The 62,002-nt window shown below is 32.0% G+C and overlaps 6 protein-coding genes across 11 annotated transcripts; 3 read left to right on the top strand and 3 right to left on the bottom strand.

The window, feature by feature from the left end:
* Positions 1-6,224: 6,224 nt before the first annotated feature.
* LOC117913542 (probable mediator of RNA polymerase II transcription subunit 26c) lies at positions 6,225-8,924 on the bottom strand. Of its 4 annotated transcripts, XM_034828539.1 has the most exons (9): positions 8,004-8,913; positions 7,848-7,916; positions 7,677-7,759; positions 7,409-7,482; positions 7,268-7,317; positions 7,147-7,180; positions 6,934-7,061; positions 6,624-6,708; positions 6,225-6,536 (listed from the first exon to the last, which is right to left on the bottom strand). In XM_034828539.1, the coding sequence occupies exons 1-9, from the start codon at positions 8,370-8,372 to the stop codon at positions 6,430-6,432; spliced, it is 999 nt and encodes a 332-aa protein (XP_034684430.1). In that variant the 5' UTR covers positions 8,373-8,913; the 3' UTR covers positions 6,225-6,429. The 4 variants fall into 4 exon arrangements, with proteins under 4 accessions (XP_034684430.1, XP_034684429.1, XP_034684427.1 ...); XM_034828538.1 differs by having other exon boundaries at positions 6,225-6,708; positions 7,015-7,061; positions 8,004-8,924; XM_034828536.1 differs by having other exon boundaries at positions 6,225-6,708; positions 8,004-8,917.
* Positions 8,925-20,362: 11,438 nt separating this feature from the next.
* LOC117912185 (monooxygenase 2-like) lies at positions 20,363-22,852 on the top strand. The gene is made up of 5 exons (XM_034826685.1): positions 20,363-20,604; positions 21,223-21,285; positions 21,403-21,574; positions 21,696-21,924; positions 22,117-22,852. Exons 1-5 carry the CDS (start codon positions 20,372-20,374, stop codon positions 22,665-22,667), a joined length of 1,248 nt encoding a protein of 415 aa, XP_034682576.1. The 5' UTR covers positions 20,363-20,371; the 3' UTR covers positions 22,668-22,852.
* A 3,009-nt stretch (positions 22,853-25,861) lies between these two features.
* Positions 25,862-27,786, bottom strand: LOC117911995. 3 transcript variants are annotated; one of them, XM_034826395.1, is made up of 5 exons: positions 27,561-27,786; positions 27,379-27,431; positions 26,373-26,505; positions 26,222-26,277; positions 25,862-26,163 (listed from the first exon to the last, which is right to left on the bottom strand). In XM_034826395.1, the coding sequence occupies exons 1-5, from the start codon at positions 27,720-27,722 to the stop codon at positions 25,986-25,988; spliced, it is 582 nt and encodes a 193-aa protein (XP_034682286.1). In that variant the 5' UTR covers positions 27,723-27,786; the 3' UTR covers positions 25,862-25,985. The 3 variants fall into 3 exon arrangements, with proteins under 3 accessions (XP_034682286.1, XP_034682287.1, XP_034682288.1); XM_034826396.1 differs by having other exon boundaries at positions 25,862-26,146; XM_034826397.1 differs by lacking the exon at positions 26,222-26,277 and having other exon boundaries at positions 25,862-26,146.
* A 5,580-nt stretch (positions 27,787-33,366) lies between these two features.
* On the bottom strand, positions 33,367-36,219 carry LOC117912144 (bifunctional L-3-cyanoalanine synthase/cysteine synthase 1, mitochondrial-like). The gene is made up of 10 exons (XM_034826631.1): positions 36,005-36,219; positions 35,591-35,700; positions 35,450-35,507; positions 35,104-35,367; positions 34,757-34,894; positions 34,609-34,660; positions 34,217-34,296; positions 34,042-34,101; positions 33,731-33,811; positions 33,367-33,639 (listed from the first exon to the last, which is right to left on the bottom strand). The coding sequence occupies exons 1-10, from the start codon at positions 36,161-36,163 to the stop codon at positions 33,541-33,543; spliced, it is 1,101 nt and encodes a 366-aa protein (XP_034682522.1). The 5' UTR covers positions 36,164-36,219; the 3' UTR covers positions 33,367-33,540.
* Positions 36,220-51,653: 15,434 nt separating this feature from the next.
* LOC117912703 (monooxygenase 2-like) lies at positions 51,654-53,953 on the top strand. The gene is made up of 5 exons (XM_034827389.1): positions 51,654-51,919; positions 52,284-52,346; positions 52,522-52,687; positions 52,807-53,032; positions 53,224-53,953. Exons 1-5 carry the CDS (start codon positions 51,654-51,656, stop codon positions 53,772-53,774), a joined length of 1,272 nt encoding a protein of 423 aa, XP_034683280.1. The 3' UTR covers positions 53,775-53,953.
* Positions 53,954-58,367: 4,414 nt separating this feature from the next.
* LOC117912704 (monooxygenase 2-like) lies at positions 58,368-60,426 on the top strand. Its single transcript, XM_034827390.1, has 5 exons — positions 58,368-58,629; positions 58,787-58,849; positions 59,004-59,169; positions 59,287-59,512; positions 59,688-60,426. The coding sequence occupies exons 1-5, from the start codon at positions 58,400-58,402 to the stop codon at positions 60,236-60,238; spliced, it is 1,236 nt and encodes a 411-aa protein (XP_034683281.1). The 5' UTR covers positions 58,368-58,399; the 3' UTR covers positions 60,239-60,426.
* Positions 60,427-62,002: the final 1,576 nt, after the last annotated feature.

The following is a 62,002-nucleotide window of genomic DNA, read 5'->3' as shown; positions in this document are numbered from 1 at the left end:
AACGATAAAACATCCATAATTTCTCTTTATCTTTTTCTTTCTTTCTTATTCTTCTTCTATATTTCCTTTTCTTAAAGCAAATACCCTAAAACTTTGATTTTTTTTTTTCTATTTATAAATAATCAAGTAAGAAAATTTTTATATTTTTCTTCTTTTTATTTTTATTTTTTATTCTCTATTTTGTTTCCTAACCTTTCTCTTTTGTCCTCTTGAATTTGTTCTTTGAAGATAAATAAATGTTAAATCTTGAAAATAATTTTATAGTTAACTTACGTAACTACTAATTGAATTCTCTCAAATGTTTTTGTGTACATAAACTATAATAAAATACTAAAAATATATTTGATAATAATTTTAGAAATCAATTATATTATTTCTATTTCTTAAGAATTTTTATCTTTCAAGAATTAGAAATATTAGAAACAATTCTTATAATTATTGTCCAATCATAAAATGTTCTTTTAATTGTTTGTAAATAAATGCAATTAAATACTATTATATTTTACAAATTTATAAATATTCTTACATGTGTTCATATAAAGTCATTGCTCAAAAAACATAGTGTAGATTGTTTACAAGTCCTTGAAGAATCATGGACTTGAGTCATCCCAGGGTCAAACCCTAATGCATGACTCTATGTTGGTGTCACTCTCGCTTAGACACCTTTATCTTCTGCTTAGGCCAAATTCTACTTTCACCAATTATTGGATGGAATCAAACCCCAATTACTTATTTTATCCTTTTTTTCAACGTAGTGATAAAGGCAATAGTTCCGTTAATGTACTATTCTAAACATTAAAAAAATCATATTAAAGTTTGGTACAAAGATTCAATATTTAGGTGTATGGGTTTGGGCTATGGACCACAATAATTGGAGTGGATTCAATTTGAATGAATGAAGGTACATTGATGAGCCCATGGGAGACAAATAATTTGTAAAGGCAAATTCATATCATATCTTTGAGGATCTAATACAAGATGTACTGGAATCACTCAATATGCCCCATGTATTTTGTCATTTCCTTGTCCCCCGACATCCAAAAAATAATGGAATTTTAAGGATAATGCCATGTCCCTTCCTCCTTACAATGATTGGATGATTCTTCTCTTTTTCATAAAATTATTGGGTTGCAAAACTTTGGGGGATTTTATTCCAAAACAAACTAAATCTATTTTTAAAAGAAGATTGAAGAATGAAGAGTTAGCTTGTTTTTGAATAAAATACCCGCATGTTTTGCTCTTGAAATATCTTAACTTTCTCTATAAACGAAATGAATTTCATTTGAGAATTACCCTACTACGTTGTAGACTTAGCCCTTGAACTCCCACTTTGTCCTAATTTTTATGGATATTTTTAGTACAATGAGGATATTATGATGTTTTCTATCTTTTTGAGCTTCTGACTTAGATTTCTCAAATGCATGTGTGCAATGTAGTATAATTCATTTTAATGTTGTATGAGGCATTTTTAATCAAGTTAGAATGCTATTCTTAAATTGAGAATTTTTCGATCATGAAATGGTAGAATTCCATGTAATTTAATATAATGATAAATGATTAGATAGGTTAAGAAACTTAAGAATTTTAAAGTAGCGTTACTGCTTAATTATATCAAAGTTTCAAAGCATTCACTATGCATCTTACACCCGAATTTTATCTTGAACGGAAACCTTTAAGACAAGAGTAAGGTGTGTGAATGAGTGAATATTGAAAGGAAAAAAAAAAGGTTAATAAGCTGAATGCAAATAATAATAATAATAATAATAATATTATTATAAATTAAACCTCATTCTCAAGAGTTTAAGGTGAAGCCATGAAAGGTAAGTGGCCTTAAAAGTCCTCAACATTGGGGAATGTTTGATATTTGGCAATTGACCCCTTTTTGAACCACATAGAGGGATTTCCATGATAAAAAGATAAAGGAAAATTGAGCTTACACACACACACATAGAGAGAGAGAGAGGTCCTCAACCTAGTACATTGGGTGAATGTTTGATATTGGTCAATTGACCCCCTTTTTGAACTACATTGAGGGATTTCCATGCTAAAAAGATAAGGAAAACTGAGTTTAGACGTAAAGAGAGAGAGAGAGAGAGAATAAGAGCTAAAAAGTAAATAATGATGAATTCTAATCAACTAAAGAGAATTTTGCCTTATCCAGGTTGAGGGAAGATAATCTTTTAAGAGTCACAACCAAGGATCAACACCTATTCATATGAGTCTTCAATGGAATAAGTTGTAAAAATTCTATAAAATGATTAAGGTGGATATATATTAAACATTTTCATCATAATTTTCTATACTTTGATATATCGATGTATATGAATGAACCTAGGGGCAAGTTCTGAATTCCAAGAATATTGTCTTCTCTTAATTTAAGTAACATATGTGGTAATATCTTGAATTACTAGGAAATATATATTGTATGTTTTATTTATTCTCTTTTATTGCCAGAGACCAACAATGTTTAGATTAGAGAGAGAGGAGGAAATCGAGTGATTGCCAACTTTTTTTTATACCATTATGTCATTTATATCTAACATATTTAAATACATGTAATTTCTATATATGTTTTATTATTGTCATGTTCCCTTCACCATAAATAAGAATCAAACCCTTATTTTTTTCTCTCGTGCACATAGATTACTTCGTCAACAATTGAAGCACAAATTTTTGTGTATTAGGTTATTATTTTCTTACTATGTTTCACAGTATCAAAGTTTTGGTTGATTGATGATCTCAAGTTCAAGTCTTTCTTTTACCTGTACCACAAATTTATGATTTGTCTTATGCTAGTTACTACTATTTGTGTCTCCTATTAGTCTAAATTCCAATTTATATGGGTGGAGAAGGAAGTGTGAGAATATGGTACACATGCATTTAAATTTTTACAAAAACTGATAATATATATCAAAACCATATTGAAGGATTGAAAGCTTGTGTATTGAGTCATCTCTACACATTTTTAGAACAAACCAACCTCTACAACATGGCGGTTTTTCCTTTCAACTCTTCCATTTCGCTGTGGAGTGATTGGACATAGATGCCTATGGTAAACACCAGGGTTTTCAAGAAATGATTTTAAAAGGTGAAACTCACCACCCCAATCTGTTTGTAACTCCGTTATTTTTGTATTGAATTAGGTTTCAACAAGTTGTTTGAACTTGTTGAAGATAGTGAAGGTCTCATGTTTAGCATGGAGGAAATACAACCAAGAGAATTGGGCGTGATCATCAATAAAAAGACATAAATATTTAACACCAGTGATTGAAGCAATGGGTGAAGGTCCCCAAAGATTAGAATATACTAAATCAAAGGGCTGAGAGACTCAATAAACCAAGTTTATAAAAGTTAATCTGTGGCTTTTAGCCATTTGACAAGGAATGCAAAAATCTAAACTAATTTTGTTTGGAACTTTCAAATTACACAACTTCACAACTTTATAAACAATAAGGAAAGATGGATGGCCTAAACAGTTGTGCCAAAGAGTAAGGTCTTGAAGTTGAGTGTAGTAAGCCTGAATTGGAGTCGAGTAAGTGTTGGGACAAAGTTGACAAGGCTGGTTGAAGACTATGGTTGGAAGCAATTTGTAAAGACCATCTTCAAGAAGACTGTGGAGCAGAATTTTCCTCGAATGGAGATCCTTCACAAGAAAAAAGTTTGGGTGAAATTCTACAAAAGCTTTGTTCTCATGGCATAATTTACTAACACTGAGTAACTGTTTAGAAATGGTTCGTGTGTGAAGTATATGGTTTAGTTTGATATCCTTGAATGGAAACTTTAATACAATGCTACCAATATTAGAGATTGGAATAGTCTTACCATTTCCCATCATCACCTATTCTTCACTAAGGAAAGACATGGAGTTATCCAAATTTGAGCTATCCGGGGTGAAATGATGTGTGGCACCCCAGTCAAGGAAACAAGGAGTGCCACTCGGTGTGCTTGCTATAGAATTGCCCAGAGTGCCCATCATTGCTACAGAGGCATTCGGTTGATTTGTTATAAGACCTTTGAATGGGGCATTATGGTTGAAACTCTATGGAGACCGTGGTTGGTATTGAAGGTTTGGTCGATGGTAGCAAACCAAGGCTGAGTGACCAAACTTGCTGCAAATCTAGCATTGCACAGGTGCTGGTTGAGTGTCCTGTTTTGGCCAAGAAGAATTAGGAGGGAATTTTGGTTTGTCCAGTATACCAGATTGATTGTTGGTAAAGGGTTGGAAGTTTTGTAGCTTTAGTGAGTAAGAAGAGTGGTTCTTTTAGTAGTTTTGAGTGGAGAAAGCATTCGAGGACCTTGGGCTGCTATTGGTGAAGGGTCTTTGGTCTTTGTTGTTTGGCTAAAATTGGGAGAGGTTTAGTTGTGCAAGCTGAGCTTGGGTTGGATTGAGGTTTAGGTGGTCACTAATTTGTTGTTCTTCAAGACGATAGTCATGGTTTATGAGAAGGTCGTGTATCTCCTCTACTGAGGGTCTACCTGATCTAACTTGACCGAAATTGTTTTATTCAAGGGAGAGAATGCTTGGAGGTGCAGCGTAGGTTGATTTTGAAGGCCTGGAATCAGTTGATTTGGGTTGTTTGGTTGAAGATTGATGTTGCCTAAAGCCGCAGGTTGAAAAGCCATTGGAGGGGGACTGAAGGGAGCTCAAAGTGGCTTTGATACCAGGTTTAAAGAGGAGAATAAAGAATCAGAGTAAGGAGGAGAAAAGAGAAATGGAGGAATAAGGTTTGCTCAGCTGACTCACTAGAGCAGGGAAGATTCACATATATACCAGAAATTTGTTATACAAGAAATATTTTATCCACGTGGCAAACAATAACAAATTAGAAACAGAAATAGACAACATCATATGCACATTTAACCCAATTCCAAATTAATCTTGTGTTTATTAGTTTTTGGTGGTTGTAGGATTCAAAGAAGAGGGGGCAGATCTCGATGCAGATGATCATTATGACTTAAAACAAAGGTTGGCATAGTGGCCGAAGGTTCAGCCTTGGTGTGAATGATGACCAGTATTTTGGTCACTGCACAAATGATTGTGTGATTTAATTTTTTTTTTTTTTTTTACGTTTTTAATTTATTTAGAATAAAAAATGATGAAGTTTGGAAGAGCTTGGAATTAATAAAAATACTGAGACGGGATAAAGCTTTGAAAATGATTCTTTCAATTTTCAACATTGTTTGCAATTTGTAACGTTTTTATTTTAACTTATGTTCCAGAATATTTTTAATTAAATTATTATTTTTATAAGTTTTTTTTTTTTTTTTTAAGAATCACTTATTAAGTACCTTCTATGAAATGTTATAAATATTTTTTTGAACTTTTTAAAAACATTTTTTAAATTTTATCAAAAAAAAAATGCTTTCAAAAATTGCTTTCGATCGTCAAACCGTTTAATTCATTGTTAAAAGTCATCTTCCTGGCACACCAGTATTTCTTATTTTTAAAATTTTAATGGTGACCAAATGAATTTATTATAAAAAAAAAATTCTGAAATTAATTTCACATTCATCTTTGAATTAGAAGACAAGGAAACACGAGGCGAGCGCGCGCGCCCCCACCACCAACCCAACCAAACCCGGGCGCCCCCCCCCCCGGCGGCGCCGCCCAATCATAACTCATAGAGCAATTTTTTGTTGGAGTATAAAATAGAGATGAAAACTTGTCTTTGGATTTTTAAAACTTTCCTTAAAAGGATAAATACTTTTAAAAAATTAAGATATTAAAAAAAATTCACTATCTTAATTTTAAATATTTTAAAACAATAAAAACAAATTCATACATATTTTAGAACTAACACCCTTGTACATCTATTATATCTAAAATTTAATTTTTTAAAAACATGTACTAAAAAGAAAGCTGGATGAGTGGCATTTTCTCCAAATAAAAAATAAAAATAAAATAAAAAGAAAAAACAAAGAAAGAAAAAGAAATGATGTACTCAAAACAAATTTAGAAGGGTAGTGTTTCTTTCTGGTTTTTTTTTTTTTTTTATTTAAAAAAAGGGCATTTTGAAAACCAGATTTTTTCCAGAAGGGAATTATTGAACTTCTACCAGTAAAACTCCCAAGCAAAATTTCAGTAGCTCAGCTATGCATCATCCTCATGATTGGCCGTATAGCACCTCTTATAAGATCCTAGTACTAACTTATCACACCCAGTCTCAAAATGGTGCCATTTTCATAAAACCCAATGCATGAAATGAGAACCTCAAAACTCTGTATTCCCAAAAATTTGTTTTGGATTTTAAACTTTTGAGTTACTCAGCAACGAAAGTTAGATAAGAAAAGTTTAAATATTTAGAAAAATTAAGGTAACAGCATGGATGAGTCTCAGTTTTCTGGTGTTAAAAATATGGGTGTCGTGTGTCTCCTGTTTGAGACTTTACACCTTTCACCAATCACCAATCACCAATCACCAATCATCAATCACCGGTGCCTCCCCTGAGAACCCACCTTGGGCTTGGCAAAGAAGGTATTCTTTGGTTTCGGAATATCGTGAATGTCCATCACTTGAATTGTTCTTTGCTTTTTGGCTTCAACAAACAAACCAACGCAAACCATAAGCTCCAACACCAGCAATAAGACATTATGAATCCAGAGCTTTGAAGACAAAATCAAACCATTTTGAGCTTCTTGGTAGTTCTCGTGAAGCCGCTTTCTTGCTGAAGCGAATTTGTCAGGATCAATTGCGGTGTCTCTCTGTTTCTGCACAATATCCCAAATTGAATGACTCAAACCATGAATCAAAATTCTTTGTTTGGTTGCTGAGAAAGCTAAACAGAGAAGAATGAAAACCTTTCTTCACCAAGCCAAAAAGCTGTAATGAGCTTTTATTTCAGTGAAGGTTTTTGTTTTCTTCTCTTTCTACCAACATTTTCTCAACAATCAAACAGAATAATTGACTTTTATTTGAAGGTATGATAAGGGTACATTTGGAGGAGGAAAGGAAGAAGACACAGGGGCTGATTGAGCTGGCCTAGTAGGAACTTCTTTCCTAGGAATTGCCTTCACCTTTGGTTCTGGTTCTGCATTGTTTTTGTCCGACCCAGAACTTCCATCTGCAATCCATTGAAAAACAAATTTACATAAAAGAAAAAAAAAATAGGCAATCAAAATCAACTTGGGATCTGATTCGCTACTCACTCTGTGGATTTGGCGAGTACCCAAAATCAGGTACCTGGAAAGAACAAAACTTTAGACTAAAAAGATGTACTTCTCGATAACTTTACTGGAAAAATACAGTTACTCCAAAAGTTTCTTTCACCTGATGATGACCAGTCCGGGGAATTTTCTGTGGTGGTGAGTCTCCTTCTGCTGCCACCGTTATTAGCTCAGTTCGATTACACACGAATTTGTATTTCACATTAAAAATAAGAGAAATTAAATTTTAAGGACAATATCATACCCATTAGGGCAGAGGATGTGAACTCTCCAGCAGGATTCGACTTCACCCATTCATCAACCAGATCTTTCCATTTCCTGCAACAAACAACCCACAGAATCCTAAGTTCTTCTTTTCCCAGTTTTCCATTTGGTCACCGAGAAGTGGTCGGAAAAGGAAATAAAATGCTCGCGAAGTTTCCAATTTTTTTTTCCCTTTTCCTTCTCTTTCCTGCGGTTTCTTAGCATCCAAACAGACGTTCCCAAATCGGTTGAGGTATAATTCTACAAACCTGACAAGATGCTTTACCAATCTCCGCACATCGTTAGATGGATGCTTCCGCAATCGATTCACATGCCTTCCGATATCAGTCTCCTGCAATATTCCGATCAGAATAAAAACTTAGGAAGAAAAAAATAAGAAAGGAAAAACTCTTGAAACACAAAATTGATGGATAATTTACCTTGAGAGCTTTGAAGGTTATATCCATGTCGGCCAGAGTTTGCAACAAAGCCACAATAGAATCCTCAGGCTGATGCACAAATCAAATCAATCAGAAAACAACAAAATCAAGATCAGAAAAATCAAAAACAAAAACACCAAAAAATTTCTACCAAACCTGGTCAGGAGCTTCAAGATGTTCCTTTATATCAAGAATCCTGGCTTCCTCTTCATCCAGCAATCCTCCATACCGATCTTCACTTCCACTTCTATTAATGGATTGCGGAGTGAGCGGGGACTTGTCTTTTTCGTCGTCCTTTTCATCCTCTTTCTCCTCATCACAACCCTTATCCAATCCAGAATGTTGATAACGAAGATTACAGCTCCCGCAGCGAGAAGACATGTACATCCTCTCCACGATTCCATCCCTCCGGTGCCTCAGTTCATCTCCATAATCGGAAAAGGCAACGGAGATCGCCGTATTGATGAACTCCCACACATCCACACCGGAGTTCCTCAAAATCAATCGAAACTCGTCCCTATCCATATCTGATAGTGGCCTCAACCCACAATCCTGACCGAATAGAGAGGAGTCAGGATTATGGAAGGCGTAAAATCAAAGCCTCTCAATCCTGTGGAAAGATATAGACAAATTGGAGATCTGAAGATTTATAGGTTACTTTTACAGTGGATTTGGGTGAGCAGAATCTATAATTACATCTCCAGATCCATAATCATAACCATGGGAATCAAAGAAGATATGGCGTGGAATCGAGTTCCGACGTACATCCACAGCAGGTACCGTGATCAATGCTAGGAAGAGATAACACTTTTCATCTTCTCAAACATTGATCGTTGGATCGCGGAGGTGGCGCACGAGGTTTTTTTTTTCTTTTCTTTTCGTTTTTTGTTTGGGGGAAAAGAATGAGTACGTGTGATATTGGATTGAAATTGATTTATTTCTTTATAATTTTTGGGATAATTTGAGCGAGTTGTGGGAATATTCGAATTAGAACTGAGAAATTGGGAATGGGAGAGAGGTAGGAACTAGGAAGGAGGTATTAAATTAGAAATTTACAAGTTCGTTCATGGATTTGGTTTGTTGTGGTTAGAGAGATGGATGGGCGGACCATCCCAAGGACGGAGAATCATGAGCCACCTTTTTATTTATTATTTATTTATTTATTTAGTTGTTTTAATAATTTTTTGGGGGGCCGTGTGTAAATGGTGGAATGAAAGGGTCTAAGTTGAAATGAAACATTAATGTCACAAATAAAAATGTCATAATTGATATAGAAATACTTAGGACAAAGAGTGAAAATATTTTTCACTTTCAAAAAGTAGCTTCCGTATTTTGAAATTGTAAATACAACCTCAAATGTATCAAAATACTTCAATGTTGTCATGTAAAAAAGTTTTAATGTTTTATTGGAGGGTAATTTTATTTTAAAAAAAACTATTTTTCTTGTAAATGCTAGTGGGTTTTCTATTCTTTTCTACACTATTTTGTTATCTACGTTAGTTGGATATAGTATGAGATAATATAAGAAATTGAATAGCGCATTTCATGTCTGATCATGGATAAATTATCACATCATTTCAATCAAATATGAGATAAAATAAGTGGTGGAATATATTATTCATTTTTTTTTATATTCTTTCTTATAATATCTCTAATCTAGTTTTTACAATAATAATAATAATAATAAGGATAAAGGATAAATATATTGATACATTATAAAAAAAATAAAGTTAAAAAATTTAAACCATGATTGATGAGTTACTAATTTTAAATGATGTTGGATGAGTTTTAGTTTAAAAAAATTATTTAACAAATATGAAGAATTTGAAGAAGAAAAAAAAAACCTAAAGAGATAGACGAAGAAGAGAGAAGATCAGAAACATAAACATCGAGATTGATTTCAGGATGGATTATTTTTCATTCTAAGGTAAGTCTTTTAAGGAATCTATTCTTAATTTTTTTTTTCTTTTCTGGATTTTTTTTTAAGATATATGTTAATGATAAGAAATTTTCCAGATTAAATATTAAAAAGAAATAAATTCTTATTATTCATCTAATCAGTAAAGGGTTAGAAGTCAGAAAAAAAAAATGGTAATATGATAAATGTGGTATCTAATTTAACCTGTACAAAAACAAAGTCTCCTTGGGTTTGAGAATTTTTATTATTATTTGGAAGAAATTTATATAATATAATTCTGAAATAAATATAAGTATTTAGTCCGGAAGAAAATTCTAAAAATTTAAGAAGTGAGGTTTTGTAGAAAAAAAAAATAAAGATAAATAAATAAAAATTACATTTTAGTTGTTCAATAAAAGAATAAGTGCATCATGGATATTCAATATGAATAAAATATGAATAATGAAGAAAAATAGGAAAAATAAAGAATGAAGGGTGCAATGGAAAAAAATAAATAAATTGTTAATTAGGATAGTTGGGAAACATATATATATATATATATATATATATATATATATATATATATGTTGATTTAGTCTTCATGATAATGTCGGAAGAAGAAAAGAATAAATTCTTAAATTTAAAATTAATTATTATAAGAATAAATTAGTAGCATGTGATATAAAATTTCTGTTAGGTTAAAATATGTTTGTATTAATAAAATTTATTTTATTTGTTCAAGTGAATCATAAGTTTAATCAACTTCTTTGTTCAGTTCAACTTTTACCAGGAAGAAATTATTGCCCTTAAATATTTTTCTAAAATGTTATTTTTTTGAAATAGTAGGAAAATATTTTACCATATGAATAATATTTTATATTGTGAAAAATATACTTTTATTATGTATTATGATGTCTAATCCTTTTCAATAGGGGTTGTCTTATTGACCCTCATTACCTAATTGTAAAAGGATTGAAAACTAAGTCAGTGGTAGTCAGTGTCTTAATGGTACTATCTAATTGGTTAGTTACTTTTGAATGAAGAGTCATGTTTTTAAAGGTCCCACTAACTTTACTTTTGGAAACTCTTTTCAAGTCCAAGAATGTAGATGGAAATAAGTAATGTCACGGAGAGGAAGGTTTCTTGTCAGTTTAAACATATTGATTTGGATTATGCGTTATGTTTTAATTATCAAGTTAACTTGAATTGAATTAATATTTCATAATTATGTGAATCGTGAAACTTCTATCTTACGAAGATAATTTTAGGCTATGTTTGGTTTTCAAAAAATACTAAAGAAAGAAAAAAAAATGATAAAAAAAAAATGATTTTATTATGTCTGATTTTAACATGAAAAATATAGGAGAAAATTAAATATAATTAAAATTAGTTAAAATGTATATATTTTTAAATTATTTAATTTTTAAATAGAATAAAAAAATAAGTGAAATGAGTTTGAAGTAATATATAAAATAATTTATTAATTTTAAATATATTTTTTATTTATTGAAGTAGCATATAAAATTGACTTTCTTTGATGTCAAAGCATTGTTTCTCTCAAACAAATATTTATCTCATTGTCTAGAAACCAAATCTTCTCAAGATATTTTTTTTTTCTTTTAGCACACCATTCTCAATTTTTAGAGATTCATAAGCAATACTATTTGATACATTTATTCAACAAAAATTGATATTTCTCACACCAATTTTTATAATGGAGACAATTTCGTCAATATCACTATTACAAGTATTGCCATTATAAAAAACAACGGATGTAATGAAAGCAAGATAATATCTTTGTTCATATACCTTTCAGTTTTAGGGCTTTAAGGATCACTCTCGCTTGACTTTATGTCACTCTAGGTTGTTTTTTTTTAATGTTTATGGGATTGGGACAATCATAAAATATTAGGAACCCTGGATTGTTCTATTCCTTAGCCTTGGACTAAATAGGGTGCATGCATCTACCAATTAGATATTTTAGATATTTAATCTAGATAGCACTGAAAGCATACCTAGATCTCATCCTAGATCAAATGTAGTCCGTAGAGTTCATTAAATAAGAATTTGAAATTGTAGAAGATGTTGTAGATCTCATCCACCAATAGTTTTTCCTTATGAGCTTAAATGACTTGAACCTAAATTAAATTTGTGTCGCATAATATAGTCCAAATAGGCCTAATTAATTAATTAATTAGCCTTAGTTGGCTCCAATTAATTAATTAGTCTATATTAAAAAGACAATCCATAAGATCTAGTGCAATCTTGTACTTTTACTAAAATACCCTTATGCATACTTATGAACCAAAAAATCAAATCTTTCAAAGAAGATGTGTCTCTATAGAAAATTACTAGTTCCCTCATAATCCAATTTTAAAGTTAATTAAACATTCCACTAAAGGGAATTAATTGCACTCTAATATCTTATGTAATTACAACAAGACAAGCCTCGGGTTCGTGCCCTACTATATACTACATGTAGATCCCTCATGAACTGATGTCTACAATCTAATAAGGTAGTGTTATCACCTATCAAGATTACATCTCCAATTATTAAGTTATAGATCCACTATTATGTGATTAATTGACATATTCTACCTTCAAGGAACATATGTCAAATTTCCAATAAGGAAATATTATGACTATAGTCCTCTAGATCACATGTCCTTTGGATTACCTAAGGAGACACATTACCTCACTTCCATGAGATATTATGGTGTCTCTATTGAGAATACCTATTGTCACCAACCTCTATCAATGGTGACCTAATTCATAAAGATATATGACTACATTAAGGTCTTAGTCATAGATAAAAGTTTTCTGTTGATTTTAGCACAGACCCAATATCCTATAAAGGTTGAGAATCCATGTAGTACAGTAACTTGATGAATTATGACAACTAATAATCTTATATCATGATTCACCATATGTCCTATCTAATGTGTAACTCGTACATACTAGTGCACTCGCCATAAGAAAATCATTCTAATAGTCAGGATAGACTATCCTTCAATTAAGAAGTGATGCACTACAATCTGTACTAGATTAACTAAATCCATGAATCGATTCTAAACAATTTATCATCGTATAAGAAACTCATGACTTGTATCATATGTATAACTCTTAATGCACCCAAGTCATGTATAATGAAAATGCTATGAGCATATAAGCTTAAATAACCAATTAATGCATATGGGATAGTAAAGTGAACAAGAAATATAAATAAATAAATAAATTTATTAATGAATCTAAAATATTACATAATGTCATGCTTTCTAGGACTCTAACCCAACAAAAGACACATATCCTAGCCCTTTATAGTTAAAGCATTCTATTTTCTTTCCTTTAGAAATGGTTTTATCATTTTTTTTTTTTTTAGGAACTTTCAATTTTCTTTCCCTTTGTTAAGACTTGTTTTCTAGAGAGCTTTTTGTGGATTCTAATGGTTTCTTTAATTATTTTTAAAGGTAAGACAAACTTTTCTTTTTTCAGTTGTATTAATATGATCAACCTCAATTTTTTCATTCAAAGAAACCTTCAGGGCAATACCTTTAGATTTCTTTGAACTTAGAAGTGACATCTCATATATTTGAAGGAACCCCCACAAGATTATCAACTCTCATAGAGTCCTTTTCCTTGCTTTTCTTATTGACCATGACCTTGGGCTTTAACCTCTTACGGAAAGATCTTAAAATTCTTCTTAAATCTTTAAACTAAGGAATCTTCTCCCTAGGTTAATGCTAGAGTTGACTATATCACTAAGCTCTAAATAGAATAGAGAGAAGATTTCATCCTCTTGCATCCTTATGCTCTCAAATTTGGCAATGAACATTTGAATTTTGGATAAACTTTACAACTAAAGTGCCCTTATGGGTTACTAAGAGTGTTCCTGGCTTCCTTAGCAAGTTTACAAGTGTTATATGAAATTCATTAGGACTAACCCTATAAAAAGTACTATAGAGAGCCTTAACATTTCTTTCAATGTCCTCATTGTCTACTTTGTCCCATTCTTGTTTAGGTTTGAGTTTTCCAGTAGATCCAACTCTATCTAATCCTAATGGTGGCCCATCTGAATTCCATTGAATTCTAGGCTTTGTTCTCATTACATTTTCAAGAAAAAAATCCATACGACCTTTTAAGGATAGCTGTTGTCATTGAAATAGAGCAAATTATTAATAGAAGATCCAAACCTCTATGATTCCATAACTTAGATCTAATAGAATTGGACAAAAAATGGTTTTTAAAAGTTTTCTAGCCTTGACACCATTTGAAAGTTTAAAGGTCTAGATTATGGAATCCTTAAAGGGGGGTGAACAAGTGTTAGGACCTTTTTAGCCCAAATTAATTATTTTTAATTCTTTAACTTTCTCCTTTGATATGGAGAATAAAATAAATAAAATCAATGTGAAAGACACAAAGATTATCACATAGAAAACCACCCACACAATCTCTCAGATATTATGTGGATGTAAAAACCACAAGGCTAGGGACCTCTAATAAAAAAAAAAAAACCCATTATTTGAAGGAACAATACATAGTTTTATTAATTAACACTCAAAATTGATGTTTTTCCATATATAAAAATATTTTTTTTTAAATAACTTTTGAGTGCAGATTATTATCTTTTAACTTAAATATATGTTAAGTCCCAAATTGAGGATTAATGTTTAAATCTAGTAAAGAATGTAGCAAAAATAGGATAATATGTGCATAAATGCAAATAAATGACAACCCAAGGATTCAAGGATGTTGGAAGCAAGATGAAAAGGCTTGAATGCACGAGAATGGATGAAGGAAACAATGCAAAAAGGGAATTTTGACACAAACTAGGGAATTTCGAGACATAAATCTAATAATAGAATTTTTATTTTATTTTATTTGAGAATAAGTTTTACTAGTTCAAGGATTTCGATATTATAGTTTTCTTTGTGATGGTCCTGGATGAGGTAATACCTGTGATATTTTGGCTTAGGACACATTTTATTTAATAATTTTCTATAGTATCTTGATGTGACATGAGTATGAAAGGGGTTCAAGATTAAAGGCTAAAATTATAATACACATAATCATGTACAATACAAGAGATGCAAGTCACAGTGCTCATAAGAATATAATGTATGAAAAAATGATAGGTAAAAATGAAACTAAAATATTATTAGACAAAAATAAATCAAAAATTGTTATATAGCATCATCTTTTAAAGGCTTTATTCGAACAATCTCTCACTAGTTTTTAAAGCATTACACTATTGAAGTATACATTTGACATCTATATTATCCATGTGACAATCATAATTGAAATAGAAGTTAGTTGATCATAATAGTTTCAAATTTATAAAACACAGATGTTACTTTAATCAATTTTTAATTAATAACATGATAAAATAAGAAGGAATGATAAAAAGTAAAATATAAAATAAATATAATGATTTTAAATATTTGTTAAGGTAAATGAGAATCCAACTCTAGTCTAAAAAGCGATTTGTGTCCATATAATAATATAAATGCATAAATATATGAAAGATCAATTAAATAGATTAGTTAGAAACTTCCATGGATATAAGTGATATAATTTTTATAAATAAAAATATAAGAAATATATAATAAATAAATAATGTTTCTTAATATTTATTAAGGTAAATAAGTATTCAACTTTTGTTAAAAAAAAAATAGTTTGAATTGGCAATTAATAATATAAAAATATATGAAGAAAATATTAAATAGATTAGTTAATTATATCTTTATATTTAAATATTATACATATTCTATATAATAAATTTTGATATATTAATACATTTATACTTAAATTTATCATTTAATTTTACATATCAAATATTAAAAATGAAATGCTATTAAATATTTTAATTATTATTATTATAGAATTGAGTAGATATCAAAGAGTTTTTTTGTTCTAAATTTAGATTCAAATAACAATTTAATTCAAAACAATGAATATTTATATATATTTTTATTTTTAAGAAGTCAAAGAAACTAGTATTTATCTAAATAATTTTTTGTTGAATAAAGTAATTAGAACTAAACGTAAATTATTATCACTTTTTTAGAGAGAAAAAAGTATATCATCTTGAAATATTATTTTTTAATTAAATTGTGATAATTTTTTAAAAGAGAAAAATGATCTAAATAGTTTTTTGAAGATTGTTTTATATGTTTTCATTTTTAGAAATAGAAAAAAAAATAATCATCTATTTTTTTCTTCTAGAAATTTCGGTAATAATGTTTAACTTTTTATGTTAAAATTATTTTAATTAAATTATAATAATTTTTTTCTAAGTGAAAGAATATGAAAAAAGTCCAATAAAAAAATTAGTATGTGAATTTATTCTTTCAAAACTTACATAAAAAACAAGTAGAGATTCAAAATCAAATAATTGAATTAAATGTTAAACCAAATTAAAAAAAATAATTAGGATTAGATATAAATAAGATTACACTTTTTGGCATAAAATTTTATGATAATAAAATTATTTTTTAATCAATTTTCTTAGATTAAAAAAAAATACTATCTTGTCCTTAGCCATAACATTTACCAATTTTAATTTAAACACATTGTTTATTTCTTTTACACTAAATTTTTAAATTTTTGGTGTTAATTATTTTATATATAGTTTAAATATTTTTTTTCCTTTTATATAAGAGCTTTTTAATAAAAATAAGAACAAAAATGAATTAATTTGAGCAAGAAATTTGTGGATAAAAAAAAAAATCTCAAACCTATAGCATTGTTAGACAAAACCCATTGGAAGAGTTGTAGAGAAAAATTTAAAAATAATAGGGAATGACAAAAGAAGAGAAAATTTTTCAAACTTAAAAGAGAATAAAATGGATGAGGAATTTGAAAAGTTTTCAAACTTTTAATGATAATTTTTTATAACATTAATTATATTAATAATCTAGTTTGATATATATATATATATATATATATATATATATATATATATATATATATATATATATATATATATATATCAACTTATTCAATCAATCAGAAAAAAATATAAAAGAAAAATAAGTTTTATTCTAAAAATATTTTTAAAAATCAAAAGAATTAAAATTTCAATAGAAAAATTTTCATTATTTTTGTAAATTTTATTTCAAAATTTTAATATTTTAAAAATAATATTGTAATTTTCTTAATAAAGTTTAAATTTGTTCAAATAAATGATGTAAACGAGTGATGAAACTTTTTATTTAATAAATTATCTATAATATAATAAGTGTTATTATTAATTCATTATTATTTAATTAAATATAAAATATTAAAAGATTTAAATATCTCAAAATGAATGAAAATCACTATTACCATAATAAAAGGTAAAAGGTAAGAATTTTTTTAAAAATAATTTATTTCATTAAAGAAATTAAAGATAGGTTTGGATAAGAAGTAAAAAATTAATAATAGATATAAGTATTAAATATATTTTATTTATTTTCTTAAAACACACTCAAATATGATTAAAAATACTTCAAATTTGTTGTTAAGGGAAAAAAAAAAAAAAAAAAAAAACCTAATTTGTGGGAGAGTTCCAAACAAACCCTAACTGTCATTCATCTCAATTTTAAATTCGAAATCGAAAAAACACTTTGCGATGATCTCTTACCATAACTAGACTTCTCTCCATATCTATTATAAATAAACCAAAATCAATAATTACGACTAATAAACATCATATTGGTGGATCACGAGGCACTCCTTCAAATATGATAAAAGATAAAGTAATTACAACCCCAACTAAATGAAAATATTAAATTCTCATTTAAATTGATTATTAGTATTGATAAAAGTATTTCTGAAAATAAAAAAGCTCACTTAACAAACCCAACTAAATGAAAAGATTAAATTCTCATTTAAATTGATTATTAGTATTGATACCGTATTTCTAAATAAATAAATAAAAGAAACAACTCTTACTACCAAATGATGAATTTTGGAAAAGAGATTTCAATCTCACAGGAAATGACATGCTGATCGGGGGTGATTGGTTCCCAGCAGGCACAGATAAGCAATTTTGCAAAAAAGAATCGATTGATCAAAATCAAACCTTTGTCAATGGTGACAGCAGCACCTACAAACAGATCTTCACTAATGGTGGCAGCAGAGTCTCCCATAGTCAGCCTCTTGCGAATAGTGATGGCACAGGTACCTACAGTCAAGCCTTGGCTAATGTCGGCCCAGGCATCTACAGTCAGGCATTGGCTAATGGTGGGAGCCTACAGACGACTCATCGGAAATGGCAGCGCTGGCTGGTTTACCATAAGTATGTTCTCTGCAACGGTCTTTTCCAATGCAATAGAGCATGTTGCAAAAGATCAGAGAGCATCAACTATTCCTGTATCAATGCTGAATTCTGACCCAAGAATCCAAGCACAACAGTTAGTGAAATTATAAATCAGACCCAATGCTAGTTACAGGAGGTTCTCATACAAAGTTACACATAGGAAGAGAGTATGAACAAGTGCTCAACTTTAGGTGATTGAATCATGTTTCTTACTTCTTTAGATCAATTATCAAAAGCGCAAAGAGTATATTACATTTTTTGTATTTCTTAAGATGCAATTTTAGATGACATGAAACCAATAAGGAAAAATTTTGCCCTCCTTGCTTTACTTTCTTTGTGCAATACACATTTTTCCTACTAAAGTTCCAATTTTTACTAACCCTCCCATCCCTTGTGATTGCTCCTACTATGTAGGTAGTATCGCTTGTCACCTGTCTCATTCACAGCATAAAATTTCTCACATGCTAAGATAAATTGCAGAACAAACTCAAAAATTAACGTGGGATGCAAATCCAAAAACAGTATACTCACAAGCACATCTGCCCATGAAGTGATATCCACGCCGATATTAAGTTCATCAGAGCGTTTGTTAATAACATTTATTTTCCTTCCCATACCATTGAGGTGCGGAACCTTCCGCATCGACTTCACCAGAGCCCATTGCCCTTGCAGCCATCATTGATAACAAGCCAGTTCCAGCACTGCACAATAATAATTGAATTGTGACCAATAAGAAAGAAACCACACAGATTCAATTACCCGGAAGGGTAGAGTCTCCAATGTCAATATCTAATGGGACAAACCACACATAGGATTATGCAAAGCATATAAGAGGTACCCAATATCAAGAACACGGCAATTTTTGGTAACCGTCTTGTCAATTGCTTCACGAAAGGCTCTCTTCCTGCTAGAGTCGTTGAGCATGTCAAGATACGATGTGTGTTCTGCGATAGAGGTGGTAGAGTGAAATAATTTACAATCAATTACAATCAACGTAAAACAAGGGTTGTGGCTGAAGAAGGGTACTCAATTGGGTTTGATAATAGGGATGTTCCTGCATTGAGCATGTCAGAAATTATGCACAACCAGTATAAAACAAGGGTTGTGGTTGAAGAAGGATTGGGTTTGACAATAGTGATGTTTCGGATAAACTGATAAGATAATTTTTATTAATTATTTAAAACCAATGTAAAAAAAAGGTAGTGGTTGAAAAATGGGTAATCAATTGGATATTGATGTCTGGGATATAAATTGATAAATGTTTTTTTTTTTTTTTGCTTGCTTAAAGTAGGTTTCAAACACCTGACATAAATGATAGGTTGAGGGGTATTTTTGAAAAAAAAATTGATAAGAATGGTTTTAGGAAAAAAAAAATGTAAAATAGCTCGTAGTTTTATAAGTAGTATAAATATAGATTATAGATTTGATATAAATTCTATAATAAATAAATTAATAATTCATATTTATGTATTTTTTATAATTAATAAATTCATATCCATATATTTATAAATAATTTTTACATAATTATTGAAATATTAAAAAAAAATATAAGTTTTATTTTAAATTTATAATTCTCATTTATTTATATAATATTAATACTCATTGTCTTAGTATATTCATAATGAATGCTTTTTTATATTCTCTTAGTTACATAATCTTATACCTTTAATAATAAATTTACATTTATGTATGTTTGAAAGTATTAATAATTGTACCTACTTAAAAGGTAGCAACAATTAGTACTATTATTATACAATTTTTAAGTCTTGTTGTTATTTGTATTATAATCTCATTTATTTGGTAACTTTATCATGATCTCACATCTCATACTATATATTCAATTACAAATTTATTTGGTAGCTTAACATTTTTCTATGAATTAATATTAGAGCACAAAACTCTTTTCAAAACTGTGCGGAGGTTAGAGGACACATGGCGGGCTTTATTTGACCAACACTAAACGACAGTGGCGGCGCAATTCAGATCGAAAAATATGACTTTAAAACTGCAAAAGTGCTGTGGGAGTATCAAATTTGACCATGGTCACTTGTCGCTTGGTCAGCACCCATTGCACCGTACGTGTTCTTCACGCTCTTAATCGATTTGGGTCAAGGGAGCACTCAGAGCAGAACTGCCACCGTCCCTCTCCATCCTCAGTCATCAAGGGATGAGTCGTTAGCCAATTATGGGTATTCGTGCACGCCAAGTTTAGCCATCTATGTATATATATATATATATATATATATTATGTGAGGGAACATTAGTGAATATATATATATATATATATATATATATATATAATGTGAGGGAACATTAGTGAAAAAAGAGATGGAGATGGAACGGATAGCAGAGGAAGAAGTTGTGATAGTGGGGGCTGGAATAGCAGGGTTGGCGACGGCGGTGGCGCTCAAAAGAGTGGGGATTAGAGCATTGGTGTTGGAGAGGTCTGATTGCCTCCGAGCCACTGGTGCTGCTCTCACCCTCTTCCCAAATGCTTGGCGCGCTCTCGATGCTCTGGGCGTCTCTCATAAACTCACTCCCCTTTACGCCGTCCGCGAAAAGTATGATTCTTCTTCTTTCATCGTCCTCCTATTTAACTTTGCAAATTCCAGACATACCAGTTGTTTCCTGTGAATAAGAAATAATTCCATAATCTATAGCATCACTGTATGATTTGCTTTGTGGTTTTTCTCTTTGATGCTGAATTCTAGCATTAACAAAGTCTTTATGGTTTCAAGAAATTCTACTGCAGTGACTTCAAGGGCATTAATTATTTAAGCTTTTGTTTCATTAGTTAGAGCCTTAGTGGATAGAAATGTTTTCCTGGGGTCGCCATGGGGGGTAGTCAGTGGTGGATGCACAATATTTTATTATGGTGGAATCACGTTCAGGATATATTATTATTGTTGTTGTTGTCCTTTTTATTAAAAAAAAAAAAAAAACCCATCATGGAAAGCCATATGAAAATATTTAAATTGGCCAGTGACGTTATGGATATGGTATGGGCTGGTTTAATGGCGACTACAAAATTGATGTATGATGAATCATACCATTTGTTTCTTTCTCCATTTTTTTTTTTTAAAGAAAAAAGTTCATACAAAAACAGATTTTATTTAAAAAAAATTATTTATAAGAAATTTTTGTGCTTATTACTTATTGATGTTTTTGCTCGTGACTAGGTCGTACGTAACAAATGTTACGACTGGAGCTATCCAAGAAGTCGCCTTGAGTAGAAACAATAGGTAAGATTGCTCAAAATCCAATACCCTATCCACTTGGATGGCTTCCACCGATTTCTATGAATCAAAAGGACTGAAATGAATATGTAATGATCTGATTGGTTGTTAAATTTGGAGCAGAGGTGGACCCATCACAGTACATCGCAAGGCGTTACTGGAGAGTCTAGCAGAGGAGCTGCCAAGCAACTCAATCCGATTCTCATCTAAGCTCATCTCCTTTGAAGTCGAGGCCCAGGCCCAAGAAGGTCTATACATCATACGCTTGGAAGATGGAACTGTGATTACAGCCAAGGTATATCTAACATCAGCCCATTCCAAACCCCATATTCATTTGCTTGTTTGCATGTCACATAAGGGTGATTACTATGGATAAATCATTTTAATGCCAGAATTTTCATTTTTGGGTGTTACAGGTTTTGATAGGGTGTGATGGGGTGCACTCGTTGGTGGCTCGTAAATTGGGACTGGCCGAGGCGGTGAACTCGGGTCGATCGGCTGTGCGTGGGCTCGCGGTGTTTCAAGAGGGTCATCGGTTAGGTGATGAAGTGCAGCAATTTTTGGATGTGGGCATAAGGGCTGGCATGGTCCCTCTTAATGATAAAGAGATTTACTGGTTCCTCACTTTCAAATCTACTCTTCAAGGTTGGTTTTGACATCGCCACCACTTTATGCCACTATCTTTGAGTAAAATTCAGCTCACTACAGCCCTAAAAGATATAGTGGCAGTTCCAAGTCCTGTAACATTTTGGGCTTTGCTGGTGATTTTTTGTTCATGACATAACTCACATTGTAGTCTATGCCTTATAAACGGAAGTGATATCATTTTTATTTCAGGTGAGGGCATGGCAAGAGACCCAGAACAAATACAAAGACAAGTGATTGAGAATTTTGGTAAGAACTTCCCTCCGACATACGCTGAAGTGGTCCGCCACTGCGATCTTTCTACCTTGACATGGGCTCCACTGTTAATGAGACTTCCATGGCACCTCATTTTTGGAAATGTAAGCAAAGGGACGATGACAGTGGCAGGCGATGCCATGCACCCCATGACCCCTGACCTAGGCCAGGGTGGCTGCTCAGCCCTGGAGGACGCAGTTGTCCTAGGCCGCCACATCGGAAACTCATTCATTGATAACGGAAGGCTGGTGCCGGGAGCGGTGGCCAGAGCCATAGAGGGGTACGTGAAGGAAAGGAGGTGGCGCACAACTGGGCTGATAACGGGGTCATATATATCAGGGTGGGCGCAGTTAGGTGGAGATGGATGGTTGATGAAGTTGTTCAGAGACGTGATATTCTATAGGTTCATTTTCAAGAGGCTTGTTGGTGGCGCAGATTATGACTGCGGGAAGCTCCCTCTATTGAATGAACAAAATAAACCTCAGTAGCTTCATTTCATTTATTATTTTCGCATCAATTTTTATTTTTTTTTGTGTTTCTTTTGCCCCTTCTGTTATGAAGTTTGTTCCAGTCCGTACTACATGCGTACACCTACGTTGACAATAAGAGTGTAATAAAACATATAAATTTGTTGAAGAGTGATAGTCGAGCAAGGGTTATTGCCGTGTGATCATTTTTCTATTTTATTTATTTTATCATACATTGCACAGATCAGAAATGAGATGACATATATACCAAATCAATAGAATCGATATCTTCTTTTATAGATAGGAAGAACTGGCTAGAAGCTTTTTCAGAAGAACTGGCTAAAAAGCTTCGTTAATCTTCTGGGAAAAATGGGAGATTGAAGAGAAATCATTCAAAGAAAAAGGAAATCCATACCTCTCCCATTTTCGAGGAGAAAAGGTCATTTTACACCATTCTCTGATATGGGCCGACCATAGCATGGTCATTTATCTTTTATAAGTTTTCGATTTTTCCAAGTTTTTTTCTTTTTTTTTTTGACTTAAATCGGACCCAAAGCCCAAACCAGTTATGAAGGCATGCCAGCCCGCTTTGTTTGCCAATAGCGGAGGTATGGAGCATTGGTCAGTATATCGGCCATTTATCTTTTATAAGTTTTCGATTTTTTCCAAGTGTTTGGACTTTTCAAAATATTGATTAAAGTGGGTTCAATGCCCAAACTAGTTGAGAAAGTATGTCAGCTTGCTTCGTTTGCCAATAACAGAGGTATGGAGCAACGGTCAGTATATAAGCCATTCATCTTTTATAAGTTTTCAACGTTGGATGTCTCATCAAGGGAAAAACAAGAAAAATCAATTGAAGAGGAGATGGCCTCACGTATGAGTTGAATGTCACTAACTACTATGTTGAGTTTGAATTTATATTCTTTATCACCATATATTATTTACATAATATATTTAAATTATACATATTTATATATTCATCCTACTAATATTTTTTTGGTCAAAATTTCCATTGATATATCCCAATATATTGGTAAAATCTATCTATCGATATATTTATGAAAATCAATATTTTCATTCTTGTTTCCAATCACATTAAGAAGGACAAATAGTTTGAGTGCACCAAGTAAAATGGAAGATTGATTTTAGGCTTTTGAAATATGTCTTTGATTTATGATAGAAGAATTATCGGATTGTATAAATGCTAATGAAATGATCTATGTTATGATAAAGTCTTTAAAAGTATGACATGATGCAATAAATGAAATTCATTATAACTTATATCTATACATTATCTATGTTGAGCATTCAGACATGTATCACTTATATTGTACATGATTTAAGTATATTAGGAGTTACATATAAGATCTAAATTATAAGTTCCTTGCAAGATTAATGAATTGTTTACAACTGGTTCATGGACTTAGGTAATCTATTTGAGGGTACAGTACACTACCTCCCAATTGGATAGGTTTACCATGGTGACTGCATAAGTGTATATAATTATATATTTGACAGAAGCTAGATAGTGAATCATAACATTAATTATTAGGTACTCATGATTCATGAAGTTACTATATTGCGTAGACTCTCAACTTTAAGAGAATATTTAATTAGTGTTAAGATCTTTAATGACTTTAACCTAAGGGTGAGACCCTAAGATGGTCATATATTTCATATGGATTAGATCATTATTGATTAAAATAGTTGGTAATGGGTATTCTTAAGATAGGTACCATGATATCTCATGAATTTGAGACAACGTATTCCCTTAGATAATCCTAAGGACATGTGATCATGAAATATGTGGTCCCAATAATTTTTTAATTGGAATTTGACATGTTTTTTATAGGTTACAAAATATTAGTTTATTACATAATAGGAAAATCTATAACTTAAGGATTGGATAGGTAATTATTTCACCCCCTTGCATGTTGGGATCCAAAAAAACAACCATCAGGCGAAAGACTCTTAGGTTGAGACATCTACGTCACATACAATATGTCTTCATTGACATGAATTCATTTGGAAATATCTAGATCACAAGTATGTTTTTTTTAGCATCTAAATCTAAGGTTTAAATTTTTGAATGCTTTTGTTGTATAGATTAAGAAATCCTTAAGACAATTTTACATGGACCTCAATGATCTAGGACTTGAAATGGAGTAATCCAGGGATTCCAACAATCGAAACCTTGATGGAGGAAACGGAGAACATAACTCAAACTTATGCAGTCAAGAGTGGGAAGAATGATATATGTGTTGATGTGTTGATGTTCACTTTCCTGTTTTTTTTCTTTTTTACATATTTTTTTTTTTTGATGTTTTTTGGGCTGGTGGAGCACAACGTGCACGTGCTTGAATACTTTGATGTTATCTAACATTTACATCAACTTATTTCTCTTATCTTTCAAATGCTGGCTTGAAAAGGCAATGAAAGGGCTTAAAGAGTTCCTAGGTCATGCAAAGTTCTTTTTAACGAGGACTTGAAGAAGCAACGAGAGTCTAAAGGGCTTTGGACTGTAGAGGTTTCTTTCAAACATGAGCCTAATAAAGAGGAAATAAGGGTTTGAAGAGCTCTGGGCCAAGGAGAGTCCCTTCCATATGGGGGCATAAAAGAGTAATGCGGGTTCAAAGTTGTGATGACCTTAAGATTATTAAAACCTAATATAAGTTTGTTTGGTCTTTTAATAAGAATTAATGGCTCAGTTAGGGAATTGATTAATTAATCAATTAAGAAAAATGATTAGTCGGGATAATTAACATGTTAGATTTGTTAAGTGGAAATTCTTTGCAACACTAGTAGTTATGCAAACTAGCAACTTAGTCACCTGTTTGCTTAATTTTACGTGGCTCAACAATTAGCTAACTTCAACTAATAATTATTTCTTATATTTGGCTTCTCAATAATTCTTAAAAAACTTTTCCAAACAAATTCTTATTATCCTCTTAGCTTAAATTGATAAAAGAAATAATAATAATAATAATAATAAATAAATAAATAAATTCATTCCAAAACCAATCAAATGGTTTAATTTTTATTTTTTTTGAACTCCATAAAATCAAATTGATAATTTGGATTTTTAATCAAATTAATCTAAGAAATTTCAAAAACCATAAACACCATATGCTCTTCCAACCTGCAGCTTCATATTTATTGAAAAAACTTTTTGTCAATAAATTGTGATTAAAAAAAACAAACAAACAAACATACAAACCATTTCCATTCATGAGAATCAGAGCAAAAGTACTGCAGACAAAAACTACCAACTGAAACTGTATTCCCACGTTTTGGACTCTCTAAATTCCTCAGTCCATTGTATACCAAAACACGATTTATCTAGTGAAAAAGAACTGAGTATGAACAGAAAAATACAAGTTTGAATCTACAATTGTACCTTTCATTGCTGTTTAACACCAAACTTAGTCTTTTAAGGCATATTGAATGCCATGTTCTTGGCTTTTGTGTATTCTTTTTCTTTCCATAGCAGGAGGTTCGATCTGCGCCGTAACAAAATCTGTATTGTAACAATTATCCCAAATCCTGATATACCACTCGGGTTTTCGGACACTTACAGTTGCAGGATGTACTGCCCGGCACGGATGACGGGGTGGTGTGCTTGAGCTCCGATCTAAATTCATGGTTTTGGATCGATGATGAGTAATATACAGAGAGAATTGAGAAGAAGGGGATGATAGTTTATATGTATATATATGAAAGTCTTACAATGAGCCAGCCCAGTGGTTGGTTTTTGCAGCCAGCGCAGTAGATGTTGGCCAAGTCCACAACGGCCACCTTACTCGCAGCTTCAAGCCTTCTGGAAGATCGAATTTCAGCTTCTCCAGTGTACAAGTTAAAGCTGCATATGCAGAATATGGGCAATTCTTTAGGTGAACGACATGCCTACATTGTTTTAAGGTTTTCTCAACCAAAAATGCTCAATGACTAAAGCAAAATTTGAAGATTAGGTTTTCCCTGAAATATAAACTAAGTCATGAAAATTATTAGGTTTTTATTTTTCTCCTTTATTCTTTTTATTTTTCTAAAACTAAGCATCGCCTTAAATTAAGCCTATACAGTTTTATATTCTTTAAATTTTTTCATAAGAGAGAAAACAAAGAGAAATTAAGTTGGAAAAAAATTTTCTTTTATGCTATGTTTGGCTTGAAATTTTTTTGAAAAAATAGATAATACAATCACATACAAGAAAATAATTTTTTTATCCCTTGAACCAAACATAACTATAAGTTGAATCTACCTTCATTTCTTTCATTTTGTCTTTTTTTTGTTTCATTTTTTATATTTTTGTTCAAACTCTTCTTCTATTTCAAATTGGAGCCAACAAAAATTCTTAAATAACTTGCATAAAAGCCATTTTCCAAAAGCGCTTTTATCTTTTCCTTAATTTCATTTTCATTTATTCAAAATTTCTAAATTATCTCCATTTTCATTTCAATATACGCATACATGCAATTCATTGAGAAAGAAGATGGGTTCCGGATAGAGATATTGAAATGTCAATTATAAATTAATTTATTATTTATTTTCTAAATAGAATTATTTGGAATATTAACAATTTTGGATACAAGAGAAAAGAAAAGAAAAGAAAAATCAGAACAACCAAACACAGAAAAATACTATTTCAGTATAACAAGAAGCAGCCATTTACACATTTATCTTAATCCAAAAGAAAAGAAAACAATTTCGAAAAGAGAGCAGAAGAAGAACTCACGCGCCAGTGAAGAGAATCTCCAACCTGTTGGAGGAGTCCTGCTTATCAAGATCCTACGAATTCAACCAAAAAAACGAAAACAAAACCTTGAGATCCGGAATTTCGAATTCGAATTCGATTTCAAGTTCATTTCAATTATCGATCGAAGATGAGAAAAAACGAGAGAGAAACAGTCGCCGTACATATGGAATGTGGTGATCGAACCAGGCGACGCCGGTTTTGCAGGAGCAGCAGCACAATAACGGCGCCGCGTTGCCCGTTTTGCGGATTTTCACCACCCGAGGGCCCGACTTTCCTTCCAACGGAGATGCTTGAGGCTCTGAGGAATGGCGTCGTTTCGGCATCGCGGCAGTGCGGAAGTGAAGAAGTAGTTCAGATTCTTGAACTGAAAATCAAGATTCAGGCCTATTTATAGGTATTTCATTGTACGGGTTTACCGGATATTTTGCCACGTCATCATCCTCATGTCTTTTATCCCCGTAATGTGAGAAAAAGTTGTACATTATAATCACACCAAATTCTTGTGTTGTTTTTTATTCTAAAATTTGTATAAAAGTAAAATAATGATATAAAAGTAATACTTTATTGGGCATATATTTGGAATTATTATTATTATTATTATTATTATTATTATATAATATTATGTGTTTGTTTTACCAATAAAAAATAAATATAACAAATTGATTTATTAAATTTATTTTTCTTTGACATGTTTTGATAATCATTAACGTCTTTTTTATCACTGCTTTCAAAAATAAATTTTTATTTTTCAAAACACAAAATTTGAAAAACACGTTTGATAACCAAAAAAATTATTTTTTGATTTTTATTTTCAAGAACAGAAAATAAGATATTTTTAAAGAATATTTTTTAATTATTTTAAAAAATAATTATATAAACATATATAATGATTAATAAAACTTTAAATATAAAAATTATTTTTAAAATATATTTAAAAATATTAAAAGCTTTTCAGGTTTTCAAACATATTTTTTTTTATAAAATATCAAACAATAGTTTTCAAAAATTATGTTTTAGAATTATTTATAAAGCAGTTATCAAATTTGATCTAACGTTTTGCTAAGGAAGATATGTTGATCAAGGGAATTGATTTTCTATCATAGTATAAATTTAACTAAATATAAATTTATACAAAAATAATTTAATATTGTATAAATTTAATTAGTTATAATTATTTTTTTTACTTTCTTTCAATTCTTTTGATTAGTTTTTCTCACAGTACATTCCCAGCATGGCTCGCCCACCGAGACGACACAGAAGGGCGCGCAGAGAACTCGATTCAGATGTGCCTTTTCCGTCGCCTCAGCGCCCAACGCAATTGTCGCCACATATCGATTCAGATGAGCCCTCGGCGCCTCAACGCCCTACGCAGTCGTCATTATCACCTTTCAACAGCGGTTCTGCAGGAGTCATGGGTACTGCACCGCCAGTTTTGCCCCACGTGACGCCTGAACTTCAGGTTTGTGCAAATTGCAATTTCCTTTGTTTCTTGTTTATTCCTTTTTTCTGGATCTGATGAAAAAGAATAGAGACTAAATTGTGGGTTTCTTTAGTTTACGTGCATTTTTTAAGATGCCCAAATGGTAATACAGATGCTCATTATGTCTTCAATCAATATGCAGAGAATGCTTATCAGAGATTCAGAATCAAAGAGAGGGTTAAAAAAATGAGAAAGCAACTAGACAAGATAGATGTTGAATTTGGAGGTGTCAGAAGAGCCGGCGTAGATATGGAGATGGAGTCATTTCATGTAAAAGAATATAAATTTTACCCCGTTCCAAAACTTGAATGTTTAAAGTAGCCGCTTTATTTTCTTTTTTACATTAAAATTTAATTAAAAATATATACTTTAATAATAAAAATTTATCAATTTAAAAAAGATTTAATATCATTTCAATAAATATAATTTATTGTATTTTTAAAATATAAAATTATATAATTTATTAATTTAAGTTATATCACATGTAGTATGGGAGAGATGTTTTTTTTCATTATATAAATATTTAGTAAGTATTTTTTGTGACTTTGATGAAATTATTAAAAGTTACATTTTATAGTAAATTTTTTTTAATTAATTTTGAAATGTATCTTCAAGACATTTTTTTTACATAAAATTATAAACATATGTTCCAAAATAATGAAAAATCTATGAAAATTTAAGATAATACTATTATTTCAATAAAAATAAAATTTTTAAAATACAAATAAATTAACATCTAAAAAATACAACAAATTAAATATCTTAAATTAATAAATTATATAATTTTATATCTTATTTATATATCATATAACTTTATTATTTTAAGATCATGAATTTATTTATAAATAAAATATTCATTTATTATTATATTTATCAATATATTATTATTAAAATAATATTACATCGTTAAGTTTAAATATATAAATTTTTTCTTATTAAAGTATATGTTTTTAACTTTAACAATAATTTATAATTTTATATTTTAAATTAAATTTTAAAGTTAAAAAAAAAAATTGAAACCTTAACCGGTAATTGAGAGTTCAGATAAAAAAAATGAAACCTTAATTATTAATTGAGATTTTAACTCAAATTTTGGAAAAAAAAAAAAAAATTATACCACGATGGTAATAAAAGGAATTCTTTAAATATAAGTTTTGCAATAGGGTTAAAACTTATATTGGGAAATGGCTATTTTGCACCAAAACTCGAGATGGACGGCTTAATTTGACTTGTCCTTGCTCAAGGACATACCGTATCTACGTGTGAGGCAGCGACTTGTAAGTCCGTGCACGACCTTTTTTTTGGTTTGATAGATTAAATTTCTAACAAAGTACTGTGGGTTGTCACAGGAATTTATGGGAGAGACCGAGCTGGAGGTAACGCAGAACCCCAGGGGAACTAGAAGGGTGAAGTTGGTGTGTCCATGTTTAAAATCGTACGGTTTTGTGAAGATGGATGATGAATGGCTTTGCAATATGGGTCAATTTTAATAATAAGCACCTTCTCCAGTTCAAGACCCCTTAGTCGATCAGGACAAACATATAACTTGTCTGAGATTATTCTATCTGGATCAAGATAAGTTCCGACTTGCACCAAAAGTGTGAGGTTTTCATTCTTCTACAAGGCCGGATGGAATCAACAGTCTAGGCCTATTGGACTCTCAGACGAAAAAATCGGTTCAGTCAAATCCTTAGGATTTCTAGCATGCGTGATCAACCATGCCTGATGTCTAAGCGTCGGCCCAGACACTTGACCTTTGAGTGGTGAATTAGACATATGACGTCTAAGCGGGGCTCCATTTACACTCAAAAGCCAATATCAATTAATTGTTATACACAATTCCCAAACATTAGCAGGCTAAGACAGTCAGTCACACGGACCGAGGTTTTGGCATGTCAACATATGGCACCAGCCAGTCACCCTTATCTGATATAATTGCCTAGCCGTCCTAAGGACAATCATCATTACAAAAAATGTTAAAGTGCATAGTTAGCACTACAATGAAGGTGTCATCAATTCTACATAAATCCCTAAAAAAGCATAAGGTAAGAGACTCTCTCCCAAAAAAGAAAAGAATTGTTAGAGCTATCCTTATTTCTGATTTAAACTTCGGAGAGGCGTGCTCGGACAACCTATTCGAACATCATTTGTGTAGGGAAAAAGTCCTCTTGGCTCCAATGAAGGTAGACAAACTTGACTCTAGTTGGTTCAACACCAACAAAGCTCATATAAGTCATTGTAACGAGATTGAATAAGAGATCGAACAACATAAGATCGTATAGTTGTACTTGCACTGTGCTTTATAATATTCTTTCTAAATAGTCCATTTGTGTGAATTCTACTCCCCATACAATAAGCCCATTCATCAATGCAAACTTTTCTACCTTAAAATTCTACTTCCCATACAATAATGGAATAATGATGTATTAGCATCTTGGTATGATTCAAAATTCTTGATATGTACTAGTTGGATTGTGCCAATATAGATTGGTTTTCAATTTTTCATTCTTCCTCCATTTTTTTTTTCTCTTGGAAACAAGGATTGAACAGGTTCAATTGTATGGAAATATGGAAAGGAATATGGATATGAATAGATATTTTTGTAAAAATAAAAGGCTCAATTCTATGGAAATATGGAGAGAAATATGGATCTGAATCAATATTTTTATTAAAATAAAATAATCCTTCATTTGAATAAATTTTTAGAATTTTGTGGTTTTTAAATAAATAATATTAGTTCCTAAATTCTTTAAATAAATAATAATATGTTGTGTACCTTTTTAAAAATTACTTATCATGCATGTTTCTTTGGCTCTCTTTCTTATTATTGTTTTACTCTTTTATCTTCAAATTTTAATTTGAAACAATTGAAAGATATACAATTTCAAAGAAACAAACTGTATTTTTCTTCACTTGGAATTTTCTAAGGTTCAAACAAAAATTCTAGAAATTTTAGAATTATAAATTTTGCTAATTTACCCGATCAATTGGTAATATATTTTAACTGCTTTGTTTGATCACATTTATGTAGAATTTTTTTTTTTCTCATTACTCATTACTGAGATTTTACAGTTTTAAATTTGACTTGACAAAATTCAACCATCTTTGTTGATTGATAATTTTACAAATTTACCCTATAAATGGCCAATATACTTAATTGCTCTTCTTCTTTTTTTTTTTTTCTTTTTTCTTTTTTATCACATTTATGAGAAATTGTAGATTTTTTTTTTTAAAAAAAAAACTCATAGATAAAGGGTGTATTATAAAATTAAAAATTATACTTACGTTTTTATTCTATTAAATTGAGTTTTTATTCAATTAAATTGAATTTAAAAAAAAATTAATGTATATATAGAGACAGAGATAGTTGAATTTTTCTCATACAAAATTATTACATATTAAGACTTTACTCCTAATTGTAAACCCTTCATAAAATTATAAAAAAAAATGATATTTTAATACTTTCGTTTAAACACTTGTATGCCAATTTTGAACTATCAACCTTGAAGTGAAATTTTTCAAATGGTTTCAAAATGTAATAGTTATCAATTTTGATTTCTTATTTTAGAGAAATGTTCACATAACTATTAGTAATTTTCATATGCAACTACGAAATATGACAACTTTCAATTTGGGTATTCGATTTTTTTAATTTTATTATTATTATTATTATTTTACATTTTATTATTGTTTCTTTATTTAACACATTATTTATTAACTTTTTAATAAGTTTAAATGACAAAATGTTGCATTTTAACGAATTTGAAGAGTAAATGTTGAGTTTTGAATGTGAGAGGCAAAGTGTAAAACACACCAAAGGTTGAGAGAGGAAAATGTATTTAAACCTTGTTATTAACTTGGATGAATTTTTTTTGAAATATCAAGAAAATTTTAGATCCCTGTAACTCTATTTTTTTATGTCTATTAAACCTTGAACTTAAAGTTTGTTTGACAATGATTTTAGGAAACAATTTTACAATAAAAAAATGTTTTGTTAAAAAAAATAGATTTTTGACAAAATAGATTTTTGACAAAATTTATCAAACACTTTCAAAAATATGAAAAATCACTTATAATGTTTCCTAAAAAAATATTTGATGGGTGATTCTCTTTTAAGTGTTGAATAAACTTTAAAAAACACTTTTTAAAATTTGAAAAATCACTTATAATATCCAAAAGTTACTTGTAGTATTTAAAAAAAAAAAACACTTGATTGGTGATTCTCTTAACAACTCTTCTCGAAAAAATACTTTCATTAAAAACACTTTAAATGAAAACACCATTAACCGCATTCTAAGCAATTAACTTCAATAAAAATTTCATGTAAACTCCACCCAATGTCAGTCATAAATTTTGTAAGGTCACTCCTAATTAAATATCTCCTTAATTGCTCATGTTTCAAGGGTCCCTTTTTCTTTTTCCTTACAAAAAAATATTGAAAAGTTGGTTGTTTTCAGTGTTAGGAATGGAAATCAAGAACAAGGGTCTCACAACAAATATTCAGAATATCATTTCTTTTTTATTCCAAGAGAGTTCAGTACATTGATACAGATAGTATACACATCTGCAGGATAGTAGAAAGATTCATCGATAGATTTCACGTGGCAAAATCACTGGTAATAATACTCCATAAGCAATAGGTAGGAGGGTATATAGAAGCATCAATCAACAGAAACAGGTTGCATGTTTTCAGCTTCTTTCCTCAGTTCTTGAAACAGGACAGATGACAAGTACCGCTCCCCAAAACTTGGATGAACAGTCTGAAAAATTCAAGCCAACAACAGCTTTCAGCAATGAATAATACTTTGGATGATGGTGTTTGTAGAAGAAAATTATACAAGGTGTTCATACCACTATCAGTTTGCCTCTGTTCTCTGGCCTTCTTGCTAGCCTTAGCGCTGCAACTGTATTAGCTCCTGATGATATCCCCACCTGCATGAATCAGAAGTTAGACAAATGATCAATGAAAACCGATCTTTTGAGTCATTTTCTTTTAAGCCCAATTGCAAATCCCAACATGGAGTCCAAAATTAGAGTGTTTCATTACAATCATAGCTTATTGTAAAGAACTCTATATGAGTTGGGAAGTCAGACCAGGGTCCAAGCATATGAATTAAAAGACTGAAGAATTAGAGACTTTGGAGCGGCATTTGAATTATTACCATGAGCCCTTCCTTCAGTGCCAACTGCCTGGCCATGTTGACTGCATCTTCACTAGAAACCTGGATCGTGAAGTTTGAAACTCAGTCAAGTGAAATTGGGAATGACTGTAGAGCAATGAAATTATAAAAAACGGATTCATACTGTCATACCAATCATACAGTTAACATTGCTTACCATGAGAACTTCTTCCATTACATCCATGTCCAGGATATCGGGTTTGAATCCTACCCCATTGCCCGTAATATGATGAGGACCTGTTCCAATTAACAGCATTAGAGACTGCAACTCAAGCCATAGATGAAACTTTCAATAACACAAGATTACCACCATAATGACTTATGATCATAACAACATATGTTTCCACCAATGTTCTGTTTGGTAGAGCAGATGACATAGGAAAAGAGGAGAACAGTTGGAATCTTACAACTCTTCCAACCCCAAACATGTTTAGCCTCCTCTCCATATTTTCTTTTATTCTTTAGTATTCTTAGCAACCAAACAGAGCATATACAGAAAATCTCCCTGAGAAGAATACAACAAGATAGATTATAGAATAGAGACATTACCTGGCTTACCACCATTCAGTACGTTGCTTTCAGTTGGCTCAAGTCCATATATCTACCATAATAGATTAAAAAAAAAAAAAAAGAAGGAAAAATCAACAAAAAAAAAAAGCTACAATATACAGAGATGAAATAGGTAGAAGATTATTACCTTAACATTAGGATTCTGGGATTTGAGATAACGTCCGACCCCAGAGACAGTGCCACCACTACCAACTCCCATTATAAATATGTCAACTTGTCCATTAGTATCCTCCCATATCTCTGGACCTGTAGTTTCAAAATGCACCTGTTTTTCCATTTTTGAGGTCAATCATATACATACGATGACAGCAATCTACTTTGAATATCTCATATCATGTTTAGCAAAATCAGGAAACAGGTAAACAACTAGTACATGAAAATTCAGAACATTTGGGACAAACACAGCTCTGAAAAGATCTATAAAAAGTGGTTATGAAGGGAAAAAAAAAAATCATGGGGATGGTGAATAGGTACCTGGGTATTGGCAGGATTTGAAAATTGTTGAAGCATGAAAGCATCAGGGGTGGATTCCAAAAGCTCATAAGCCTTTTTGACTGTTCCTCCCATCCCCTTGGTGGGATCAGTGAGAATCAAATCAGCCCCAAATGCTCTCATGGTCACTCTCCTCTCCAAGCTTGTGTAGGAAGGCATGGTCAGAACCATCTTGTACCCTTTCATGGCTGCCATAAACGCCATGCTAATCCCCATATTTCCCGATGTGGGCTCAATCAGCACAGTCTAACAAACACCCATCAGGAATCAGACAAATCCCAAAAACTCTAGCCAATATGGTACCAAAAAAAAAAACTAGAAATCTAACCTTCCCCGGAGTGATCAACTGTTTGTTTTCTGCGTCTGTGATCATGGCTAGTGCTGGCCTAAAGAGTAGAAACAAACAAATACAAATTAAATATATAAGGACTACCTTTAAAAGCACTATCTGCAGTGAATTTCAGGGTACCTGTCTTTGATGCTAGCAGTGGGTTGCATCATCTCTTGCTTCACAGCTACATAAGCTCCACACCCTTCTGTGACTTTGTTCAGAAAAACCAGAGGAGTCTTCCCAATAAGCTGAACCATGAAATAAAAATGAATTCCAACAGCCAAAATGAAGGATTTGATTGAACTAAACAGCTCAAATTCAAGCAAAAAAAATCTCTCCCAGCCCAAAAAACCATGAACACCCAAAACGGAGAAAATTCGAAACGACGCCGTTCAGAGAAACGGAGAAATTTAAAACGACGTCGTTTCCTGAGCGGATTGCTGAAATTAAACTGTTTAGTGTTGCTTTCCGCAGTTTCCTCGGCCACCAAACACATTTGTTAGAAAAATAATCAACGAATGGGAAGAAGAGAGAGGAAGAAAAAAGAAATACCTGAGAAACTTCTTTTTTGATGTTGGTCCCTGGAAGATCCTTGGGCAGATCTCTGATTCTCTGGGAAAAAGACGGAGAATCGAGGATAGGTTGAGTGGAGAACCATCTGGTAAAGGGTATCGACGATTTTCTCTTGAAGAAGCTCGCGAGAGCCGCCATTGATGTGAAGAGTTTCTTCACTGTAACTCAAACTCTGACTTCAGCTCTTTCAAGACAAGAAGTGTGAGTACGGTTATCTAGTAAATAAATTTGGAGTAGAAGAAATGAAGAGTACGTAAATCGCATTTTCCACCCCTGAAAATTTTAAATAATTGCAAGAATTCCTTCTCTTTTTTCAGAAATTGCATTAATGGCTCGCTTTTTAATTTTTATTTCAAAAAATGGGGCTGCCATGTGCCATGGTGTGGGGCTGCCATCTGCCATGTTGTGGAGCAGCGAATGTGACCATTTTTGAGGAAGTTTGGTAAAAAAGGAAGCATATGATCTTGGATCTGCAGCCGCCCATGATAGCCATGTATGATGGACGGAAATTGATGTCATGTTTGGCGAGAAAATTACTGTTTGGTAAGAAAATTCTATGCTGCCTTTGGAAAATCACCCATTTTTGAGAAGGAATTAAAAAGAATGGCTTAAAGTTGTTAATTTTCTAAAAGTAGAAGAGTTTGAAACAAGAGAGACCGGCATATCTATGAATGTCTTCAAAAGATAACTTGAAGTTGGTCAATTTAATGTCCCCTTTTTATTTGGGGTTTGATAGGTATAAAACAAATAAAGTATTTTTAGAAGAATAAAGTTAAAAGTGATTTTTTTTTTTTAAGTTTTAAAAGTGTTTTTAAAATTTTGTAAAATATCTGATTTTTTTAAAATTAATTGTTAGATTAAAAATGTTTTTTAAAATCATCATTAAATGAATTCTAAAGGTAAAAAAAAACTTATTAATTTTATTTTTAAATAAAATTTTATTTTTTAAAAAAATAATTAATAAATTCAAAAACTAATTTTAAAAAACTATTTATGGAAACCTCTTAAAGCATAACATATGCCTCTCCAATCCATAGTCTGCTGGATTGGGATGAAGATGAGGAGGTGTAAGAATAACTTGGTAACTTCACCAATTAAATCTTTCCAAATTCCATGAATCAGTATCACCTTTCAATAGGAAAAAAGACAAGGCAATATAAAGGGAAGAAGAGAGCAAATGGAGGTATGTATGCATGTATTGTGTTGTCGTATTGTGTATTGGTTGGTTGAGGATAATGGTTGGCTTCCCTAGTTGAGGTGGCAACTTGGGTACGTCATCTCATATTTATTTATTTATTTTAAAAAATAAATATCCTAAAATATGAAACTTGAGTTTTTAAAAATATTCTTAAACCTGCTTCTAACCAATTAAGATTTTCTTAAATCCATTCTATTAGGAAAGGAATGGAGATTGATATTTGAAAAAACTTATCTCCTTATATATATAGTTGAACCTCAAATCCCAATTATCCCCATTATCTTCAAATCCAAGTTTTTTTTAAAAAAAAATTCTTAAACCTACTTCAAATCAGTTTAGGTTAAAAAAACTTGTCTCATTATCATGCTAAATTAAGAAAAAGATAATAAGTAGAAATTGTTTTCACCTGTGTTTAAAAATAAAATTTTGAAACTTGTCTTTAAAAGTTATTTTTAAAAATAAGTTTAAAAAAAACATGCTCACATGACCCTTCATATCCCACCTCTTGTTTTTAAAAATTACTTTTTTAATAGTTTTTAAAAATAAGTTTCAAAAATCATGTCGGAACCAACTCTTCATATCTCACCATTACGAAAAGATAAATTATGCAAACCAGACGCTTGAAATGGTTGTGTGTTTGAATTTTCTAAAGAATTCATGTTCCAATTTCAAATATAAATAAATCTCATTTGGTAAGACCATGTAATAAAGAATACCTCTATATATATATATATATATATAATTAGGTAAGACTATATAATAAAATATGTTAGGGTAAAAATTATGTATTTATGTTTATTTGTTTTGTCCTATCCTTTTCTTCTTTGTTTCTTTTTCAAAATAACGAATGTAGAACTTCAAAATATTTTAAGGCAACTAGAATCAAAGACTTGGTCACAAGGATAGGTTCTCTTTAATAAATTTTGTAGATCCAAATGGTCCATATTTTGATTAAAAAAATGAAATGAAGAAAAAAAAAATACAAGATCATTATGATGATAAATTTAAGAAAAATGAATATTTAAAAATATAAATAAAAAATAAGAAATACTTTATTAGCCATATATTTCTTCATATATTCATTTATTTTAATAGTTAGTCTTTGGGAGCATATTTTTAAAATATTTATATTAAAATTTGAGTTGATTTTGATATTTAATTTTTTATAATTTAATATATTATACTTTTCTATAAATAATATTTTTTTTAAATTACATTTGATTTTAAAATATATTTTCTAATATTTTAAAAACTTTTCTAAAAAAAAAAAACTAATTTAATAATTCATCAAAGATTCGTTTCCCCAAAACCAAACATTATATTGGGTTGTATCTTTGAAATTATTTCTAAATTATTGTCAATTGTCAAGTAAATATAATATGGTGTCAAAGTCATAGTTGATTATAATAACGAAGATTCCATGTGCTACCATAAAGACAAGCTTATCCTTGAAAAAGATTAATAAATTGATTCCAATGTTTGATTTAGTTATTATATACCATGACCCCACTAAGAACAATTTAAAAAGAGGTCACAAATCAAAAGAACATAGAAAATTGATAAACATGCTCAAGATTCCACGAGGTCTTGGTGATTTCAAGATTAAATTTGTTATTAAAGTTGAAAAAAATTTCAAATTAAAGTATATTTATTTTAATTTTATATGGTAGGTGTTACTTAACATGTAGTGATATCTATTTTTTTTTTTTCCATTCCTATTGAAATGGCTTAATTAATTAGCCCAATATAAATGAATCTTTAATATGTTACTATATTTAACTTTTATATTAAGTTTTTTTTGTATTTTAATAACACTCAATAATAAAAAATAAATATTTCGTTTTGTCTTTTTTTTTTTTTTAAATGTGTTTGTTTTATGATTGACAAAGTTTTTCACAATGGTAAAATAGTTTAGCATTTTTTGTTTTGTTTTATTTTTTTGTTTTTAAATAGGGTTGCTAGAGTTTTAGCGGGTATTAGAATCTGACCAAACTCTCCTATTTTGTTTTATTCTTTTGATTTTGTTTTTCATTTGATTTTTTCTTTTTTGAATAGGGTTATTAGGGTTTTAGAAGATAACTAGTCAGATCAAACTCTCCTTTTTCTTTTTTTGTTTTGTTTTGGGCTTTTCTTTATTTTTATTTTTATATTTTTAAAATAGGGTTGCTAGGTTTTAGAAGGTATTACAATAGCATCAAACTCCCCTCTTTTGTTCTGGTTATTTTATTTATTTATTTATTTTTAAATAAAGTTGTTAAAGTTTTAGAAGATATTAGAACGGACCAAACTCTCATTTTTTTTGTTTTTTTGTTTTTGTTTTTCTTTTAAATAAGGGCCGTTAAACCCTAATCTGTTAAACCCTAAGTTTACATCATCTTCTTCCTCTTTAGATCACAACCAGAATAATGGTTTTGCTGTCAAGTTCAGATTGGGCATCACTCCCTATAAATCTTCTCGATTCGATCTTAGATTACCTGGTGGCCATGGAGGACTACCTCACATTCAGTGAGGTTTGCATTGAATGGCAATATGCAGTTCGTGAAAACTTCAGCATTTACGCTCTAACCATAAACGCTATTGTCTTCTGCACCAACAAGTCCCATTGTTATTGGCTCCCACCGCCCGCAGATAATCCCAGAGATGGTTGCAGTTTACATGACGTCATGAAAGGAAAAAGCCTTTGGGAGGTCCAGTTGGGGCCGGGGCCAGGACGATGGAGGTATGAAGGGTCTTCTCATGGCTGGATGATTCTAATAGATGAGGATTCTTATAAGGTAACCCTCCTCAACCTATTCTCTAGATCCTTATAATCGTTCTAAGCCGAAGAGGGGTGTATTGTGAATTGATCGTGCTGTGAATAGGGATGTACTCATGATGACGTGTGGTAGTGTGGTATGTTGGGACGTCATTTGTATTTTTTGGCCCTGGTGCCTAGGCTGAAGAGCCAATGCAGCGCCCAGGGTGGCCTCTCCAGGATTCGAACTCGGGACCTTAACCCAGGCAGTTGCCCTCCTGGATGGTACCAGGAGGGCAATTGCAAAAACCTCAAGGTCTTAGGTTCGAATCCTGGGGACGTCACCCCAATGACCAAATAAACAAATGGCCCCATAAAGACTCTGCGCTCTGTGCGGGCAAACGTGAGGTCTCCAAGACCCGAGCATCCCACAGACCAGAGCAAAAAAGGCCGACGATTTTGTTGGGACGTCATTTGTTTGTTTGGCCCTGGTGCCTAGGCTTGGAACTAATGCGGCGCCCAGAGTGGCCTCCCCAGGATTCGAACTTGGGACCTTAAGGTCTTAGCAGTGCAGCCAAGATGGTACCAGGAGGGCAACTGCTAAGACCTTAAGGTCCCAAGTTCGAATCCTGGGGAGGCCACTTTGGGCGCCGCATTGGCTCCAAGCCTAGGCACCAGGGCCAAACAAACAAATGACGTCCCAACATGGTAGAAAGATTAGCATTCATTAAATCAGGAAAAGAATATTGGACTTATATTAAAGACTTGTGAGATTTGGAAGATATTATTTATAGCAATGGGTTATTCTATGTATTAGACGGATGTGATGCGCTCTTTCTCTTATGATGTGAGTAATGATTTTAAAGTGAAAAGGATTACTTCACCTGAAAATGAGTGTGCTCTTGTCTTATATTTGGTGGAATCTCTTGTCTCATATTTGGTGGAATCTCCAGTCTCATATTTGGTGGAATCTCCTGAAAGAGATCTCATGCGGGTTATAACACATGAATGGGGATTTGTGATTTATAAGTTAGTATGGTTTTCAAAGAATCCAAGATGAGAAGAGGTTATGAGTTTGGACGATGTCTCCTTGTTTTTAGGAGAGCATCATTCAATTTCTATTATAGTTTCTAATTTTGTAGGATGCAGACCAAATTCTATATACTTCTGCCAACGTTGTAGATTTTTAAATCCTTTAGATGGAAGTGTCTATGTTTTCAATCTAAATGATAGGACCGTTGTTATCTGCTACACGTTCACACAACTCTGAAGTGGTCAACACCTTGACCAAGTCCTTCCATCAGATCGTCTCACTTCCCTACAGTTTAGGAACATGTTCCACAAACTACTGAGAGTGGTGGTAAATGGCAAACAACGTGATTTGATGGGAAGCCACAGTTTTATATATCAGTTTTGGTCCCAAACTCATCTCTTTGCTATTTTTCATAAATACACCATCTAACTAGAGAGATCAGAGTTTGGAAAATCAAAGACTTGCACCAACTATAGAAATTCAAAACCAATGGCTAGAGGTAAGTAACTAATCCTCAATCCTTTCAGATTTGATTCATATGGCAAAAGTTTCATACATTTGGATTGAATTTATTCCATGTATTCTTACATTTGGTATTAGAGCAACACAAATCTTACATTTGCTTTGGTGTTGTTTTTTGCATGAGATACTTTGCTACATTTGGTATTTCTGATCTCTTAAATCACTGCATAAATTGAAATATGTTGCTTGTTGACCGGAAAGTAACAGATAACACTTTCTTCATGCCAACTTTTTGGCACTCGATGGTAATCACCTTATCAGTTTTGGTTGCCTTCCAATACCCAGACCCAACACCTTATTGGGTCTGGACCCTTTCTGGTACTTCCGATCTTTGGGACTAAAAAAGTACCACTCTTTCTCTTCAAATATAGCTTTATTGGAAAGAACCCATTTGCCAAACTTGGAGATCGATTTATCCAATTATCTCTAATGAAAACCCCTTTTCAGCAACTTTCCAACATAGATACTGCACCATAAGTTCCTCATCGATAGGATAAAATCAGAACCTAGGCGGCAAACCAAGCTGTCAAAGAGGGTCTACCTCCGGTACACCCATTTTCGAAGGTGACGATGATTAAGGCTAGGACAACAATTTGGTGGGTGTGGGTGCAGAGGCCATTATGAGTGTCCATTGACCTTTGAAACATTCGGAACGGTAGCGCTTTTCAAGTGAATGAAGGCCACCGTGCATGGAAGCACCGGGTGAGACTCTTCCTGAATGGTGATGCCACTACACGTGGAAACATCGGTGAAGGTTGTTCCTGCCTGGTGTTGCAGGCGGCTGTAGGGCACCGGTGAAGACTGTTCCTGTGCGACTCCAAAGCTTGGACTACTACCAGTGTTGGAAGGCTATCGCGTTGAGTTTCGATGTGGTGCAGCCGGTGACAGTGCAGTCCACGCAGGTCGCGGCGAGCACGGCGCTACTGGTGATGAAGCAGTCCACGGGGTGGTGGAAAAAATAGAATCATGGGTTCGGTTGCAGGTGATATTAAGATGATGAAGAATCTAAAGAGAGATTGAGTTCCAATGAAGCCCACTAAGGTTTTGGGCCTTGATATAAATGGCTATTGGGCCCATTAGGTTCAATGCATGAGCAGTGGCCCATTTTGCAAAAATAAGGGCATTAAATGTTGGGCCATGGGATAAATGTGAAAGTTGGGCCAGTTTAGGCCCTTATGGCCTAGATTGAATTTTATTAGGCTTAGAACTGATTGTGTTTTTATATGGACTTGGGCACCCAATCACAATCTGAAATCCTTTTAAATTAATTTCAAACTATTATGTGATTTTTATACATGCAAATTAAATTATTTTATTCTAATTTATATGTTTGTATGTGTAAAAATGTAGCCTAAATTTGAGTTAGATAAATTAAAGCTGTAGTTTTAATTGCATGCAATCTAAATTTGTGATAGATATATTAAAGTTATATCATATAGTTTTAATGTCTAGTGAACCATATAATTTTAAATAATTAAAGAATAGTCACAACATCTTTAATTATATAAAATTATATATATTAAGTGAATAAGGATCACGTTATGGACATTAATTGTAATTAATTATATAAATATGATGATTTTACCCCACATGGATTTCATTATGTTTATATAATTAATTAGGATAAAATGTTAATTTTTCTTAATTTACCCACAGGAGTCAGGAAGAATTAATTTAATGGTTTATCATAAAGCTTATAGATAGAAGATATCAAACTATATTCATAATAAATTTTATAAATTCAGTAAAACAGTTTGATAAAATCTATCATAAAGATAATGAATCTAATTGAATTAAAGATTTAGCCTACAAATAATTTTTAATAAAATTATATTCAATTTTTAAGCGTGTTTTACATTGGTAAAACATGAATTTAAATTAAAGCCTCAAATATTAATAAGCTTGTAATATTTTTGTGCAGTTTTACCTAGCATATCTGATATTCATTGTGAGGTTCCCGAACTCAGGGGAGATAACTTTAAGATATGAAAGGAGAGAGTTCTTCTTCAATTAGGGTGCATGACATAAACTATGCCATAAGAAAATATGAACCACATAAGATCACTGATACTAGCACACCTGATGAAAATCTATTGTACGAACGCTAGGAAAAATCTAATCACCTCAGCATGATGTATATTAAGACAAAAATTAGTGTTGGTATACATGGTTCAATCGAGCAACACGAGAATGTTCGCGAATTGCTAAAGGCTATTGACGAGCAATTCGTCACTTCAAATAAAGCCTTGGCAAGCACCATAATTATGAAGTTCACATCCCTGAAGCTCACCAGTATAAAAGGTGTACGTGAACACATCATGGAAATGAGCAACATAGTGGCTCAATTGAAGAAGCTCGAGGTAGAAATGTTTGAATCCTTCTTGGTGCACTTTATCCTTAACATTCTTCCACATCAGTATAGACCTTTCAAAATCTCTTACAACACACCTAAGGATAAGTGGTCTATCAATGAATTGATGACCATGTGTGTTCAAGAGGAAAGAAGGTTAATGATGGAGCAAGGAGAAAGTGTTATGCTGGTGACGCAAAAGAAAAGAAATAAAGGAAAATCTCAAGCCAATAAAAAAAGTAAGCAATAAATTCCTTCCAAATTTGACATTAAGAAAGACAAAAAATGTTTCTTCTGTAAAAAGAAAGGACACGTGAAAAAGTAATGTCTGAAATTTCAGAAATGGCTTGAGAAGAAAGGTAACCCTACCTCATTTGTTTGTTATGAATCTAATTTGGTTAATGTAAATACCAACACATGGTGGGTTGATTCTGGATCTACAATCCACATTTCAAATTTCTTGTAGGGTATGCAAAACCTAAGGAATCTAGTGAGTTGTGAGCAATTCATTTTATCCGAAAACAAGATGGGCTTGCATGTGGAAGCAATAGGGACATGTTATTTAACTTTAAATGGTGGTTTTGTTTTGGAATTGCAAATGACCTTTTATGTACCAAGTTTCTCACGAAACTTGATTTCAGTTTCTAGACTTATACCATTTGGATATTCCTTTCATTTTTTAGAAACATCTTTTAGTTTGATTTATAAATCTGATTGTGTTGGGAATGATATTTTGTCTGATGGTCTTTATCGCATATTCTTACAAAATGATACCACTTATAGTTCATTACATGTTAACTGGCATTAAAAGATGTGTTGTAAATGAGGATTCTTCTACATTATGGCACCAGAGATAAGGTCATATCTCCATAGATAGAATCAAAAGGTTGGTAAATGATGAGGTACTTAGTACTTTAGATTTTTCTAACTTTAAGACTTGTGTTGATTGCATTAAGGGAAAACAGACCAACAAGTCAAAGAGGGGTGATACTAGGAGTTCTGCCATATTAGAGATCATACATACTGATATATGTAGTCTTGACATGGACCCTCATGGTAAAAAAAATACTTCATCTCTTTCATAGATGATTTCTCACGATACATGTATTTCTACATACTTCACAATAAAAATGAAGCATTAGATGTCTTTAAGGTTTTCAAGACAGAAGTAGAGAAACAATGTGGTAAACAAATTAAGATCGTGAGATCAGATAGAGGTGGAAAATATTATGGTAGATACTTCGAAGATGGACAGGCACCTGGGCCATTTGTGAAGTTTCTTCAAGAGCTTGGGATTGTTACCCAATACACCATGTTTGGTTCTCCATACCAAAATGGTGTAACAAAAAGAAGAAATCGAACTTTATTGGACATGGTGAGGAGTATGCTTAGCAACTCAAAACTTCCAGGATTCTTGTGGATTGAAGCACTTAAGACAACAATGTATATATTAAACCAAGTTCCAACCAAGGTTGTCCCAAAGACGCCATTTGAGTTATGGAAATGTTGGAAACCAAGTTTGTGACATATGCGCGTTTGGGGATGCTCGTCTGAAGTGAGAATTTACAATCCACAAGAAAAGAAACTAGACCCAAGGATTATAAGTGAGTATTTCATTGGATATGCTAAAAAGTCTTAGGGGTACAAATTTTACTATCCATCTCACAACTCTAGGATTGTGGAATCAAGAAATGCTAAATTTCTTGAATATGACTTGGTAAGTTGGAACGATCAATTCAGAAACATAGTTTCTGATATTGATCATACAAAGTCTCAACTTTCCACTTCAAGTGATAGATTGTTGGTTGTTCATAACACCTCTCAAGTTCAAACGGGTGCGGAACAAACAATTGTTGAAGTCCAACCAGTCATTGAAGTTCCACAAGCTATTGACAACATTTCAGTAGATCAAGTTGATCAGGAGTTGCCTGACACTTCTGAACAACAAGTTGAACCTCATACTTCCCTAGAAGATAATGGTGCAACCTTAAGAAAGTTTACTTGAACTAAGAGGTTAGCAATTCCTAGTGATTATGTAGTGTATCTACAAGAATTTGACTACAATATAAGAACCGAAAATGATCCCAAATCTTTTTCACAAGCCATGAGTTGCAAAGAATCAGAATTATGGTACAATGCCATGAAGGATGAGATGAGTTCCATGAGGTGTAACGATGTTTGGGACCTTGTTGAGTTGCTTAATGATGCAAAAGCCATTGGTTGTAAATGAGTTTTTAAGACAAAGAAAGGCTCATTAGGCAACATTGAGAGATACAAGGCCAGACTTATTGCAAAGGGGTTCACTCAGAAAGAATGAATCGATTACATGGAAACCTTTTCTCCTGTATCTAAGAAAGATTCCTTACACATTATATTGACATTAGTAGCCCACTTTGATTTGGAATTGCAACAAATGGATGTGAAAACTTCATTTCTTAATGGAGAGCTAGAGGAGGAGGTTTACATTAAACAAACTGAAGGATTCCCCTCTAGTGATGATGAGAAATTGGTTTGCAAACTTAAAAAATCCATATACAGTTTAAAACAAGCATCCTGCCAATGGTATTTAAAATTTCATAACATAATTTCTTCATTTGGTTTTGTAGAAAATGTTATGGATCAATGCATATACCTCAAGGTCAGTGGGAGTAAAGTTTGTTTTCTTGTTTTATACGTGGATGACATCTTACTTGCAACCAATGATAAGGGTTTACTTCATGAGGTGAAACAATTTCTCTCTAAAATTTTTGACATGAAGGATATGAGTGAGACATCTTATGTCATTGGCATTAAGATCCATAGGGACATATTTCAAGGTATCTTAGGTCTGTCTCAAGAAACCTATATCAATAAAGTTTTAAAGAGATTTCAGATGAAGGATTGTTCACCTAGTGTTTCCCCTATAGTGAAGGATGATAGGTTCAATTTGAATCAATGCCCGAAAAACGATCTTGAAATGAAACAGATGAAGAACATTCCATATGCTTCTGCAGTCAAAAGTCTAATGTATGCTCAAGTCTGCACAAGGCCTGACATTGCATTTGCTGTTGGAATGTTAGGACAATATCAGAGTAACCCAGGTTTAGACCATTGGAAAGCTGCAAAGAAAGTGATAAGATATTTTTAAGGAACCAAATATTACAAGCTTATGTACAAATGGACAAGCAATTTAGAGGTTGTTGGCTACTCAGATTCAGACTTTGTTGGCTATGTTGATTCGTGTAAATCAACATTTGGATACATTTTTATATTGGCCGGTGGAGCTATATGTTGGAGGAGCGTTAAGCAGACCTTGACTACTACTTCTACTATGGAAGCTAAGTTCATATCCTATTTTAAGGCTACTTCACATGGTGTATGGCTTAAGAGTTTCATTTTCGGGCTTAGGATTATGGATTCAATATCTAGGCCATTGAGTATATATTGTGACAACTCAATTGTTGTCTTTATGGCAAAGAACAATAAAAGTGGAAGTCGAAACAAGCACATCGACATTAAGTATCTAGCCATAAGATAACGTGTTAAAGAAAAGAAAGTGGTTATTGAGCACATTAGCACTGCATTGATGATCGTTGATCCTTTGACTAAGGGTATGCCACCGTTGAAATTCAAGGATCATGTAGTGAACATGGGACTTAATTCCCTTATGTAGTTTCTATTGTACAAACTCTTATTATGATGTTTTCTCATATTGATGTGCATCTTTATTTAATTTTGAGGAAATTCAACTTCCTTGGACCAAGAATAAACATAGGGTTTATTCATTAAGTAATATTGCCACATAAAGTACAATGTTAAGAAATGAATACACTGTAATACATGGAAGGTAACACTCATTATATAGAGGACTTATCGCCATGATTCATGTATTTGTTACTTAATGCAGATAATTGATGGACTAAGATGAGACATTAGGTTAAAGGTGTGGACCAAGTGGGAGAATGTTATCTGCTACACGTTCACACAACTCTGAAGTGGTCAACACCTTGACCAAGTCCTTCCACCAGATCGTCTCACTTCCCTACAGTTTAGGAACATGTTCCACAAACTGCTGAGAATGGTGGCAAATGGCAAACAACGTGGTTTGACGAGAAGCCACAGTTTTATATATCAGTCTTGGTTCTGAACTCGTCTCTCTACTGTTTTTCATAAATACACCATCTAACAAGAGAGATCAAAGTTTGAAAAATCAAAGACTTGCACCAACTACAGAAATTCAAAACCAATGGCTAAAGGTAAGTAGCTAATCCTAAATCCTTTCAGATTTGATTCATATGGCAAAAGTTTCATACATTTGGATTGAATGTATTCCATGTATTCTTACAACCGTTACATCGCTTTATCCACATTCCCAGCAACCTCTACTTTGGATTTCTCCAAAATTTGTGTGAAACTATTATTCTCTTTCATTTGTTTATGTTTCTCTTTCTCATTTGTAACTTTTGCTAACACGATAAATGAGCATTATGTTATGGTGTGTTCATAGGTTGTTTCATAGAGAAGAATAGAGAATTTTTCTTAATAGTATAATGTCTTCTATGAGAAGAAGTCCATATATTTTCATTTTTATATATAATTTTATTTTATTTTTTTAAAATAATTAATAAATTCAAAAACTATTTTTTCAAACACAAGATATAACTCTTCAATGTAAAGTTTACTTTGAAATGAAAATGAGAATGGATGAAAGCAATGGAATAATTTAGAAACTTTCCCAATTAAATCTTTCCAAATTCCTCTTTTTCAAAAGCATAAATAATTATTTTTTGAATTTCAAACTTATAGACATTGTTTATAGGAAAATGGAGATTCTTAAAATTCAAATGAAAAAAAAAATCATTTTTAATAAATTTATTTAAAATATAATGATTTTTTTCACAAAAAATAATGAGGATTGAAATTTGAGAAAAGCTCAAATTAAGATTTGGTTCAATTTTATATAGAATTCATATCCCAAATTCAAATATAAACACATATTATTTGATAAATCTATTTAATAGAAAATAAAAATAAAAATAAAAGTAATTACCATTTGGGATTGTATTTTATAAAGATTTATATTAAGATTTGAGATAACTTTGACACTATTTTTTTTTTTAAAATTCAATACATCCTACTTTGAAATTTATATCTTGATACCTTTAAAATTTTATTTGATATTTGATTTTGAAATACATTTTCTAATATTTAAATCATTTTTCTAAATATAAATACCTCTAAAACATTGAGACATCTACAAAAGAACAAATATACGTAAAAAAAAATAAAAATAAAAATAAAAAACTAATTTCTTAATTCAATAAATTAATTAATTGTGATATTGTGTGTGGGTTGAGAATAATGGTTGGCTTCCCCTAGTTGAGGTGGCAACTTGGGTATGTCATCCCATATTTAATTTTTTTTTAAAAAAAAATTGTTTAATTTAGTTTATTATATTTCATATGTTTTAAAAAAGAAATAAAAATGAATTGCTATTTTTATTTAATTATATATATATGACAAAGACATGGCGGTGGAATAAAGTAATACTAGAACCAGTATATTCTTAAACTTGGTTCTATTATATTGTTAATGGAAGATATTTGAGTGATAACTTAAGACTTTAATGTTTGTATATGTCAGCATACTTATAGAAAAATAAATAGAACAACAGATTGTTTAGCTACAAAAGACATCCATAATTTATAGTGTTTCCCATGGAGGTTAGGTTTTTCTAGAGATGTTATAAAATTTAGCTTTGAAAATTATTGTGGATTTTCTTTTAATTGAATGTGTAGATATTCTACGTTGTAGTTTCTTTTTAGACAAAAAAAGAAGAAGAAAAAAAAAAGGAGTTGATTCTAATGATAAAGAATTAAATAAAAGAAATATATTCCATTAAGGAAATTGAGACTATTCATGACATGTTAGAATTAGGGATACAACTTGAATAGGTTGCCCTGACATGATCTGAACCTAATTGGATGTAATCTAATATGATGTTTGAACAAGATTTGGGTAAATATTTTCAATACTTAAATTGAGTTTAGGTTAAATTTTCTCAATTCTAACTCAATTTGGGTTAGGCTCGAGTCAAGGTTCAGACAACCTGACTCTAATCTAAATTCAATTTAATGTTTTTATAATATTTATAATGTTTATATCTTATATAATGATATTCATTTTCTTTTTATATTAAAAAATATCAAATTATAATTATATTATATATTTTTTCATTTTTTAGAAAATATATATAAATTCATTTTTATTTTTTATTGTTATCTTTAAATTTTGTCTTATTTACTATTTAAATTTTGTCTTTTAAATTTATTTTTACTTTTTTATTATTATTTTTAAATTTTGTCTTGTTTATTATTGTTAGACAAAATATTCCAGAAGAACAAAATTAGAGTTAACTAAAAAAAATAGAAGAAACGAGAAAAATATGTTATCTCTCTCATGAAAAAATTATATCTCCTTTGTTATGCTCTATTTTGTTTTCTCAACATTCCATCTCTCATGTAAACTTCTTAATAATTATTTAAATTCTGGTATAAATATAAAGATTTAAAAAAAAAAATATTATCGATGGATTTTGAATCAGGTAACCTAATCAATCTGGCCAATTCGAGTCTACTTTAATCAACTTGAGTTTAATATAATCAACTCAAGTTTAACTCAATTAACCTGAATTTAATCCAAATTTAGAAAAATCAGATTAAGTTGAACTTGAATTAAGTAGAATGGATCAATGTTTTCATAATCGGACTGGACATTAAACCGAAAAAGTTATCGATTCACGGTTTACTGATTGGATTGGTGGTCGAACCGCGATCAAACCGATGACATCATAAATATATAATTTATATTTTATTAAAATTAAAAATAATTTTAAATACATATAATTAAAAATTAATCATATTTGTAATATTATTTATTCATTTTTATATAAATATATTAATATTTTAATTTATTAAACAAAATAATGAAAACATATACATTATTTAAATATGAAAAGAAAATGGTAAAAATCGTATTTAAATATTAAACATATTGAAAATGAAAATAAAATGTATTATGTAATATTATATTTATATATATATATATATATATATATATATATATATATATATATATATATATATATATATATATATATATATATATTATTTTTTAAAATAACCTTTATACTAGTTCCTTGTTAAATTTCAATGTAAGGATGGATGTAGCAGAGTGGATAATATCCTATTAAGAAACCTAGAAGTCTTATGGTTCAAGCTCTCCTTAAGTTTCTTGATCCCACATTGGAAGTGAGAGGAAACATAAATCGGTTTATAATCCTCTTCCCATTCCTTGCAAATGAATAGGTTGTTGGGCTGGCCCATAGGGCTCATTATCTAACATAATGGGTCATTTTGCCAAGAAGACTCATCATAGAAGTGGACAAACCGTCCGTTTTGACCACGTCCGATTTTTAAAACAATGGAATGGATCCATTGATCAGAGGTTAAACTTGAATGGATTGTTTTTTTAATTCAAATTGAACTTGGATTAGCAATCAATCAGCTTGACCCGGGTTAGACTAATGCTAAAAAAAGTACAATGGTCGTCGACGGCTATTCATTGAGTTGGGAAAGAGATCATGTGAACTACGCAAGTGCTCTTGTACTTGTCAATCCCATTGCCAGACGTATCCTTCACGTTATTGCATCAAGCAGTAAAGTCACCTTTCTCCACCCTTTGGTAAAAAAGGTGCAGCCCAAGCTTATGTGCAGGTATATATAAGGACAGAACATGTTGCAAGGTATGATTATGCGGGATGGAAAATTAAAGAGAAGTGAGAGAGAGATGGAAAAGATGGTACCGGAGGAAGAAATAGTGATAGTGGGGGGAGGAATCGCTGGGCTGGCCACCGCGGTGGCGCTACAAAGAGTTGGGATTAGAGCGTTGGTTTTGGAGAGATCTGATGGCCTCCGAGCCACTGGTGCTGCTCTCAACCTCTTCCCAAATGCTTGGCGCGCTCTTGATGCCCTGGGCGTCGCTCATAAACTCACTGCCGTCTATGCCGTCCGCAAAAAGTATGATTTCTATTCTTTCATTTTTCTCCTATTTCAGTATACAAATTCCAGACATAGCAATTATTTTATGTGAATAAGAAAATAATTCCAGCAGGAGTTTATGTTTTGCTTTTAAGTTTTTTTTTCTTTGATACTGAATTCTACCATTAACAACGACTTGTGAATTGTGAGTAGGTGTAGATTCTGGATTTTGTCCTGCCATGGTTTCCTCATGAAATTCTGATGCAGTCACTTCAAGGAAATATAATTTATTAATTAATTTTTGAAAAAAAAAACTAGCATGGAAGCCATATGAAAATATTAAAAATATTATTAATAAGAAATTACTGTGCTTATTATTAATTGATGTTTTGTTTGTGAGTAGGGCGTACGTAACAGATGTTGCCACTGGAGCTGTCCAAGAGGTTTCCCTCGTGGGAAACAATAGGTAAGACTGCTCAAAATCAAATACCTCTGTTTATTGGATAGTGGAAAGTGGGATTCTTAAATATATATTTTCAATTGGGTGGGCGGATTGGATGATCACCCTTTCTCTGTGGTCACTTTTCAAAATGACCGAAATGAATATGTAATGATCTGATTGATTGTCGAATCTGGAGCAGCGATGGACCCATCACAGTACATCGCAAGGCGTTATTGGAGAGTCTAGCAGAGGAGCTGCCAAGAAACTCAATCCGATTCTCATCCAAGCCCATCTCCATTGAAGCCCAGGGCCAAGAAGGTCCATATGCTATACGCTTGGAAGATGGAACTGTGATTACAACCAAGGTATCCAACATCAGCCCAGGTTGAGCCCTATATTCATTGGCTCATCCTCATATCCCATAATGGTGATTACTATAGATTCTTCATTTTTATGCCAGAATTTTCATTTTTGGGGGTTACAGGTTTTGATAGGGTGTGATGGGGTGAACTCGTTTGTGGCTCGTAAATTGGGACTGACCCAGCCGGTGAACTCGGGTCGATCGGCATTGGTTGCGCTGGCGGTGTTTCCAGAGGGTCATGGGGTGCGTGAGGATGTGCAGCAATTTGTGGATGTGGGCAAAAGGGGTGTCATCGTCCCTCTTAATGATAAAGAGATTTGCTGGTTCCTCACTTTCAATACTCCTAAAGGTTGGTTTGTCTTTGCCAACCACTTTATGACAATATTTCCGAGTAAAATTCAGCTCACCAGAGTCCTAAGAGATATAGTGGCAATTCCAAGCCGGTGTAACACTTTGGCTTGGCTGGTAAATTTTTTGTTCATGATATTACTCATTATTGTCTATGCCTTGTAAACATAAGTGATATCATTTTGATGTCAGGTGAGGCCATGACAGGAGACCCAGAACAAATACAAAAACAAGTGATTGAGAATTATGCCAAGGATTTCCCTCCAATATACGCTGAAGTGGTCCGCCACTGCGATCTTTCTACCTTGAATTTGGCTCCACTGAGGCTGAGACTTCCATGGGACCTCATATTTGGAAATGTAAGCAAAGGGAACATGACAGTGGCAGGTGATGCCATGCACCCAATGACCCCTGACCTAGGCCAGGGTGGCTGTTCAGCCCTGGAGGACGCAGTTGTCCTAGGCCGCCACATCGGAAAATCATTCATTGATAACAGGAGGCTGGTGCCGGGAGCGGTGGCCAGAGCCATAGAGGAGTACGTGAAGGAAAGGAGGTGGCGCACCGCTTGGTTGATAACGGGGTCATATATATCAGGGTGGGCGCAGTTAGGTGGGGAAGGATGGTTGATGAAGATGTTCAGAGATGTGATATTCTATAGGTTTCTTTTCAAGAGGCTTATTGGCATTGCAGACTATGACTGTGGGAAGCTCCCTCTACTGGATGACCAAAATAAGATTCAATAGCTTCATTTGATTTATTTTCTTTCTGTCATTTTTTTTTTTTTTTTTTTTGGTCTTTGTTTTAGCCCTTCTGATATGAATTTTGTTCTATTTTACCAGTTCTTTGCTAAATGGGTACGTTGACAATTATATATATATATATATGCCAGAATGGAATATCTCAAGCAGGCAAGCATTTAGGACTTGGTGGGGGTCTTGGCCGTCTTGCAGTGAAGATGTAATTATCTGACTCTGGGGAATCAGGTGTTCCCCTTTGGTGGGGGTGGCTATGGTGGGACCCCTTTTCTCCTCTTTCCACCTATTGAACTTTTCTTTCCCCATCTGAATTTTGAAATAAATCATGCTTTGGTTTGTTTCGAATTGAAGAATTGAGATGTCGTTTTCAGGTATAATGCATGAGAGAGAGAAACTCATGTCACGAAACTTACAAGAACCCGACAAAATCACATCTAATAAGAAAAATCAAACCAAAGTTTCCAAAAAATGGCACCGCTGCTTTAGGAAGATTCAAAATATGCTCTCTTTTAATGTCTAAGTTAAAGTATAATATCTTATTAATAAATATGTTGAATCAGATTAGATTAAATTATATTAAATTTGAAAAGTTTGATGATTTGGCAATGAAAGAGGTTTTTTTTTTTTTTTTTTTTCATAAATTTATAGATTTGTCAATTATACAAAGAAATGAATAATAAATATCTTAAAAATTAAGAAAAATAAATATTATTTCCTAAATTAAGAAAATCAAACATTATTAATACTTGATTGTTCTTTCATAATGATTGAATTTGATTCTTATCATTACAATTTTACACATCTCCTTCTTTGCAATTTTGTACGTGTTTTATGTCATTTTTTACCCTTAAGGTTCAAGTGGGGATAAATATGGATAGGGTATTTTTTGTCTTTTTAATCTTTTTGTTGAAAGTAACTTGTTTTATTTTTAAAATTTTGTTTTATTGAATAAAAAAATCAAAATATTTTATTTTTCTCAATGTTAAAAGCAAACTACTAGTTTTTCTTTCTTTCATAATACTTAATAGAAATAAAATATTAAAAAAACAATTGACTTAATAATTAATGTTATTAAATATTATTAAGTATTATTTGGTTTTAAGTTCTATTTAGAATTAAGTAAAAATAAATAAATAAATATCACTTTGATGTTCTTTTTTAACTTATTGCTAAAATCAATTTACTTTCAAAATTCAGATTGTTTTTTTTCTTCTTCTTCTTTTTTGTTAACTTATTACTCATTTTGTAAATTTTTTTATGAAATAGAAAAAATTAAAATATCTAACTTTTTCTTAATACTAAAAGTAAATTACCATAACTAAAATGAACCTATTAGATTTTTTTGAACTATTAATTCTTAATAAAAATAAAATATTTTTTTTTAAAAAAAGGGCTTAGTACTTAACACTATTAAATATTATTTAGTATTAAATTCTATTTAAAATTAAGTATAAAAAAAAAAAACACCAAGCTTGTCTCAAAACATGGTGAAGACATACTTTGGCAAACACTTGATATAAATATCAAATTATTCTTTTTTTTCCTTCTTTTATTTATTTATTTATTTATTTATTTATTATTATTATTATAGAATTGTAAACGTATATAGGGTAAAACATCTTCCCATCAAATTGAAAATTTTCTATCTCCTCGAACATTTTTACCACGACTATATAAGGTGATTTAACAAGCATAATAAATGAAAGAAAAATTATATCTTTATTTTAAGTCATATGCAAATGGACAAATTTATGTGGTATTTATTTGTTTATTTGTTTGTTTTTTTTTTTACTTAAATCTAAATAAAATTTAATTTAACTTTAAATACAACTTAACATTATTAAGTATTAAGTTGTTTTTTTATTATTTATTTTTGTTAAGTATTGAGTATTAATAGATCATGATTGTATTTTGGTTATTTAAAAAAGTTATTTTTTAGTATTTAGCAAAAAATCAAATATTTTAGATTTTTCTATTCAATCAATTATTTTTTTTAAAATAAGTAATAAGTAAAAAAAAATTAAAAACAAATCATTTAAAATCTAAAAATAAATTGCATTTAATATTAAATTAAAATATAAATATCATCGTATTATTAAGTGGTGTTTGTTTTTTTATTTAATTCTAAATAAAACTTTAATGTTTAATAGTGTTAAATATTAGATTGTTTATTTTTATAGTATTTTATTTTTATTAAGTATTAAAAAGTAAAGAAAAATTAATATATTATTTTTTTTATTTTTAAAAATTATATATTTTAGCTTTTCTATTTAGTAAAAAATTTATAATAAATTATAAAAAAAATAAAAAAATAAACAACTCAAATTCTTAAGCTTTGACCAAAAAAGGAAAAAAATAAACACCACTTAGTTTAAAATTGGTTTGTTTTCCTTCTCTCTCAAATCCTCTTACTCTTCTCGTTTTGTTTTCCTCTCTCATTCACAACCCAACAGAAGGAGCCATCTCCTATCTAAACGTGTACCTCTCTCTAGCAACCAGCTTGCTGTCTAAACCTGCTCCCTCGAACCTCCACACAGGCTCACAGCTCACCTCTCCAGAGAGAATATTCTTTCCCCTCACGTGTCTCCCTCTGAAAGGCCTCCTACAGGAATTTTGGGTCAAAGTAGCTTTTGATCGAAACAAAAAATCAACTTTACGTCTGTGTTGAAACAATTGTTCAAACTAGCCTTCTATTTTAAAAAAAAAAAATTAAAAATGCATTTCTTCCTTCTCTTCCACCCGCACACCCATCACCATGGACCCATCCATCGCTGGCGACGTTGCTATCGGCCACCCCGTTCCCCCTTCTTCAGTCGACTTCAACCCTTTCTCCCTTCGCATGTTTTCTTCTTTCCCTATTTCTCTTCTCCCTCTCCATCCTATCCATTTTTCCTTTCCTCAAACTCCGACTGCTACTCATTGCCAGCCAGCAATGTCATGCCGTCCTTGCTGATGATCCCCACGATTACCCCCACCTAGACCCACACCTCCATTTTCAATTTTTATTTTTTTTAAATAACTTTTAAAAAAATAATTAAAAATAATAATAATAAAAGATGCTGATGGGAGAGAAAGAGGCCATTTTGAACAAAAGATTCAAAAAATGGCCAAAATCAACATGTGTTCGGTTATAGAGGTTATTTTTAACCCAAACTCCTCCTACAGCTCTCTCAAAAACAGCTTCAGAATTGGGTTAAAAATAACCTCTTGAACCAATTTTGACCCTCTTTTGAATCTTTTATTTAAAATGGTCCCTCTCTCTCTCTCTAATCCTTCATCTTTTATTATTTAAAAAGTTATTTAAAAAAAAAAAAAAAGGAAAATGGTGGTATGGGTCTTGGTGGGGGCAACCGTGGGCATCGGCAGCAAGGTCGAGCCATGAGCGGCACTGACGCCATGACGTCGCTGGCCGGCAGTGAGTAGCAGCAGGAGTTGGACGAAACGAAAAATGGGTATGGTGGATAGAATGGAGAGAGAGAAGAGAAATAGGGAAAGAAGGAAAAAGGGAAGGGAGAAAGGGGGTGCCGCTGGCCGAAGAAGGGGGCGACGGAGTGGTCGACGGTGACGTCGCCGGCAATGGGTCGACGGTGACGGGTGTGCGGGTGGAAGGAGAAGGAAGAAATGCAGTTTCAATATGTCAAAAGCAAAATTCAAAAAGCTCTCCCCTACTACGTGTCACCCTGCCAGCCCACTTTCCAGAAGGGTGGAAAGGTCAAAAAAGGGTGAAAAAACAGAGAACCTAAAAGTCTCAAAAGACCGGTTTCCAGGAGCGTGCCCCAGCTCTAAAAGTATACCAAATTTTAAAATAATTTTAACATCATTCATAACTTTTTCCTTAAAATATTTCTATGAAATTTCTTTGTTTTATAAGGTCATATTAATTTGGCTTTTAAAAACTGTGAAAGAAAATATTATTAAAAAAAAAAAAATTTAAAGTTAATAAATTATTTTTATATATCATTTCAAAATTTCACTTATTTTAATTTTTTATATAAAAATTAAATAATTAAAAATATATAAATTATTTATTACTTTTAATTATATTTTTTGTTTATATTTTTTTATGATAGAGTCAAATATAAATTTTTTTCCCTAATATTTTTATTTATTTAGAACTTCCTGACAAACAAATAATCAAAGAAATTTAATGTAAACTTCTGAATATTTCTCATTATAAATAATCCAAACATAAACTAAGGAAAACAATTATAATAATATTCCTTTTCTATAAAAAAAATATTTCATTTAAGGAATTGAATAAAAGAAATATATTCCATTTAAGAAATTGAGTCCTTTCACGACACGTTGGACTAATGTTAAAATAAAAAATAAAAAAAAATGGAAACAAGAAACTATGTTGACCCACGGTTGTCAATTGAAGTCGGAAAGTGGCCATGTTAAAATTGTACAAGTGCTCTTGGCAATATTGGACCATACGTGTCCTTTACGCACTTGCATCAAACCGTGGAATAACCTCTCCCCAACCATTTGGTCAAATATGACGGCTTCGTGCAGTTCAAGCTTTGAATCTTCTATGAGTGTGTGTATATAAGGATAGAACAAGTTGAGAGGTATGATTATGCAGGATAGAAAATTAAAGAGAAGCGAGAGATATGGAGAAGATGGTACTGGAGGAAGAAATAGTGATAGTGGGGGCAGGAATAGCTGGGCTGGCCACCGCGATCGCGCTCAAAAGGGTGGGGATTAGAGCATTGGTGCTGGAGAGATCTGATGGCCTCCGAGTCTCTGGTGCTGCTCTCACCCTCGCCCCAAATGCTTGGCTCGCTCTTGATGCCCTGGGTGTTGCTCATAAACTCACTCCCCTCTATGCCGTCCGCGAAAAGTATGATTTTTATTCTTTCATTTTCCTCCTGTATCATTTGTTCCTTTCTTTTTTTTTTTTTATCAACAAGAAAAATGTTCATACAAAAACAGATTTTATTTAGAAATGATAAGAATTCTTGTGATTATTATAAATTGATGTTTTTGTTTGTGACTAGGATGTGCATAACAAATGTTGCCACTGGAGCGGTCCAAGAAGTCTCCCTCATTAGAAACAATAGGTGAGACTGCGAAAAATTAAATACCTCTATTTCCGGTTTATGTTAACTTCCGTCGACTTCTGACTTGTGAGTCCACTGGGGTGAGCCCATTGGATGATCACCGTGACTTAAAATGAATATGTAATGATCTGATTGGTTGTCAAATCTGGAGCAGAGGTGGACCCATCACAGTACATCGCAAGACGCTACTCGAGAGTCTGGCAGAGGAGCTGCCACGCCACTCGATCCGATTCTCATCCAAGCCCATCTCCATTGAAGCCCAGGCCCAAGAAGGACCATATACCATGCGCTTGGAAGATGGAACTGTGATTACGACCAAGGTATGTAACGTCAGCCCATGTTGAGCCCCATGTTCATTGGCTTGTCTGCATCACATAATGGTGATTACTATAGATTCTTCATTTTAATGCCAGAATTTTCATTTTTGGGTGTTACAGGTTTTGATAGGGTGTGATGGGGTGAACTCGTTTGTGGCTCGTAAATTGGGGTTGACAGAGCCGGTGAACTCAGGTCGATCGTCTGTGGTTGCGCTGGCTGTGTTTCCAGACGGTCATGGGGTGCGTGAGCATGTGCTGCAATTTTTGGATGTGGGCAAAAGGGCTGGCATCGTCCCTCTAAATGATAAAGAGATTTACTGGTTCCTCACTTTCAATACTCCTAAAGGTTGGTTTTGTTATCGCCACAACTTTATGCCAATATCTCTGAGTAAAATTCAGGTCACTAGTGGCAATTCCAAGCCGGTGTAACACTTTGGCTTGGCTGGAAATTTTTTTTTCATGACATTACTCACATTATTGTCCTTGCTTTATAAACATAAATGATATCATTTTGATGTCAGGTGAGACCATGACAAAAGACCCGCAAGAAATACAAAAACAAGTGATTGAGAATTATGCCAAGGACCTCCCTCCAATATACGCTGAAGTGGTCCGCCACTGCGATCTTTCTACCTTGACTTTGGCTCCACTGAGGCTGAGACTTCCATGGGACCTCATATTTGGAAATGTAAGCAAAGGGAACATGACAGTGGTAGGTGATGCCATGCACCCAATGACCCCTGACCTAGGCCAGGGTGGCTGTGCAGCCCTGGAGGACGCAGTTGTCCTAGGCCGCCACATCGGAAAATCATTCATTGATAACGGGAGGCTGGTGCCAGGAGTGGTGGCCGAAGCCATAGAGGGATACGTGAAGGAAAGGAGGTGGCGCGCTGCTTGGTTGATAACAGGGTCATATTTGTCAGGGTGGGCGCAGGTAGGCAGGGAAGGATGGTTGATGAAGATGTTCAGAGATATGATATTTTATAGGTTTGTTTTGAAGAAGCTTTTTAGCATTGCAGACTATGACTGTGGGAAGCTCCCACTATTGGATGATCAAAATAAGACTCATTAGCTTCATTTTAGTTATTTTCTTTGCATCAAATTTTTTTAGGGTCTTTGTTTTAGCCCTTCTATTATGAAATTTGTTCTATTTTACCAATTCTTTGCTAAATGCGTACAAAGTACGTTGACAGTTGAAGTGTAATAAAACGTATGCCTATGTTGATCAATAATAGTTGAGTAAGGTTTATTGTCGTGTGATTATTTTTCTTTCGAACAAAATATATATATATATATATATATATATATATATATATATAACCAAAATGGAATAACTCAAGCAGGCAAGCATTTAAATGTGGTAGGACTTGGCCGGGTCTTGGCCATGTTGCTGTGAAGAACCCCTTTGGGACCCTCACTCCTCATCACTCCTCTTTCCTCCGGCTAAAACTCTCCACCTATTGAACTTTTCTTTCCTATCTGAATTTTGAAATAAATTATGCATGCTTTGGGTTGTTTCGAAAGGATGAATTAAGATGTCGTTATCAGGTATAACGTAGGAGAGAAAGAAATTCAAACCATGAAACTTACAAGATTCCAACGAAGTCACATGTAATATGAAAAATTAAACCAAAATTTCCAACGAAGTCATTCTTGGATTTTCTTCTTTTATTTTCCATCTAAAAAGAAATAAATAAATAGTAATTCCCAAAACTTGAAAACAACTGTTAAAATAAAACAATCATTTTTCTGTATTATTTGAAGTGTCTCACGTGTGTGGACAAAATACAAGTCCACGGGTTGGGTCCTGTATGTCATGTGATAGTTACGAACTTGCTTCCAGCCTCGCACCAAGAATTACGGTGGTTATTGATCAATAGTTTGTTCTCTTCACTTTTCCGATAACCTACCCTTATGTCTATGATCCTATTTAAAAACAACAATTCCTTGAATGCTTTTAAACATTGTAAAGTGCTCTTGTATAATACACTGTAAATCTTTCACTCCTTATATCTTGCTTCATATATTTATTCTATGTCTAACTTTGAACTTCAAATATTTTGAGTTATCTAATTGTCCTGCGAATACTCTAAAAATGCGGGACACTGACCTATTGGTGTAGGTCTAGCTGATGATCTGTGTTGGAATCAAAGTACGTACGATCCAATGAAATTAATAGAATGGAATAACTCGAGCAGGAGCAGGGCCACTTGGGGTCAAAACTTAATGGTCATCAGTGCCAGGCCAAATAAATAGGATGAAGCAATCAAAAGGCTTGACGTCCATGCTTTCGCAAAATGAAGGTTAGTATGACTCCTTGGAATTTGGGGATGAGTATGGTGGGATCCTTATTCCTCTTTCCTCCACTTAAAGCTCTCTACCGATGCAACTTTTCTTTCCCATCTGAATTTGAAATAAAATCATGCTTTGATTGATTTCAAATTGAATTAAGATGATGTAGAAGGCAGAGAATATTCCAACCATGGAACTTCTCAGAAGATTCCAATAAAGTCACATTTAATATGAAAAATCAAACCAAAATTTCCAAGTCCAACTTTGAAAATCACCTAGTACAGCGACGTCTCCTTTAAGAAGATTCAAAGTTTTGCTACTTTCATTGATCTGTGGAAAGTTGTGCTTGCTTTCTTATAGCTATGTATTATTCAGATGTGATTTTTCTTAATACAATTAAGACTCATTTAACTCATTTATTAAATTTATATCAATGATAAATTACATATTTTTTGAAAATCATTTTCATTTCACTAATTTAAGACTTTAAATAAAATTAATCATAAATTAATTTATTTTTAAAGCAATTTATAAAAATAAAAAT

This window comes from Vitis riparia, chromosome 4 (assembly GCF_004353265.1).
Source record: "Vitis riparia cultivar Riparia Gloire de Montpellier isolate 1030 chromosome 4, EGFV_Vit.rip_1.0, whole genome shotgun sequence".
Lineage (NCBI taxonomy): Eukaryota > Viridiplantae > Streptophyta > Magnoliopsida > Vitales > Vitaceae > Vitis > Vitis riparia.
This window is presented reverse-complemented; position numbering and strand designations above follow the sequence as displayed.

Coding starts and splice junctions, on each gene's coding strand:
- LOC117913542 (XM_034828536.1), bottom strand. CDS start 8,372: ATGGATAGGGACGAGTTTCGATTGATTTTGAGGAACTCCGGTGTGGAT. Junction 7,760..7,847: donor TAACCTTCAAAGCTCTCAAG/GTAAATTATCCA, acceptor GGAATATTGCAG/GAGACTGATATCGGAAGGCA. Junction 6,709..6,933: donor CTTCCTTTCCTCCTCCAAAT/GTACCCTTATCA, acceptor GATATTGTGCAG/AAACAGAGAGACACCGCAAT.
- LOC117912185 (XM_034826685.1), top strand. CDS start 20,372: ATGGAGATGGAACGGATAGCAGAGGAAGAAGTTGTGATAGTGGGGGCT. Junction 21,286..21,402: donor GCCTTGAGTAGAAACAATAG/GTAAGATTGCTC, acceptor AATTTGGAGCAG/AGGTGGACCCATCACAGTAC. Junction 21,925..22,116: donor TTTCAAATCTACTCTTCAAG/GTTGGTTTTGAC, acceptor TTTTTATTTCAG/GTGAGGGCATGGCAAGAGAC.
- LOC117911995 (XM_034826395.1), bottom strand. CDS start 27,722: ATGCCGAAACGACGCCATTCCTCAGAGCCTCAAGCATCTCCGTTGGAA. Junction 26,278..26,372: donor AACCACTGGGCTGGCTCATT/GTAAGACTTTCA, acceptor CCATGAATTTAG/ATCGGAGCTCAAGCACACCA. Junction 26,164..26,221: donor GGGCAGTACATCCTGCAACT/GTAAGTGTCCGA, acceptor GTTACAATACAG/ATTTTGTTACGGCGCAGATC.
- LOC117912144 (XM_034826631.1), bottom strand. CDS start 36,163: ATGGCGGCTCTCGCGAGCTTCTTCAAGAGAAAATCGTCGATACCCTTT. Junction 35,368..35,449: donor AGTTGATCACTCCGGGGAAG/GTTAGATTTCTA, acceptor GGTGTTTGTTAG/ACTGTGCTGATTGAGCCCAC. Junction 34,297..34,608: donor ACTGAATGGTGGTAAGCCAG/GTAATGTCTCTA, acceptor TAATTGGAACAG/GTCCTCATCATATTACGGGC.
- LOC117912703 (XM_034827389.1), top strand. CDS start 51,654: ATGCGGGATGGAAAATTAAAGAGAAGTGAGAGAGAGATGGAAAAGATG. Junction 52,688..52,806: donor GAACTGTGATTACAACCAAG/GTATCCAACATC, acceptor TGGGGGTTACAG/GTTTTGATAGGGTGTGATGG. Junction 53,033..53,223: donor CACTTTCAATACTCCTAAAG/GTTGGTTTGTCT, acceptor TTTTGATGTCAG/GTGAGGCCATGACAGGAGAC.
- LOC117912704 (XM_034827390.1), top strand. CDS start 58,400: ATGGAGAAGATGGTACTGGAGGAAGAAATAGTGATAGTGGGGGCAGGA. Junction 58,630..58,786: donor CTCTATGCCGTCCGCGAAAA/GTATGATTTTTA, acceptor GTTTGTGACTAG/GATGTGCATAACAAATGTTG. Junction 59,170..59,286: donor GAACTGTGATTACGACCAAG/GTATGTAACGTC, acceptor TGGGTGTTACAG/GTTTTGATAGGGTGTGATGG.